The sequence below is a fragment of the Mercenaria mercenaria genome, chromosome 2 (genome assembly GCF_021730395.1).
Source record: "Mercenaria mercenaria strain notata chromosome 2, MADL_Memer_1, whole genome shotgun sequence".
NCBI lineage: Eukaryota > Metazoa > Mollusca > Bivalvia > Venerida > Veneridae > Mercenaria > Mercenaria mercenaria.
In genome coordinates, this window is record NC_069362.1 from 39,483,821 (window position 1) to 39,555,909 (window position 72,089).

At 33.9% G+C, this 72,089-nt stretch overlaps 3 protein-coding genes and 1 long non-coding RNA gene across 10 annotated transcripts in view; all 4 read left to right on the forward strand.

Moving 5' to 3' along the window:
- The window catches only part of LOC128554580 (QRFP-like peptide receptor), a 7,527-nt gene extending 1,075 nt beyond the window's left edge, over positions 1–6,452 (forward strand). The window contains exons 2-4 of the mRNA XM_053535850.1: positions 1,532–1,971; positions 4,236–4,343; positions 5,762–6,452. Coding sequence (XP_053391825.1) covers positions 1,532–1,971; positions 4,236–4,343; positions 5,762–6,271 — 1,058 coding nt within the window. The 3' untranslated portion in view covers positions 6,272–6,452. The remainder of the gene's footprint in view (positions 1–1,531; positions 1,972–4,235; positions 4,344–5,761) is intronic.
- Positions 6,453–21,191: 14,739 nt separating this feature from the next.
- Positions 21,192–26,149, forward strand: LOC128554627 (uncharacterized). The gene is made up of 7 exons (XM_053535916.1): positions 21,192–21,330; positions 21,874–22,031; positions 22,478–22,576; positions 23,652–23,733; positions 24,326–24,481; positions 24,832–24,932; positions 25,685–26,149. The coding sequence occupies exons 2-7, from the start codon at positions 21,879–21,881 to the stop codon at positions 25,742–25,744; spliced, it is 651 nt and encodes a 216-aa protein (XP_053391891.1). The 5' UTR covers positions 21,192–21,330; positions 21,874–21,878; the 3' UTR covers positions 25,745–26,149.
- On the forward strand, positions 21,276–52,981 carry LOC128554591 (uncharacterized). 7 transcript variants are annotated; one of them, XM_053535905.1, is made up of 8 exons: positions 21,276–21,302; positions 47,290–47,316; positions 47,933–48,090; positions 48,702–48,800; positions 49,971–50,052; positions 50,662–50,817; positions 51,215–51,315; positions 52,520–52,981. In XM_053535905.1, exons 3-8 carry the CDS (start codon positions 47,938–47,940, stop codon positions 52,577–52,579), a joined length of 651 nt encoding a protein of 216 aa, XP_053391880.1. In that variant the 5' UTR covers positions 21,276–21,302; positions 47,290–47,316; positions 47,933–47,937; the 3' UTR covers positions 52,580–52,981. The 7 variants fall into 7 exon arrangements, with proteins under 7 accessions (XP_053391880.1, XP_053391867.1, XP_053391873.1 ...); XM_053535860.1 differs by lacking the exons at positions 21,276–21,302; positions 47,290–47,316; positions 47,933–48,090; ... (3 more) ...; positions 51,215–51,315; positions 52,520–52,981 and adding exons at positions 35,535–35,737; positions 36,290–36,447; positions 37,806–37,904; ... (2 more) ...; positions 40,633–40,739; positions 41,544–41,978; XM_053535885.1 differs by lacking the exons at positions 21,276–21,302; positions 47,290–47,316; positions 47,933–48,090; positions 48,702–48,800; positions 49,971–50,052 and adding exons at positions 35,542–35,737; positions 36,290–36,447; positions 37,806–37,904; positions 39,122–39,203.
- Positions 52,982–67,471: 14,490 nt separating this feature from the next.
- LOC123563777 (uncharacterized) overlaps positions 67,472–72,089 on the forward strand; it is a 16,080-nt gene continuing 11,462 nt past the window's right edge. The window contains exon 1 of the long non-coding RNA XR_006688871.2: positions 67,472–67,595. This is a non-coding gene — a long non-coding RNA (uncharacterized LOC123563777). The remainder of the gene's footprint in view (positions 67,596–72,089) is intronic.

Below are 72,089 nucleotides of genomic sequence, written 5' to 3' on the forward strand. Positions count from 1 at the left end.
AAATTGATTGGGCTTATTCTTTTTTGTCCAATTTTACTCCATTGGTTTCTTGGATTATCATAAAACTGTTACCATTGCTAACGTATTTCGAAGTTATTTTTAAAAGGTCCATTTTTTTTTGAAATCTTGTAGATCATAATGCACATGAGCTTTTTTTTAGTGAATAAATACATTTTTGATCAGAAAGTAAAAATTATCAATTTAAGAGATAATTTTGAAAATTCTACATATTAGCCTACATGTACCAGGAAATGGCCCCGATGTTTTGAAATTTTATAAAGTTAACGAAAAGAACTTGCGTCTAAGGGAAACGGCAAATGCAAACTATTTAACCGTCACTCGTAAATAGGAAACTTATAATTATTGAAAAAAAGTATTTTATGATGGAGAGATCCTCTAAATGAAGGTCCGATTTTTATTTATAAAAAGTGGCAAAAATGTTTATACTGTAGTGGTAATTCGGAAATGGTTTAATATGTGACTGTTGTTAATAGCTTCTTGCTTTATATGACATCATTTATAAGTTATTCCAACACGACCTGATTTGCTTTCCTATGAAACAAAAAAGATTGAAAGCTGTTGTGTTTTATTATGCAACAATTCATCGTTTGTACACCACAATTTTACGTCATAGCTTTAAACGTCAAGGTGGCGCGCTGGAAAAAAAACTCAGACAAAACAGGCGAATGATCCGCACCATGATAAAACCAACATAGTGCATTTGCGACCAGCATGGATCCAGACCAGCGTAGTCTGGTCAGGATCCATACTGTTCGCTTTCAAAGCCTATTGCAATTAGAGAAACCGTTAGCGGCCAGCATGGATCCTGACCAGACTGCGCGGAATCACAGGCTGGTCTGGATCCATGCTGGCCGCAAACGCACTATGTAGGATTTATTATGGCACGGCTCACATAATAATCCTCAATAACGTGTTAGGATCGAACAAAATATCTCGAACAATAATTTGCTCTTTAATAAAATCTTTTCGTTTAGATGCTGGTTATATCGCATCTGAACTCCAAACAATTATTTTATTCAACGATAAATCACTGTTTGGAATATTATACTTCTTTGATAAAAAGTTGTTGTTTTCTTATTTGAGTTAAGTTGGTCTGCAGTTGTCATTACCTAAAATCTCCGAAATTTTGGGAGGCCGTTTCCTGAGATAAGTTTTATATGTATCCTTTTTGGATAACTATTTATTTTATTTCAGTCGGATATTTTTAGAAAAAAAATTAGGCAATTTGGTATTTTATACGATTGACATTTTGGCTTAGGATTTAAAATGCATTTGTGATGCATTTGCATCTGACTTTGACTGTTTGACCTCACTGGATATTGCTTTCCTAAATAAAAGCTTAAAAGATTATCAAAGTCAGCCAGACGCTTAATTTTCGTTTACTGCTACAGCTTCTGTGACTGTTACTGCTATTACTGCTGTTGCTTCGGATGATAATGATTTTTAAAATAATATTAATAAAATAATAATAATAATAATAATAATAAAATGATATTGATTTTATTTTCAGTCACAGCAATGTGTGCCAGCATGTTCACACTTCTTGTTATTGCTGGGGACCGGTTCTTTGCCATCATGTATCCAATGAAATCACGTGTTACGCGACGTAAAGTCAGCATCATGCTCTCCCTCGTTTGGTTCCTGGCTATGGCAATCGGATCCCCTTTGTTATTTGTATACCATTACGATGAGAGGAAATGGTTAGATGTAAAAGAAGCTTTTTGCGCCGGAATCTGGCCTACCAAGGTGAATTCGGACGGTTCTTGTGACAACGGTATAACATCAAAGAAAATTTATTGGATAATAGTGTGCGGGGTGTTGAATTGGACACCGATGTTGTTTATGACATTAGCTTACACATTTATTGTGATCAGGCTCCGAAAACACAAGATTGTTCCGAAACTAGGTGCTTCTTCAAAGTCATCAATACAAGAAAGGTCAAAAAGAAGGGTGAGTTTAACTAAAAATTTCTTAACACTTACCCTGCTAAATTTCTTTAATGACCTTGTCCATCTTTCAATTTAGAATATACCACTTAACAGTTAAAAGGGGTGTTTACCAAAAAGATACTGATTGAATGGCGAACAGTGCATATTTTGATCAGACTGCACGGATTTGCAGGCTGATCATGATCTACATTAGTCGAAAAGGCATACTGTACGTGTCCGGCATGATAAGGGTTAAAAATGCACACTTCTTTAAAACCTATTCTGTTACAAACAACGTGAAACAACTATTCATCATGAAATATTTTTGAATGATACCAGTTTCCCATTAGGTTTACGGAAACAAAATTGTATAACGAAATGAAAGTGTGACTGAATTTAATGGTCAACTTCCTACTTCGCGGTGGTTAGAAAGTGTCTCGTCTATGATTAATTTTGATATTTTATGTTCATATGATGCAATTGCATAAACCAATATTGCTATTTGTCCAAGATATATAAATTTGGAAATATCTTCAAAAGACCGTTTCATTTTCACTTATTTTCCGGGGTATTACGACAGTTAGAAACGCGGCAATATGACAGCGATTACATGACAATACGATGACGAAGCGCGGCCGTACTATCATCCATCGTACTTTTGCGATTCGCCATCGTACTGTCGTTTTATCGCCATCGCACTGTCGCGCATCGCCATCGAACTGTGGCGCGTCGACGTCATACCATTGCACATTCGCGCTACGCGTTCATAGAGAGGAAGGCACCGGCTCTAACGGAACACCTTAGTTTCCTAGCAAAATATTATCAAGGAAAGGGATACGAAATTATTTCCCAGATCTGGATTAAATGAAACACATAGAAATAGCAAAATGAATTTACAGGATATCAAATTGAATCTTAATTGTCAGTAACTGAACAAATCCAGAGCTTTAGAAAACCCCAATGAATATTTTCGATTTACCCGAGTATGGCCATGTTAGTAAAGGCTTTCAAAAATAGTCGACCGAATATTAAGCGACAGAAGATTTCCGACCTTTGAGGTACCATCAAGCAGTATAGATACATACATTATTCATTTCGTTTCAAATCAACGAAAAATATAAACATTTTTTAATGTTTTAACCCAGACAGAAGAAGTCATTTTTGTTTATTTTTCAAATCTTGTTATTTTTTTTTCTGTTGGTTCAGCCACATTTTAAAGATGCATACACTTGGGAATGTCGCGTTTTTTTTTTTCACGACATATAAAGGCTTCATGTACATGTACATACAATTTCGCCAAGTCAAGCAAAGAATGCCTATAAATGTTCTGTCAGTTTTTTTTTTTCATTTTGGATTTTCATTTAAAAAAAGATAATAATGGGAATCAGTTCCTATAACACTAACTGATGTAAACGATTTGTAAGATAATTTGTATTTTTGCCAGGATTGTGTTCTATGTCGAATCGGTCTTCATAAGCATTTTACTAAATCAGAGTACTCTTTTGTATTGGAATATGTACATACTACTATTATTTAACAATACAAAACTGGGCACAAGTTGAGCCAGTACGGAACTCAATGGAGTCAATACTAGGAAATACTAAGGTAGAGGGGCCTATAAGAAAAAATGTCAGTGCCTGTATATATTAGCTTTCTTATAGTAATCGTTAATAAACCATGACAATTTTTTTTAAATAGATAATTTAGTAATATTTTTCATCTATCATCGTAAGTACAAATTGTAACCGGAGTATATATTAAATTATTTATGATATTCCGTTTTTTTACTGAATAGTTGAAAATAGTCAACTAATTGACGCCAATTATGGAAATGGACAGTACTACAACTAGTAATAATTTTTGATGAGCAGCTGAAATATTAGTTACGCGTGTTTAGCCCATTTTCATCACTTTTATAGAAAGCTATTAAATATAAAAATGCTAGACCCATTTGCTGTATAATAGAGTTCTAAAATGATAAAACATCCAGTGTCATTATTTTTGTTGTTGTAAATGTCATTAAAGCTTAGAGGAATGAAAACTTTGTTCATGTACAAAGACGTCATTAAAACGGCATTAAACGTCTTTGAAAAGAGGTCGCGATAATAAAACAGCCACAGAATGACGTCTTAAAGACATCTTGTGTTTGCTGGGGTATGTCCTAACGAAAAACACGTAAAACATACATTTGTAACATGTAATAAGCCCTAAGATCTTTTACATAATAACTATGACCCTAATAGACTTCTGTATCTTAATAATTACCTTCTGTTACTGATTTTATAGGTGGTGATAATGCTGTTCTCTGTGCTGATCGCATTCATAGTGTGCGCGGTGCCATTTCAAACAATCCGAATATACTTCCTGTTTACCAGAGAGGACATCGGATATAAGGTATATAGATAATAGAGGATGTCAGTTTGTAAATATCCGAAACATTGGGGAATTATACCAATTTCACTTTAAAGTTTTGTAATTTGTAGCATTCTGTAGGGCGAGTGTTGTCATAAAGCTGACGTTGATTTCTGAAATAATGTGATTCTTAAAAGTCACCATATTTTCATTGTGACATCAAGGAAACTGGCATCTCTCTGATTCATCAGCTAGATTATTAATACCAAGTACTCTTAATAAAGTAATGGTTTGAGATAAAGTGAATCATTATTAACGTGAAATCTCACCGATGTTATGATTTTCCCTAAAACCCAAGGTTCTACCGAGTTATTTGGACTATCTAAAACTGAGGGTAAATTTTCCTTTTTCACAACTGAATGGTGTGGTTAATTCATGTTTACTGTAATTTTAATGTTTGATTATAATACAAGTCCGTGGGGCAAGCGATGTGAGTACGATTAGATATGTTTGACTGATGCAATGTTTATATGAGCGGCATTTTTTTTATCTAACACGTAGAACTATTCCATGTCCTTTCATTTTCAATGGTTTTACTTGCATATACGTTTTCTAGTTCCTTAACTGTTCATGCGATGGAAATTGAAGCTGGATTATTTTCTGGTTAAATATATATCTGCAATTTTTTTTCTGTGAAATTTCCAGATATATTAGAAATCTACATTCCAATATTTCTTGATAATTCACAAAAGTATTTAGTCAAGGTATATTGATGCCCATTCTTTTCTTAAAATCTCGTAGACATTTTCGAGTCTCGTCAAGAAAAACATCACTTTTAGCTAAATTTGGGCTATCTCGAAATAAAATCGATGCTTTCGAAATCGAGATCCCGAATTTCAACTATTCATAATAAAAAATCAAGCATAAGTTTATTTTTATATCTTTTATATGCATTTTCTGAAAATTGTGATTCAATTTCTATATATATGTAATTCCTTTTGCAAATAGTCCTACTTATCAAGATAGTCCAAAATGTTAAACCTTTGATAAATATACAATACTGTGTTGAAAGTGAACGTAACTACTATTCATTATGAAATCCAGGAAGGAAGCTCGATCCTCCGTGTCCGAGTAGTTACGGTCATTTTCTTCAGAGTACTTGCAAATTATTACAGCAGTAAGTTCAAAACTTTGCTTGACATATTGAATAGTATTACTTTCATGTAAGGAAACAATCCAGCAGGCCTTTAGAAGGTTATTTGTTCTACACAGCCGCCCGCCCGTGCCAGAATAAAAAGAATGTCCGAAAGGTTCCTGGGATTTTTTGTCTACTATCGAAAATGGAGAAATCGCCATATAGTCTATAGTTATGCAGTATAAAATTTCAAACAAAACAAAAACAAAGAAAAGTTAGTAAACGGCGCATAAATATATATCATTTTTTTTTTTTTTTTACTTAGCTTCCGGACTGGTACCCAACATTAGATTTCGGAGCGGTACTTCTGATGTACAGTAATGCAGCTATAAACCCAGTCATCTACGCTGGACTGAACGAAAACTTCCGGAAGGGCTTTAAAGATTTGATAAACGGGGTCATCAACAGAAACTCGCCGAACGCTTCAGCTGAGTTCGAATCCGAGTACAAACAGAGGTCTACCATGCGTGCGCGTGGAAGTCGGGCCGCGCTGGTTGGAGGAAGTGAGAGCGTAGCTACTGCGTTTGAAGCTAACGCTTGCGAAAGTGAAGTTGAAACAGATTTTCACGGAGTTGAGAATGAACACAAAAATAACATTACTGTCATAGCAAATGGGATAACAAATGTAAATTACTTTTTATTTGGGGAAGGAAACAAGTTTGATGAAAATAAACCGGAGATAGATACAGTTGACACAGAGGATAAAAAGGACACGGATTCTGGACTTGGTGATGGATTTATAATGGAGCCCACCGAGTGCATGTCAAAGTTCTGATGAATTTCAAAGTAATTACATACAATTTACACATGTATTTAGAAAACTCTTAAAAGGAGATTCAGAAAAGAAACAAGAACAAGTTTATTTCTTAATAAGATAAGAATAATAATGAGCCATGCCATGACAAAACCAACATAATGACTTTGCGACCAGCATGGATCAAGACAAGCCTGCGCATCCGCGCAGTCTGGTCAGGATCCATGCTGTTCGCTAATAGTTTCTGTAATTGCAGTAGGCTTTGAAAGCGAACAGCATGGATCCTGACCAGACTGCGCGGATGCGCAGGCTGGTCTGGATCCATGCTGGTCGCAAACCCACTATGTTGATTTTCCAGTGGCGTGGCTCAGATGTTTTGTTGTCAATTAATATATCATCAGTACACAGATGCATGTTATTTTAAATCAACACAGAATGAATACAAAATATTCATTGCTATTCCAAAAGTACACGGTTGTCTCATATAGTAACCTGACGTGTATTATTCTAATTCCATTAATCAAAAAATATTATATCGGATGATAATTTTCCAAGGGCACTACTAAGCAGGCCGTATTTTTATCAGACAATTTGTAACGCAATTTAAATGTTCAGTTCACTTAATAATAAATCAATATTTTGTTCTATTGTTTGACGGTTTTTTTTTGTTTGCTTTAAATATTATAAGGAATTTGATATGAAATCAAAGACCTATTATAGGCGTAAACTTACAAGTACTATATAAGAAATAAATGCTATTTTAGTGAGTTTATACGGGTAAAAAGGTAACCACAATGGGATTTCTTGCAATTTCATGAATCGCACTAGCGATTTTTGGATGATCTGCAAGAAGTCCCAATGTGATTTATACCCACATAAATTAAAAAAAAAAAAACATTCAGTTCATATATTTACTTTTTACGGTGGCTTTCTGTAAAAAAATGTGGTTTGCTTTTTAATGAGTGTCACAAAATTAAACCGTATGCCAGAAGATCAGTCTTTTCAGCATCTAAATGTTTTTATTTTAGATATCGTTAAATCCAGTGAAAAATCATACAGTCGTGTCCATTCAGTTTTGTTGTTTACTTTCAGAAAAAATAATTTAAGTCAAAGTTTAATGTAAATTTTGAAATTTTGGCGTCTAATTTTGAAAGAAGTTTTTGAACGAAGCCATTTTGTCCATGTTTTTTTTTATAAAAGAAGCCAGATTGCGCAGGCAAAAGAGTCGTCCTTGTTTTATTACATAAATGTTGTGTATACGAAAATAACACTTTTTTTCTTTACATACATAATTTATATTGATTGTAAATATTTTCCTTCAAGATTCACACATATGGATAAATAACTAAGTTTTTGGCTTTGAATTTTATTTATATTTTGTTTTGTTGTCATTGATAATAAAAATGTTTTTTTAACTTGAAACGCCTTTGTTGCATTCCACTCAGTATGACTTGTTCTCTTCAAAAATATTAAATTCATTCTACATGTAGCGTTAATCATGCTGATTTTAATGATAATATGGAAGTGTCATAAATATAAAAAAAGAAAACTACCGTTAAAGATTGCGGTTTCATGTAAAAATAAGACTAAAACAATTATAGTCGGCTTGGATGTCCGATGACGAAACTATATCTACCCTGCCTTAGCGGCCATCTGTATTTAGTGGCCACTTTCCTTAAGGAGGTAGGTTACCTTCATATTTGTATGTGCGCATGTCCAACCGGAAGCTAACGTGACGATTTACGACGGCGTTTACGACAAACTAAATGTGTCTGTATATTCATTCTTCTGAAAATTAATCATGAACCTATCTTCGATCTGATGCTTTATGGTTTAATAATGCAGAAATAATGAATAAATTGCCGCAGAAACGCTTCAAAACAATGTTGCCTTAAAATGACGTCATTGACGTCATGACGTTACGTGCCAGTTACCGCGCAAAATTAATAGCTTTTATCTTGAAAGTACGTAATTCTGTGCATTTTCTTTACTTTAACTATTTTCAAATAACCATTATTTGCTGAAATATTTTTTATGAGTCTTTTGCTCTGAATAATAATCAATATTTTGTTTCTTTTATGTAGATATATTGAAATGTTATGCGGAATGTAAGAAAATGGGTGATGATAAGCAATGTTATTTGGAATATAGTTGGGTGAAAGGTTACTTGTTACGGCCATTTTCAAATAAAAAATCTAGCAGTTTGATTTCTAATACCTATTTTTCAGGTTCCGTTGATAATTTGTTACTTATGTTCTAAAACTAAGATCTAAAATTGTTGCAATTTCAGTAGAAAATTGTGGTTTCTTGAATTTAATTGATGTTACCATGGAAACGAAGCCCGTGACCTATGTATCTAAATGTAAAATTTAAAAGCGTTGACACTGGTCTATTTAAGAAACACAGCTTCGGCTTTTTATTTTCATTTCAACAATATCCATGAGAATAAAAGCAGCATGCTGAAAGATTTTTCCATGAAAAATTCCAGTCGTGGGGTACTGCTGTAAGTATTCTAAGCTGTGAAATTTGTTTGAATAAATGCAGATAACACGAAAATATAACTTACGTTAGAAATAATATGTTTTAAAGCTACATCAACTAGAAAGATAATCTTAATCAATACTTTTTATAAAAAATTAGGACAAAAAGCAAGATATAAGCTATTTTAAACATCTCTGTTGCCATGGTTACTTTAAACTTTAAGAAAAATAGGGTACCATGTAAAGTGCTTAGTATTTTGCTAATAATATTACCCAAATATTCCATGTTGGTCATTAACAGAATGGCACTGAGGCCGTCGAAAACCCCTATTTTTATACATACTTGTTTAAAAATGAGAGAAAATGCGTTACCATGGAAACACGAGCCCCGCGACATATACATTTTAAGCTTATATTAGAAAGCTAAAGTGCATATTAGTAAAACTATCAATTATTCAGACTTCTACGGATATCGATGAAACTAAAATACACTGAAAAGTGTTAAATATTCGTATTTTCCTTCTTCTTTCAATATGAAATACCTTTGGAGGGTCATGTTCTTCAAACCTGGATAAAAATTTAACTTGAAGGGACAGAGACAAACGAAATTGAGATTGAAGCAGTTAAAACTTCATATTACACGAAATACAAAAGAATGCTGCGGTTCAACTAATTTGAATTTACCCTTGTAACAAGGTAATCTACCTCCTTAAGAAGTCACTTAACTTCCAGTTGATGTCATACTCTAATTTCCACTTAGTGTAAGAATTCATCTGCCTTTATCAGATACACTTGTCAATCTGTCAAAGCTGATTAACATACAAACTGACTGGTAAGAACAATTGGAAAATTTCAAAGTTACTTTTGAAATCATTAAAAAAAAACTTGTCGAACGAAATGAGAACACTGAACATTTCCTGTTCGAAGATCATGTTTTTGGTTCAAAATTTGTTGACAAGATATTTTAGGTTTTTGCTATAATTGTTGTTTTTGGCGATGCGAGTAAAACATAATATAACGCACTTACGTAACGTAAACATATATATTATTAGAGATAAATATAAGTTTCCAGAGTTTGATGTAAAGTATTTGGAAATGTTCCTAATTTCCGTTTAAGAAATATGTGAATATTTGCTTTTCTGTCATTTCATTTTTATTGTTGTATGAATTACAACGGTAATTTAACAGTGTTAGACATTCGCCTTGTTTAAATTTGGGTAATTACTGCTGTGTGCTCGTCGAATAGAATTCAGTATTGTAAACGACACTTAATCAGTTTGTTTGTTTGTTTTGGGTTAAGCGCCATTTTTCAACACTATTTCATTTATATAGCATAGGACATTTACACTAACAAGTGTCTTTTGATTCTGTATCAGTACTAACGTGTTTTGCGCAAGTAACTGCCAAACAAGAGGTGGAGGAGGTGGAGGACGAATGATTTCAGACACAATGTTTTCTGTCAAATCGTCAGGGACAACGTTTGCAGGATGCCAGGATGTCCTCTAACGAGATTTCGTATTGCCACATAGAGTGCAGACATTGTCTTCAGACAAACCCCAACTACAGGAGTTTGCTGATAATGGTAGGACGTCATGCACAGATCGGAGGAGGATCTGGAGTTGGAGCTTATCCTCCTTCAAGATATCTTGTCATGAAAGGTCTCTCTCCGTGGCCTCCCACTTGGTCGTTCGACTCTATCCTGCAAGCATTTTTCTGACTTCTTCAGCCTTTCATACTTCTGCCTTAACAAGTTCTCTTCCCTGTATGACTGTTAATGTGTTTCAACGTTGGAATCCACTTTAGCCTAATCCATGGCGGCCTACACAAGGGGTTGCGACAATGTCGCTATGGCTGAGACTGCTTATTGCATCCTCAGCTGCTTTGCTGGCTGACAATCTTCTGCCTGTGAGAGCTTCAATGCCTGTATTGCAAATTTTGTCGTCCTTGGAGGTCCGTAGTATTATTATGAGCCTTGCATTTCTAACCTTGTATTCTTCAACGATAGAAGAGATTTGTAGCATCAGCTGTCCTGTAAATGTGTACAGTCCAGCGCTGGAAAAGGAAGGGGTTAAGCCGAACCACTTTCGCCACTGGCGGTTGACAGTTCGCTCAATTGTCTCTACTATTGACAAGGGTGTCTCGTAGATCAACAGAGGCCAAAATAGTCTTGGCAGCAGGCTTTGCTGAAAGGTCCAGGCCTTGAACGTGCATGGGAGCAAAGTCTTTTCGACCTTTTTCAGCCCGCCTACAACCATTCGTCTTGCTTGTACTGTGTTGTTGCGGTTACTTAGTCTATCGTCAAATCTTTTGCCCAAGCACAAATTGGTTTGTCGACAATTGATGGTGTTTCATTTCCTGTACTTAAAGCTTGAACTGGTTACAAAATTGACCTTTCTTTGGAAATAGAACTCGTGACTGCATTGGATTAATTTTCATCCTGGCTCAGGTGACCGTTTCTTCCAGTGCAGACAACATCCATCGTGCTTGGATTTGTGTCTCTGTTGTGATAGTGAGGTCATCCATGAAGCCTCTGTTGGCTCAGAACCGGATGTTGGAAGTGGTTATCGGACCTCTATTTTCTTGGTCCCCTGCCTTGATGATAAGGTTCATGCCCATGTAAAGTATGACAGACACTGTACATAAAGCCATAGAGATAAGGAATGCCTCCTTTCTGCACCGAAGTGTCCACATACTTGGTTTTGACCATGTACGATGTCATTCCCTTGGCTAGGACAGTGAAGAAAATCTTACTTTCTACACCAAGACGTGTTATTGTTTTGAAATGAGACAGCTCTTCTGAATTCTCCTCCAACAAAACATCCCTCTGCCACATGCCATGAGCTCTCCAGTCAATCCGTAGTAGAAGCCAAAGTCTCTTCAGCAACTTGAGACACTTCCTGTATACTTAGAAGGGTATCCCGCTAGGCACTGGGACTGGTCTTCATAACTTTCTGTATTTCTTTCCGTGTAGATTCAGCAATATTCAGGTTTTCTGTCGGTGAGTCTACATCTTCTATTCTAGAACTCTCACTAAGAGGTTTGCCTTTTTGGTGGTCGCTGTGTGTTTCATAGAGGAGCTATTTTATCTCTTCTTTAGGTCTGACAGGCAGGTTGGAAGCGAAGTTGAAAAGGTTAGCTCGGAACTGTTCCTTCTTCCACTTCTTAAGTCTTCTTGTCTGCCTGAGTTGCTTGCTTTTTTCAGATTCAGCTGTCTAGCCCGGAGGTGGTCTCATTTTTGAGTCCAAATCATTCTATTGAACCTCTGCTTGAGTCCGCGTTTCTGTCCTCTGAGCTCCTTGATCTCCTTCTCCCTTCTGATTGGCTGTAGAGATGTAGTTGAGTGACACCTCTCCACAAGCCCATATCACTCTCTACCCATAGTGTAGATGAGGCTTGTAAGGGTGTTCAGCTTAGTATCTACATGTCCATGTCCTGCTGTTTGGATCATCATAGGTCTTTCATGAAGAATCATTCATGGCAGGGAATTGAATTTTCGCAAACCTTTGCGGTTTATATGGCTGACATAATTATAGGCCATATGGCGACTTTTCAGCTTTGATGATTGAGGAAGATCTCAAGTGCCCCTCTGTACATTATTTAAGCATGAGCGGGCACATGGGTAGAACCACCCACCTTCCGTAAGTCAGCTGGGTGGCTTCCTCACATGAAGTATTCAACACCCCGAGTGAGGCTCGAACCAACATCGGTTAGGAGCACGTGATTTGAAGCTAGCTACCTTAACTACTCGGCTACGGAGGCCCCAAGCCTCATAAAGATCATAATAGGTAGTTGTAAATTTAAAGACACTGATTCTGGTATGCCTGGTATGTGGCCTATGGAGATGATAAGGTCTGCGTATTGGCGATAAGGGCCAATACACAAGTCAGGACCATTGGTAGACTTGCTTCTGTTTATCATAATAAGCTACTGTATAGCTACTGTCCAGTAAATAAATTGCAGGTGATATTTCTCACCTTTATAGCAAATCAGTTCTCACCTTTATAACGAGTTTAGAAAGTTTGATTGAATTAGGGCTAAATAAACAAAGTGATCAGATACAAAAGTGTTTTATCATATTTTTAATAAAGTAAGTTTTTTTAACAATTACAATTCATTATTGCTGTTTTTTATTATCAAAAATATAAAAAATGCATTCAGGCACATAGCTTTTAGAAGTAATAAATTATTGTGTATTTTGAACATTGATATATCTTTATTGCTGGATTTTATTATACATAAAAGAAAGTTAACATTATTTAGACAACACAAGAGGAATTAAGCATTTTTAATATATAACTTCCTTCTGTCTATATACCTTCTTTATCTATTAAAAATGCAACTGTACGCTTCTTTAATTTCTAATAAAATCAAGCAATTATCTTTTTTTTTACGTTTTTATTTTGTTACTTTTGATAAAAAGATCATAATCATTGAATAAACAAACTTGTAATTTCTCTTATTAAGTTTTGAAAAATTTATTTATAGTGAGAAATGCTTTGCTATAAGAGTTATAATTTAATTGGCCAGGACATTACTCAACATTACTGAGCAATCACAATTAGTATCTTGTCAATTAAAATAATTTTGTGTACATGCTGAAAAAAGACTTAAAAAAACAACAGCATTTCAATTAATAAAATGCAAAACACAGGAAATAACCAATTTACCTGTAGGCAATAAAATTTATGATTCTCTGACAATAATTAGGCTACATGTCAAGTCTACAGGGGTTTTATGGACCCTTATCAGACTGGACCAGACAGGATCTTGTATATTGGGGATTAAAAAGTCTGGTATTTGGGGGGGGGGGGGGGGGTCACTTATATAGGAGATTTTCTTTGCCTTTAACTCCTTTTCAATTAGGTTTTCCCTGTCAATAGCAAAATAAAAATACAGAACGCATTTCAATGAAACTTTAGATATAAATCATGCAGTATACAAGAACCATAACTCATTGGATATTATCTCTCTTATTGTCCCTATTTTGTTTTTGACAATGACTTTGTAACTACTGAAAAGGATTTAAAGAAATATGTTCTAATGCTAGATGACGATATCATAAATTGCATGATGCAAAATATCTAATATGTCCTCAAGTTAGGGTGGTGCAGTTTAAATTCCCATTTGGAACGCTATTAAAAGTAGTGATATTATAGTTACACAGGATACGGGATATAAACCATCGCGGAAATTCATATCAGGCGAGAACCAAACTGAGTAACGACTTTATCTAGCCGACTACCCTTAACTTCCATATTTTCTGAATTTGAACATTACTAACAAACAAAAACCTTATCTTGGCTACCCACAACTCTTCAATATTTGCTAAAAATTGTAATAGTCGAACGGCAAGTGGTCATAAAACAACACAGCCTAAATACTATCAAACTGATGTGTTATGCTATAATCGACATACGACATTTATCCGCTGAAAAATATTTTGAATTGGCGGGGTTGGAAGCATCAATAAATTAACAAAGCTACTTACCGTGCAGATTAGAATCCTTCAAAATGAATCATAATTTATTTGTTTTGTTTATAGTTGATTAACACCAGCCATAAAATGCACAATAAACTGTATTTTGACTAAATCACGAAACATAAAAGCTCATTTATACAGGTTATGTCAGAAACACAAACAACCCTTCTCCATTCTTTCGAAAATCTTCAGATTTTACGATGTCTTCCGCTTTCATCCCGTTTCCTGTTAGATCCTTTATCTTGCTCGTAGAGTAAATTATCGTACAACGTACAAACTGCTGAGAAAGAAGTATATTAATTTTTTTTTGCTTTACGATAATTTAACTAAAACACGATTTCAACCAGGGTAAACGTAGCCGTGTCTCCCATACAGAATTATTGTTCTTCTACTTACGCTTCTTATGGCTAAGTTCACGATCCTAGACTTAGTAAGAAAATGAAAAAGGAAAGAAATAAAATTACTCTCGGAAATGATATATAACTGGAGGTAATAATCTGACTTGATTCGATTACGTAAGCAATATGGCAACCATTTTGTTTTAATCAAAATTCGTATCGGAAAATTACTAGCAGGATCTGGAATATATCCTGTCTGCAAGTGACGTCTATTGACCAATAGTAATGCGAGAAACTTGTAGAAGGCGGGATAATGTGCAACACCTAAGATCACTTGACAAACCTGGTTGGAAGCACTGATGGCCTTGTGTACTTAATGTCTTCAAACGCAATAGGCTATTAGAAATAATTTATTCGCTGAAAAAAAAATTGAATTGACGGGGTTGGAAGCATCAGTCGGTTCCACTGATGACCTTGTGTACTTAATGTCTTCAAACGCAATAGGCTATTAGACAACATTTATTCGCTGAAAAATATTTGAATCTGCGGGGTTCTCCATGTACTTATGTTTTTTAATTTTTAATTTCAGAATTTCACAAACTGACAGATTTATCTTGAACATGAGGGTTTTTTTTTCTCCTTAGGCCTGCATTGTTTACTTATATCCGTAATTTGAGACTATTAGTGTCTTTAGTACGTATTCCTGATGGAAAGAACTCTTGCACGTGTATACGTATGACTAGAGTGCAATCAAAGATGTGGTACAAAAAGAAATTACTTTTTCAACGTACATTTTAAAATCGTCGGTGTATCGACACCACTGATATTATTTGAGAGAAAGTTATATAGTCTTTGAGCAACGTACGAGAAGAAAACGGTTTGAGTTTTCAGCTCACCAGACCAAGAAGTGCTCAAGTTGAGCTATTGTGACATGTGGAATTAAAAACTAGGCCAGAAAGCCAGATCAAATAAAAATGTTGTTAACACTCTTGGGTGGGTGGAGATGGTATCAACGGATTGACGTTCGAGGTATAGCGCGAGATCCCGTTGTCTGGCTATGTTCCATATGTCGTGAGAAATACAATTGAATACAACTGTGATGTACTAGTAATCAATCAGTTCATAAAAGGTTTCTTTCTTTAACTGGCCAAGTACGGTCTTATTATATGTGCCCTGTTTTGAGGAGTTGGGCATATCCAGACACCTGCACACAGATTCCATCTGTTGCTTCTTATCTACAATGCTGTCTATTATTGTCCCGAGATTCCTTGCACAGTTTGTTGATTTTGTTACAGTATCAGCGATCTTTAATGACACGTTTACGGTGTGTCTGGATGTTTGCTTTGATGTTACTAAAATGACCTCTCTCTATCTGTATTCATGTGGCAGTTCATCCACGAAACGACATCGACAGGGCAGATTAAATTTGATAAAACGGCATATTTTTACTCTTTCTGCTGAATTATAAAGGTCGGTGAAAGCTGTGGTCATTTCACTTCTTTACAGAATTATATCTGTTAATCTGTAGATGGCTGTGTACAGCGCATTCTCATAAAAGCTCAAACAGGATAACATTCAAGACCTGGGGACGCTAAAGCCTGCAGTTGGGTTGGAGATTAACTTGCATATGTTAAAGTAACATGTGGTTAGAGAAAATATCTGTTGACAGTGTAGGACAAGACCTCAACGGAAAAAATTTAGCCCGCAGATTATAAAATTTAACACTATTTTCCGTTTATTTAACAGATAGGACTGACACTCTCTTCCTAAAATTTTAATGCGTCCTATCCAGAAGGGTTGAGTCCACTTTGAAATTTTAACAGGAGTGCTTTTGTCCACCTTGAAATGTTTGGTGGAAGGATTTTGTCGTATCTGTAAAAACAGCAAAAGGAATTTTGGCCGCTTGTTCCCATCTCTTGATAGTATTTTATCAGTCCGGAAACAGACATGTGTTTATTACGAAACATAAAAATATGATAAAAATCTTTATAAACTTTATTTTGGAATTCATAAATAACCAATATTTCACTATTAACTGTATATACCTAAATAATGAATCGATATTTTTTGCGATATTTACACTTGTATCCCGGGATATATTCAATTTGTCGAATCGCCATACAGGCAAATTCGTTCATTCAGTCTGTCAGTTAGTCAGGCATCTAGAATAATCTATTTAGTCATACATTCATTTACTCATTCTTTCTTCTGTCTAAATCGTTTGATGCATTTCTCTATTTGAGGCTCTGACGCACGCACGCACGCACGCATGTACGCATGTACACAGATGTGTTTTGCTATATATTTTCTTTTTCAATGCAAATTAAAGGGGTTAAACAGACATATATAATTATAAACAAAACATAATACAGACACGAAACTAATTGATATTCATAAAAGAAACAAATAAATAAAGTTAAGAGGAGTGTATATCAACAATTTCCGTTTTAGCTGAAAACTATAACAATTGACATTCTAATGACTTGAACAATTGTAATCATATGGTATGTATTACCGATAGATTATACCGATTCATTGTTTTGTATAAAATCCCGGATACTGGTCATATCGTGACTTATTGTTAATACTAAATAGAAATCACACAACAAACAATACCATCTCGAGTAAGGTCATTAGTCAGTTTGTTTAAAATTCATGACTCTGAAGAATGTGCTTACAAAGTGACTAGTGGGGGACTATAAGGAGTAAAATGTATAAAGAGTCTGGTGTATCCAAAACCTTTTCCACATTATATGTTATACAAGTACTTTAAACGGTTTTCGATATAAGATATCTGTGTTAAAACAAGTCATTATCTCTGTTCCATAAAGCTTTGCATTACCGATTATTGGAAATGGTAATGGATAACCAGAAAGTTTCACATGTCTAGCCATTCATGTTTTTTAGTAAATAAAATAAAACTAGACCAAACGGCTAATTTATCCACAAGATGATAACATATTATCCCCGCTGAAAAGGTTGTTTTGCGAATGAGGGGGTCAAGTCAATATTTAAAGGTTATTAGCTTTGTATCGGGAAATATACACGAGTTCTGCAGCGGAGATATTGCGCGACTTTAGGAGCGCAAAATTTTTCCTCTAAAGAACGAGTGCTTACTTCTCGATGCAAAGATAATAACCCTCTTATTACATATGTATCTACATGTACGATATTAAATTCAGGCATTAGTGTATGAAAAAATATTGACGTTTCCGGTACCATTGTAACATAACGGGGAATAGAAACAAGTATGTAATAGTTTGAAAGATAAAACAATTAATGAGTCATAACTCCATAACTCTACAGTTACTGAAGAAATCTTGACAAAATTTGCACATGCAACACCAACCGATGGTGATCTTTATTTAATATAAAGTTTCATGAAGATCCATCAATGGGTTACTTTGTTTTGTGGGAATTGAGTAATTTTAAAATAATTTAAAGTTAACTGCGCTGTAGTTATTGAAGAAATCCTTACAAAACTGTGCACGCACCAACGCTCTATAGTAATTTAACTGTGTTAAGTTTCATGAAGATCAGTCAATGAATTACTTTATGTGGAAATCTATTGACAGTAAAACAGAAAAAGGCAATATCTCTAATGTTACTGAAGTGATCCTGTAGAAAGTGGCACATGCACCATTGCCCTATAGTGATCTACATTAATTTTTGTGTAAATTATCATGAAGATTGATATATAAATTACTTAGATGCAGTCAAATCCTCATTTTTACCAAATCTAGATGAAAAAACCAATTTTACTAGGTCAAATGGGATACCATGTGTGAACAAAGGTCATGTCCTAATTAATAATTATGTGAGGTTTGTTAATTCTAGTTAAATTATTTTTAATTATAAACATTTTCAATTTCTGATGAATGGACGCACGGACGGACGAACAGCCGATCGGGGTATAATAAGGATATCTGCTTTTTTACCTGTTGCGCATTTTCACATTAAGTAAAAGCGGCAATTAACCGTTCCTCAATGGATTTACTTGAAATAATATTTGTATATGAATGTCTTACGATGAATATAAACCATACAAATAAAAAATATATATATATTTTTCACTTTCTGAACAATTTATTGGTATTAGGAACTTTTAACAGAATCTTTGCTACAGGGACACTGCTTTGACCTTCACTCAAATTATCGCAATATCGACCAAATTAATTTCTATAATTCTGCGAAATATGAACGACAATGATATAAAAATTGCAGTGACACAGGAACTACACTTCCGAAAAATCAATCATTTTGACAATCTTTCACTGAAAGAATGCATATTCACCATCTAAATTTAACGTTCATTTGAAATATTTGCAATTGAATCAGTTGTCTATAGATGCATATCCAAATCTATTCTCTCTGCATATCCTGTTTCTGATTTTAACATGCGCCTAACATTGTAGCCTCGTCGTCGTTTGTCTTTTTCAAAGACATTTCTTGTTTCATTGCTATGTCGTGTATGTACAAGAATACACTAAGAATATCGTAAAATGGCATGTCTTTAAAGAGACATTAACAGTTCTTTCCAAAATGGACTAATACGTTTTCAAATTATAAGAAGTGATAAAATAATAAATAATTATTGTTTATAAGTTGTTATTGTAAATGTATTGTATGCTGCAGAGCTAAATTTCTCGTATGGCTGCGTGTCTAAATCTGATTCAGTAGACAGTCTTATTGAATCCCGAATATTTATATAAATTTGAATAAAGTACACAGCATCTGTACCTTGTTATAATTTTCGCTTTGTTTGAGAAGACGATGATACCGGGTATTATTCGCCACTTACATTGACTCGGCGTCCGTTGCCAAGCAGTTTAGATCCTTTACTCTATTGACTATGGCCTTGCCCGGGTTGTAGAATTCATGAGATAAAAGAAAAAGTCATATATCAGCAAAAGATCGCTTGTTCCACATTAACACTTATCATTGTTTAAATTACACTTGGTATTTCTCCTCGTTTGAAAAAGAACTATCACCGTTACATCTCAACGTTAGGTGTGACAATCCCACTAGTCAGCAAATTCAAACCTCGTGTTTCTTTTTTTGACCTCTTCAGTTCACAAAAGGCAATCTTAAAGTATGTGACTTTTGCTAGAAGAATAAGACTGTCCCAGTAGAAGACAAAAAAAAAAAAAAAAAAAAAAGAAACTCAAAAGAGAAGAACATATATTATTTCACACACTTACTCATTTATGTAATTCTCAATATATTACAGAAATAGTCTTAAAATATTCAAGCAAATGTAAAAGCATCTACTTTTAGCAGCTCATTCAGCATACATCAGAGGCATAATGAATGTGTCTTCCAAATGTGTTCGAAATGCGTCTGACAAATACAAATAATTATTCATTGTTACAAAATGTCTTCGAAAATCCCAATAGGGAGAAGCTTTTCCATTTTAAGACAGTATCCTTTCAGTTACTCCGACACCGTCTCCACGGGTCGTTATTAGGACAGGATTTATGCTTGAAAACAACGATTAAGACCGAAGCTTTACAATACCATGTAGTTGTTACCATTGTTTTCTTTGCAATTTGAGCCGTGCCATGAGAAAACCAACACAGTGGCTTTGCGACCAGCATAGATCCAGACCAGCCTGCGCATCCGCGCAGTCTGGTCAGGATCCATGCTGTTCGTTAAAGGTTTCTTTAATTGCAATAGGCTTTGAAAGCGAACAGCATGGATCCTGACCAGGCTGCGCGGATGCGCAGGGTGGTCTGGATCCATGCTAGTCGCAAAGCCACTATGTTGGTTTTCTCATGGCACGGCTCATTTGTTGACAAGCTGAGGGTTATACCTCTAGAGTGACTGAAACTATTCGGTTGATTATCAAATTTAGCGGAGATATCATACTCATAAACATTCTGACGATGTTAACTGAACATTGGATAGAACCTTCTCATTTGAGAGAGCAGAGAACTTACGTTCACGTCGAACGCTGTCCCTATCAACCAGCTAGCTGATGATCCTATAACACGTCCCGCTTTACATAGTTTGAGAATAACCTGTCCGACAAACTGTATTTGATTCTGCAAATGATTGTACTTAGTCGAACTGCAACCAATATTCGGAAAAGATACATATACATGTAATGTAGAAACTAGAATGTATGCAGACCGAACATACATTTTATCTATTGTCAGTACTACATGTAAGTAGCCAATCGCCAAATCGGTCAAAATGACAAAAGAAAAGAACTATTAAACACATATATATGTTAATCTTAAACAGATATGAACATTTGAAGCTGAATGCCAAAAAAAAAAAGTTTTTTTTTTTCTCTTTAAAATATGGTACTTTGAAGCCACTGTTTATTTATTAGGCTATCATAATTAAAGAAAACAAATTAATACCTACATTCAATACTTTTAATTGTTATTGACATACATAGAAATAAATGACAGTTACTTACAAAACAATTGAGACAATTAAAACGATTTGAATCATTCGAACCTTCGAAGATACAAAGAAAAACAACATAATGATATAGCTTGATGTGGGAACCCGGATAGAGAACGCATTGTTAGTATTGTTTAGAGGTACATGTTTGTGACTAACAATAGTTAAACGTGTTTGGTGTTTCTCTGTGAATTTTTCTGAATTGTGTTCAATATTAATAAACTTATAGCAAAGAACAGAATTTTTGTTAAGTATTGCGTGGGTGATATTGTGTATATAACTTGCTAATCAAGACCTACCTCTATAGCTTTAGTCAGCCTGATGGTAGAGAAGTTAAAGCCATCAAACGAGACTTTTCCGAAACAAACTGTGAGTACATTTTCTTTCTGTTAAAAAAGTTAGTTGTGGCATTCTGTCGTGTATATATCATGCAATGAAAAAACAAGATTATTTTATTTTACAGATTAAACAACATTTACTGCACATTCATTTCTTAGTGTCAATGGAATGGATAAAAATTGTTTTGTCCTCATGCTGCAATAATTGGTGATTGAAATGACTAATCTTAAAGTCACAAAAACGTTTTCGTTAAAAAGAAATCGATATTTGTCTCGTAGAGATATATCTCTTTGTCATTTGTTTATTCATTTGATATATTCATAACAAGAACATTTAGTACTGCAAATAAAAAAAAAAACACCAGACGTGAATGACAATCTGCTTTAACTTTACAATGTATTTTACAAGTAAACAAAATATTATGGTACATTTTGTAATTAATCTCAAAAACAATTTTCATTCATTTGATTGCAACGCAATTCGATTGAAACAACAGAGAATAAACATGCAAAATAATTTACCGAATTGTACATACTGTCATAAACGAACTTTTCATTTATTTTGATGTTACAGCTACAATGATGTTCAGAATTGTATTTTTGGTGGGTGTGTTATCTAGTGTTTTGTGCGAGTGCCCTGCAAAACAATTTTGTTTCCCAAAGCAATGGCAAAGCTTGGTAACCTTTGTGAATGTAACCGGTGAAGGAAATGGTACCGTACAAATCACACCGGTAATTATAGTTTCTAATACGCCATTAGATAATTAACTCCTGTTTTAATATATTAATTTTAGATATCAATACTGTGGAGTTAGTGCAAGACTATATATAACTACAAGATTCATATACGTTACATGCCTCTCCTTACTAGTAAGATGTACTATCTATATCAATGAAACCAGACAACTGCTGCTATTCGAATGTTATAATTAATGCACGTTACTCTCGTGAATAAATTTGATCAAACAGAGACCATTAAGTGGGAAAATATTAAACACTGTGATGACGTTATTAATTAGGAATTAATATTATAATTTATACCTAAACGTGGATGTTTCGTTGACAGAAATTACTGTTTGGAGTTCAGATGCATGGAATTATTTCACCCGTGAGCAATGGATGTGAGTGATAAAATGTTCATAAATTGAGTGAATTCGATGTTGTTGCTACTTTTTCAGGGCAGTGCTCTCATCTTCGTTGACGGTGTTGATGAAAAATACAGAACAGACATACATAACTCATATGGAACTGCTACAGTACTAATACTGTACAAACAGGTATGTGTAACGTTACTTAAACAAATAAATCAAAGAAAACTTTGAAAGGACAGATTGGTGAGTATATTGAGGTTTGCTGTTCTATGTCAATGTGTGTGACTGCATGAACAGTTCATTAATACATAACTCGACACTTATACAAAATACAATCCAGTCAAACGATACAGAGGAGAGATTTTATCACAAGAATATATTTTGTTTTTCAGTTGCATACTTACAACGTTAGTACATTTGTGTACAGTGATATACCTAACTCGCTTACAAGTGTACGGTTATTTAAAACATAAGTTTGAAATTGAACCCTTATATAATTTGTATGTTAAAATAAGTACTGTGCCATCCTTTTGAAATCCAGAACCTTGTCAACAAGCATGCCGTTAAAACGAATCAGAATTCAATAAGCGTATTTAATTTGTAAATCTGTCAGTTTTAATATATCAGACAATGTATAGCAGTACCAGTTTTTATCGTAAACGCTTACGACAGAAAACATTGGAAAATATTCTTGACCCTTACATAAAACCATTTAATTACATGCGATGGATTTATTGATTAACTTGCATGTATTAAAAGTAAAAAACGTTGTATACATTAAAAAAGAATTGTCTTCGAAACGTGCTACCATTAAGTTTGAAATAAATATGCATCCAAAATTTTGGTTAAAGAACCGCAAACATTACTGAGCCGTTTAGAATTATGACAAACATATATTATTCTCAAATCAAAGTAGATATGGTTATCAACTTAATCGCTTTTACTTTTTCATGAATATAATGAATTGATTAAGTGCAAAATTATAACTGTAATACATGAATCAAACACCAATTTTAACATATTGGTCAGACGTTCTACCCGGATGTCATTGGTCAGTGTTCTGCTACAGTCATGACTACCTGTACGTGCTTTCATTTGATACAGGTACCGATTTTCAATTGACAAAACTTCTGTTTTTTTTCCAAGGAAAGTATAGATGTATACAAAACGAAATGTAATATTATGAAATGTTTTAGTACATGGAAACATAAATTAATCAACTTATAAATCTTAGTACATAGATTTGTTTTGTTTCTTTCAGCATGTTGGATACCACATCGAGAACAATAAATGTACGCCATTTAAACCTGGTCCAAAATATAACACGACCTTCTGTACTCCAGGTAGATAAATTTTGTCTTGAAGAAAGCTGTTATCATATCAGAATACATGTAACAAAAGTTACACAGAACATTATGTTACATATCGGTACATTACAAAACAACATTACGATTCTGAAAACTCACTACTATGAATGTTACGTACATTATAATATCTTTAATGTATAATTGCATGGTATTTTACTATGTTGTTAACGCAGTTAATTACAACGCAGTAACTGTTCGTAACTTTTTTTATTTATGTTTGATCTAAAGTATTGACTAATGAAATCACCTTCCAGATTAAAAAAAAAAAAAAAAAAAATTTCTATGTAGAAGAATGTCCTTCATAGGATATAGTAAATTCGAAATAACCTGAGTCTATTTTTGATAAAAAAACATTTTAAGCTATAATGTTATTTACCGTTATTTTATTTTGATTGTCTCCCGTACAAAATAATTAAAGGTAGAACAATGTAACATGTATTCTTCGAAGAGTATTATCTATGTCATTGCATCTATATCTAAAAAAAGAAAACAATTTGTCGAGATAGGTTAATTGCAACACTAATTAGACATTATAGATTATACAAAATGAGTTGCATTTCTATTGCAGAAAATGCCAACATCTCTAAGCCGTATCTTATTGGATACAAACCAAGTATCAAAGCTGTCGACTACAAATTTCCATTGTTTATTTCCAACTTGTTCTTCACTGTGGAGGATAACACTGCTCCTGTATCCCTGAGACTGTTTGAGACTCTCTCTGGAAGTACGTGACAATTTATTTTGGAAATATAGATTATATTACTTAGTTTTGTTTGTTTGTTTCGGATTTAGCGCCCTTTTTAACAGTAACCTAACAAATGTGTCTTGATTCTTTACCAGTACTAAGTTATCCGCGAGGATGCACTTTTCCACATAAATTAGAGGTGTAACGAATGCTTTCGGACACAAACAACTATATATATATATACTCCTATAGAAGCATTACTTGAATATAGTTTTGGGCTTAACTGATATTTCTTCAACATGATAAATAATATCATTGCACCAAACTTTGATGGACTGGTATACAATATGATATTATCCTACTGTTTTTTTTATTAATGAACATTTCAGAGTTTTCTGTGCTGAGTACAATTTTGTTTGAAGACTACTCGCCAACTAAACCAGATCCGAATGTTTTCAATGTTCCAAGTATATGTAAACACGACAAACAGGTAACAATGGTGTTTCGTTCATTTTTGTATGTAGCTTACCGAACATTAAAACGCAAGTTTTATGTAGTCAGTTTCAGTATAACAATGAAATTTTATTCGCTAAAATCTCCTAAGGTATGTATATTTGTCTATTTTGGAATTATTTGAATCGATACACATCTGAAATATCTTTAAATTTTGTTAACAGATTTATGTCAAACGGACATAATAGGCTATAGGTCACAAAATATATGAAATGTTTTACAAATCACAAGTCCTAAAACTATATCCAAGCGTTTTTCCGCATATCTCCCCAGAATTACCTGCCAGAGGACTGTTATCAGTTTTAGTGCTCGAGTTCGTATATTTCCTAAACATAATAAAAAATCTTTAAAGAATAAAAAATGCAAGTCTTTGAAGATTTTAATATGTATACAATTGTTTTATATACTGTAATAAATGGTATTAAAAGACAGAAAAAAGACATGCCAGAACTGAATGGCAAAACGTTAGTCTGGAAGTTATCTTGTCTAGAATTCGTGAAGTTACGTTCTTCGATATGTTAAGAAACAAAATACAAAACAAATAAACGGAAGTGGTGTTAACGAAATTTAAACCCCATTGATACTTTATGATGTCTACTATGATATTTTCAAACGTCGATTGAGGTCATTGTTTTGGAGACATAACAAATCAAAATGTGTGATATTTATGTAATAATCAGTATAACAAGATGCCTCTCTTAATCAAAGACATTACCTTTTTATTTTCAGAAAAATGCCGAAATGTGGCAAACTTGGGCTAGCAGGCTGCTTTGGGAAATGATGCAGTAGAATACCGGAGTAGTCACATGTTGATATCAGCTTAAAATGTTAGAATTTCTCCAGGCACCTACTTGTTGTAAATGAATCAAGACTAGTTTTACAAAATGCACGTTCGTTTCATTTGTTACACTTGTGTAATTGTTCAAAACACTGTTTACATTTCAAATTTCTCGTGAAAAGAAGTTTGGTGATTTTTATCCACTTTTATTATGGCGTAAAAAATCTAGGAACACTTTAAACAACTGTGTTTAGCCGTTTTAAAAGATGTTTTCAAGACAGTTAGTTTTCACTATTTTCTGTTATGATTCTTAATTGGTAAAATTGCATATTTATAACTAGTTGTTCATGCAGTTATCAACATACTAGTGTACTGACCAAGCACTAACTCAGTTTCAATAAAAATATTACAGCATATACAGACAGTCAGCTTGTTTCTTATAGTCCAAGACCCAATTTACAAAGCAGACCTGAGAAGAACTTTGAACCTTGAAATATATTTCATGAAATTAGACTCTTGAATGTAGCTAAACTCTTGCTTAAAATCTTGAAACTCTCCTTCGTCTACTTAAAACTAAGAAACTGTTTATCGAGGCTTCTGCTACAATTTCTCTATCTATAACAATGGCGGGGGATATAGCTTGGTCATATTATGAATATCAGAATACGAGTCTTGTCTTCAGACAAGCTTTTGAGCACATTGGTGTAATTATACCTTAGATTTACCAAAATGTTATGTTTTACTTAATTAATCGTTTTTTTCCGCTAGTGTGGACTTTCTCGGTGCGGACTTTGTTTACATTTTGTTGTCTTACTTGTTTTTTTTGGTTGGATTGAACGTAGCACCGACACATGATAGGCCATATGGCGACTTTCCAGCTTTAATGGTGGAGGAAGACCCCAGGTGCCCCTCCGTGCACTATTTCATCACGAGCGGGCACCTGGGTAGAACCACCGACCTTCCGTAAGCCAGCTGGATGGCTTCCTCACATGAAGAATTCAACGCCCCGAGTGGGGCTCGAACCCACATGGGCGAGGGGCAAGTGATTTGAAGTCAGCGACCTTAACCACTCGGTTACGGAGCCCCCCCCCCCCACCCCCACGTCTTACTTTTTGAAATAGGGTAAGTACGAGGTTAGCACGCACTTTACGCGTTCAAACCGTTAAATCCCAGTTTCCTTTATATAGGTTACTGACCGTTCCAAGGCGGTGCGCCTATTTTCAGCTGGTTTTCTGTCTATCTTGTATTGTCTATTGCGTATGTTGTCCTGTTTGTTGTAAGCGTTTCTTTCTCCACCTCACTCCCTCTATCGCCCCATCCGATTTTTTCTCCCCTAGCATTTGCGCTCCTTTTTGCATCCCCTCCCCCTTTACTTTGAGTTAGTTATTGTGGCTCGTCTTTGTTTTGGCTGCCGAAAAAACCTAAGGCGGTACAGGATTGTTTTTCCTGGTGATTGTGTGTCTAAAGCGGTGCCCTACTGTGTTGTTGTACCTTACCTGTCTATTTTTCTATGTAAGTTAGTTAGGCGTGGTTGTGTCATCTTTGGTACATGAATGTTTGCGCTTTTGTGGTATACCTTGTAGTGTAACTGTGATTAAGGAACGTAACATTCCCTTTGTATATTCATCCTTGTTCTACTTTCCCCTTCAACTCCCCGGTCACCTTTTTTACCCCTTACCACTTCCTCCCTAACTATCTTTATTTGGCATAAAACATGTACTTTTTAGATTTTTGAAGCAACCCGTCTGATATATTTTTCCATTACAGCCCGCAAATGCGTGGCTCTGAGGCTGTGTCTTTGGTGCTCTATGTTTCCGAGCAATCTACTCTTACCTATTATCTTTTGTATTTAAACTATCTTAAAATTGCCAAATCAAGAAAAAAGGATGCCTTCTATTATTTCCTTTACATGGGTTGTTGAATGCATGTGTAGAGTTTTGTATGCAGGTTTTGATTTGTGTACTGAGATCTGTCAATGCAGGATCATGGGGGAGAGACTGGGGTGGAAGGAGGTGGTGTCTATGCTAGAGATGCCGTTATCTAGCTATGTTCCATAAGGCGTGAGAAATACAAATGAATGCATTTAATGTCCAACGTTGATGAAATCAATCAGTTCATAAAAGATTTATTGCTTCAACTGGCCAAGTATGGTCTTATCATATGTGCCCTGTTTTGAGGAGTCGGGCATATGCTAACACCTGCACACATATTCCATCTGTCGCGCCTTATCTACAATGCTGTATGTTATTGGCACGAGATTCCTTACACAGTTTGTTGATTTGATTAGTATCAAAAATCTTTAATGACACGTTTGCGTTGTGTCTGGGTTGTGTCTGGGTGTATGCTTTGATATTATTAACATTAGTTCTCTCTGTCTGTAACGACATCGACAGGGCAGATTAAATGTGATAAAACGGCATCTTTCTTATTCTTAATGACAAGCAAAACAGTATAATTATATAAAGTATTCATTATAAAGGTCGGTGAATGCTAAGGTCATTTTGTGAATCTGTAGATGGACGCTAAAGATCTGCAGTTGGATTAGAGATTAACCTGGGTATATAGCATAAAAATATATATCAAATATGGAATATGTTGATTCTGCTCCACGACTCATTGCATATGTTGAAACACGTGGTTAGAGAAAACATCCGTTGACAGTGTAGGACAAGACCCCACCCTGAAAACATTTAACCAGCAGGTTATGAAATTTAACACTATTTTTCCATATACTTAATATTAACAGATAAAATTGATACCCTCTACTTAAAATGGCAATGCGTCCTACCCAGAAGTGTTGAGTGCACAACTGTAGTGCTTTTGCCCGCCTAGAAATGTTTACTGGAAGGATTCTGTCGTATCTGTAAAAACAAATCAAAAGTAATTTTGACCATTTTAGCTATTATCTTGTTCCAATCTCTTAATAGTATTTAATCAGTCTCGAAACAGACATGTGCTTATTACGAAACATAAAATATATGATAAAATCTGTATAAACCTTTACTTTGAAATTCATACATAACTAATATTTCAATACTAACGGTATAGGTAGGGGGCCAATAGGGTCTACCATGCACCCCCTCCCCAAAACACTTGACTTTTTTTTAATAGGTACCAAATTGTTTGGCAGGACCAACCCTTTCGAAACAAAAAATGTTCCCATGAAAAGTTCTTTTGAACTATATAAGAGTTCACTGTTTTCATGGCAATTGTTCATTTTAGGAAAATACGTCAGGTCTGGTGATAAAACAATAAAAATGGTGTCAAAATGGAGCTAAGACATTGGCCTTTAAAAACAGCCTTTGTATGTTAATTAACTAATTGGCATATTCATGAATATTAATGAGAAAGTTGCAAAGTGACAAACTGTTATTAGAAAATAATATTTTTTTAAGTTTTAAATCAAGTTGAATGTACTTAACAGTTTTGATCCGTTCTGAAAGTCTCTCAGTGTTTTCTTAAATAGTATTTGTAACACTGATTGTAACGTTTTTACTCCAAAATAGGTATGTTTAGCTGACTTGCATAATATTAACCATACCCACAACCAACATCTCAGGAAACAAGATACCACTAAAATTTAATAAAATGATATAATTAAATGTTATCAATGAAATAACAATTATGTGAGCTATATTGTTTGGAAATGAAGTTTAAATAACTTTTTGAAGAAGGAATCAATATGTAACATAATTTACACATGCTACATTACTATTTCAATAACCTTGTTTTATTACATCAATTATTTAGAAAACATAGATCAGACAGCTTTGATCTGGTCTTAATGCCTCTCAGTGTTTTCTAGAATAGTATTCTATTACTGTGAAGGCAATTAATTTTTCTACATTAGGTATTTTAGCAAATTTGCTTAAATTAATCTATGCTGAAACAGACATCTCTGAAAACAAGATATAACTAAAACTGAACAACATGATGAACTAAACTGTGATCAATAAACTTGTGTTATTTGAGCTGAAGCACATGAAAATGTAATGTAAATACTTATTTGAAGGAGGAATCTGTTTGTAAAATACTTAACACATGTTACGTTACCATTCCAGTAATCTTGTTTTATAGTATCGTTATTTTCTCAGAAAATGGTAGAGGAATATTTAGTTATCAAGTGGTTTAATACTTCTAAAAAATATTACAGCATCATACTTTCCAAGCAGTGAGACTGTTTTTATGCCCCTCCTTTTGAAGCATAACAACACAATCGAGCAATATAATAGCTGACTTGATTTGAATATGTCTGTTCGTTAGATGTAGTGAAATGTGAAACTGCCATCATACCCCTAGCACTAGCTTAAACAGTGTTCTGTTATATTGAAATTTTATGAATTACTTAAAATTTGAACGTAAAATCAGATGAAATGTCTGAAAAATATGAAATGCACAAATTATGAGACAGTAGTGTTACAAGAATCAAATTCTACACGTCTTGATTAAGATGTTACTAACGATGTTTTCACTTCAAAGTGGCATTATGCGCATGTTACTGAACATGTGTGTTTTTGGTGAATCTTTTATAAAATCAATTTTCGGTTGCTGTGCATTTAAATGTGTCAAATTATCGACAATCGCATATTAGAATTTGAAGTTGATTCTTTAGAAATAAAGAAAACGGACTAATAAAATAATAGTTCATTTCTTAAATTTTCTACGCAATAATCTCCCTTACCTATAGGCAGGGATTTCTGAAGTTAAAGGGAAGCAATTCCTGCGTGCAGTTTGGCTTTTCTTAAAAAGACTGCCCCAGTCAAAATCTAAGAAAAGTCATATTTGGAAAGTTATTATTTCGTACTGGTAACAGGAAGAGTTTGGTATATTGGGTTAAAAGCTATAATTTCCTCCACCCTTTTTGCACAAACATCTATTACAGTTGGATTTTTACTTGAAAAATGCGTATATTTCCACTTTAATGTTACCTAATATAGCATATTTGCTCTCTTGTTGGTTATCTGTTATGAATAATATTTTGCTTTATAGCATATCATTCATAAATTAGAAAGCAAATGACAAAAGAAGATCTAGGTTCTCAAAATCACTTTAAATTTATGAATGAAATTTGATTACACGTTGATTCTGAAGCAATTTGTATCATACTCTCGAGTTTCTTGCTACAGTCTGAACTTTTGACAAAGAGATGTAATGCCTTTGTCATAATCTTTGATATGTAGCTTAATTGGCAATCAAACTTTTTTGTTATGATTGATGCAATGTTGCTCTTAGTTGTTACGGTATATCAAGGAATATTCCAACACATAATATAATTTAGTCCTTGTCTGTACAATTTAGAATACCAAAAATATTTTGTACATTCTGTCATTCTTGTAAATGTTTCAAAATGACTACAATAGTCTTCTTTATTTCATATGTATAAAGTTTTATATATTTCTTATATCTTGATTTGGTATCATTAAAACAATCTTGTCCAGCTGGTTTTAGTTTTAAATCTAAAGTTTTTACTTTAAATACCAGCATATTTTCTTTTGTTTATTAGTTTTGGTTTAGCACCACTTTGCAAAAGAAATTCAGTCATGTAATGTTGAGCAGTTAACCTAACAAATGTCCATGCATTCTGTACTGGAACTATTCAGTTCTCTGCAGACAAGTGCTAAGTTCTCACTATTGTACAGGTGGGTGTAAGTCTACTTCTACTAAGCTGACTTTAGACACGATGTCTTTATTTAATCGTCACGAAGAGCAAATTTCTTAGGCCTTATCCAGATATCTGACTCAGGACCCTATGATTCATCCTTAAAGCTAGGGGTGGTTTTGCATATGTTCTTTTAATGCTACTTTTTCTAAAACTCAAAAGGTACTTTTTATAAAACTTGACTTTTACTAACAGGAAAACTGAAAATATCAGCTGTATGATCATAATATTATGAATGCACAGATGGATTTTATTGTGTGTTATATTGAAATTCCGTCTAAAATAAGAGTTACATGGATGATGCAATATATATTTTAGGCTATTTCTGAAATAGCAGAAGAAAACCTTTTTAAAACTAACAGCTAACAGTTTAAATAAATCAGTATGCGACTATTTGGGCTTCAATTTCTTTTTAAAAATCTTTTAAAAAAGCAATGGTAGTGGTAACGTATTTCAAAGTGTGTTACGGAAAAAATATCACACTCTCTGATAAGTAAAGAAGTATATTGTATTTTTATATATCATGTTTAAGGAAAATAGTTTCTGAATAATTGAAGCAATACAACAACGTTGTTGAAATGGTAACGTAACATGTGTAATGTATGTTACATGTTTTATTCTTCCTTTAATAAAGTGTTAATTCTATGTCTACAGACATTATAGATCATATAAAAAATGGTTTTTCATTGATAACAATTAATTATATCATTTTGTTCAGGTTTAGGGGTTTCAGAATTTAATTAGTTGTTTGTGACACTGGTGTATTTTATGAAAATTAGTTGAGCACATCCAGTTTTGAGTAAACAAATGTGCCATAACAGTAACAAAATAATATATTACAAAACACTGAGAGACTTTAAGACCAGAACAAAGCTGATTAGTACATTTAAATTGATTTGAAACTTAGAAAATTCTATTTTTAAACAAAATTTTGTTATTTTTTAACATTCTCATTAATATTCATGAATATGCAAATAAGTTAATTAACATAAAAATACTGCTGTTTGTTAAAGGCAAATGTCTTAGCTCCATTTTGACACCATTTTTATTGTTTTACCACTAAAACTGACTAAGATATGACTGATTATCATCTATTTGGTCTTCCTTTTCAAAATTGAATGGTTGCCATGGAAACAGTGAAATCATATAATAGTTCAAAAGAGCTTTTTCATGGGAACATTTTTTATTTTGAAAGAGTTGGTCCTGCCGAACAATTTGAAACCTATGAAAAAAAAAACATTTGTGGGGGGGTAGCGGGGGTTGCATGGTAGACCTCATTGGCCCCCGTACTAGTATATATCTAAATAATTAATTAACGATATTTACAATTGAAATTGTATCCGGGGATGTACTGGTATAGACTTCATGCCTTCATTCATTCGTCTAGAATAACCATTCAGTCATACATTTATTTACTTATTCTTTCATCTGTTTAAATCGTTTCGTGCATTTCTCCATCCAAGGCTTGCTTATTTACAGATTTTATTTACTTCACAACAGCGGGTGTTAAGTGCTGTGTGGTGGCCGTAAAATGTCGCCCCGACTTCATCTCAGTGTTGTTATATTTTCTGGTCCTTCGGGATCATTGATTTCAACTCATTTAGATAAGAAAATTGAAAACTGCTTAAGCCGGTGCTAGGGGGCGTGGGCAGTGTTGCATTTTCCATTACTGCCCATGAACAGACTCAATCAAACCGAGTCTGCAATTTTCACTGTTTTTCTTGTTTTCGATGCTTCCGAGGGATCTTATTTCCAGATTTTATTTGCACACACGCACGCACACAGATTTGTTTTGTAACATATTTGTTCTGTAATGTAATTTAAAGGGGTTATACAGACATATATAAAAATAAACAATATACTTACACCACACTTAATTGATATTCTCAACAAAGAAACAAATAATCAAGTTAAGTGGAGTGTGTATGAACAATTTCCGTTTAAACTGAATATCATAACAATTGACCTTCTAATGACAATTGTAATCATATGATATCTAGTACCGATTAATTGTATTGTTTACAATCCCGGATACTGGACATATTGTGACTTATTGTTAGCACTAAGTATAAACATGTTCACGCAACAAACAATGCGATCTCGAGTAAGGTCACTTGTCGATTTGTTTAAAATTGATGACTCTGTACAGTGTGCTTACAAAGGGACTAGTGAATTAATACAAGGAGTGAAATTGTTTAAAGAATCTGTTGTATCCGAAACCTTTTCCACAGTATATGTTATCAAAGTACTTTCAACTGTTTTCGATATAAGATATCTGTGTTAAAAAACTCATTGTTTCTGTTCCATAAAGCTTTGCATTACCGATTATTGGAAATGGTAAAGGATAACCAGAAAGTTCCAATGTCTAGCAATGAATATATAGTTATTTAGTACTATCAGTCACCAAGAGGGTCGTGAGGAACTTATATCGTTCACCTGTAAAACTTGGCCTTGGATTCATCAAGATTAACATTCTGACCAAGTTTCATGACGATAGGGTCATAAATGTGGCCTCTACAATGATAACAAGCTTTTCCTCTGGTTTGAGTGGTGACCTAGCTTTTGACCCACATGACTTAGTTTCAAACTTTGCATGGGAATAATCAAGATAGACATTCTGACTAAGTTTCATGAAGATTGGGTGTTACCAAGCTTTTCCTTTGATTAGAAAGGGTGATATAGTTTTTGGGCCCACATAACCCAATTTAAAATCTTGCATAGGAATCATCAAGATAAACATCAAATCAAAGCATAAATGAAACCTCTATATCACTAAAAGTGCCAAAATAGAAAAAGTTTACCCCTTTCAGGGTAGTAACTGTATAACCCATTATGGAATCAACCCGATTTTCAATAGGAACCGAGATCGTTTTGTGACTTAAGTTGTGTGTAAGTGTGATTAAAATGAATTATAAAAGGTCACTTCTGTTATATTCATAAGGTAAATATTAACAAATTTTTGCTTTTCCAGAGGTCAATTAGGGGTTCTAACTTCAGAACCTAGGATTTGATCTGACGGATGCATCATGGGGTCCAAGATATATTGTTGCTGAAGGGATTTTGCAAATTTGAAATGAAGTCTCTATATTTCTTCAAAAGCAAAAATAGCAAATTTTGGCTCTTTAATGGGCCATAACTCTAGAACACATGATTGGATCTGGTAAGTTTTCAAAAAGGACAAAGACGTTGTGCAAATACAAGCTGGGTGCAAGTTTGGTTAAATTTCATCTTAAAATGTAGTCTCTATCGTGTTCAAAAGCCAAATTAGCAATTTTCGGCCATTCAAGGAACCACAACTCAAGAACCCATGATGGGATATGACCAGTTTTCAAAAGGGACAAAGATCTTTTGCAAGTACAAGTTATGTGCAAGTTAGATTAAATTCCATTGCAAACTGTGGTCTCTATCGTGTTCGCAAGAAAATTGTGAACTTAGATAGTGATCTATAACAGTGTTAAGTTTCATAAAGATCAGCCCATGGATTACTTTATGTGGAAATCTATGTAACGAAAAGCAGAAAAGGGGCAATGTCTCTAATGTTACTGAAGTTATACTAATGAAAGCGGCTCATGCACCACCGTCCAATGGTGATCTATTTAAAAGTTTGTGTAAAGTATCGTGAAGATCCATCTATAAGATACCTAGATACAGTCAAACATCTTCATTCATACCAAATCTAGGTGAAAACACCAAATTTATTAGGTCAAGGGTGGAAACTATGTGTGAGCAAATGTCATGTCTTAATCAATCATTATGTGAGGTTTTAAATTATAATTACATTATTTCTTGAATTATAAACATTTTTCCGTTTCTTTCAGATGGACGCACGGGCGGACGCACGCACGAGTTATCTATATATTTATATAGCTTTAATTATTCATACCTGTTTAAGATAAACAATTAAAGCTAAATGCAAAACTATAAAAGAACTTCAAAGCCACTATTTATTAGGCTATCATAACTAAAGAAAACAAGGTACAGTGCAACCTCTGTAGAGCAACACTCTTTGGGAAATACAGATATTGATTGTTATGTTGAGGTTGTTGTTCTAGAGAGGTAAATTTGATTGTATATTTCAGCTTTGGGAAATTTTGATGAAGTTGTTATAGAGAGGTTTTTGCTTAAGAGAGGGCCGCTCTTGAGAGGTTGTTCTGTAATACATATAGTTCGATTACTATGTCATACGTGTTTACACGTTTTCAGCCTAAAATATCTTTATATCGTTTGTTAAGTTTCGCGTGGATGATATTGTGTGTATATAACTTGCTTATCAAGGCATTTAGCTTCAGTCAGCCTGGTGGTAGAGAGATAAATACCATCAAACAAGACTACTCCGACACAAACTGTAAGTACATTTTCTTTCAGTTAAAAATAAGCTTAGTTTTGAAATGCTGTCGTGTATATATCATGTAGCGAAAGAAAAACAACAACATAACTTTATTGAACAGTTTAAATAACATTTTCTGCACATTCGTTCTTTTTTGAGACATTGGATTAGATAAGATTTGCTTCGTCCCCATATTGCATTAGTTGGTTATTAAAATCACTAATCTTAAATTCGGAAAAATATATGAAACAGATCGATATTTGTCTAGTGGAAAAATATCTCTTTATCATTTGTTTTTTTTTTATTTGATATATTCATAAAATGAACATTAAGTACTGAAAAATATATAATCAGATGTGTATGGCAACTGCTTCAACTTCAGAATGTATTTTTCTTTTCAAAATGACAATATATTGTGGTACATATTGTAATTATTTCAAACATATGATTTATACATGTATTCATTCGGTTACAAAGCAATTTGATTGAAACAACAGGGAATATACAAAAACAGCGTTATTTACCGAATTGCACATACTGTCATAAACAAATTATTCATTGATGTTACAGCTACAATGATGTTCAGAATTCTATTTTTCCTGGGTGTCATAACCAGTGTTTCGTGCGAGTGCCCTGCAAAACAATTTTGTTTCCCAAGGCAATGGAAAAGCTTGGTAAACTTTGTGAATGTAATCGGTGAAGGAAATGGTACCGTACAAATCACACCGGTAATAATTATTATAGTTTTTAATCTGCTATTGAATAATCAATTGAGCCACGCCACGAGAAAACCAACATAGTGCGTTTGCGACCAGCATTGATCTAGACCAGCCTGCGCATCCGCGCAGTCTTATCAGGAGCCATGCTGTTCGCTTTCAAAGCCCATTGCAATTAGAGAAACCGTTAGCGAACAGCACGGATCCTGACCAGACTGCGCGGATGCGCAGGCTGGTCTGGATCCCTGCTGGTCGCAAAGCCTCTATGTTGGTTTTCTCGTGGTGCGACTCAATTCCTGTTTTAATCAGTTCTGAATATCAAAAAATTAAATGTGGAATTAGTGCAAGACTATTTATGACACTCTCCTTACTAGTAAATATTAATCTATATTAATGTAACCAGATAATTGCTTCTATCCGAATGTAAATACTAAAGGTGGTAAACCACATTCAAGCAACATTTTCTGACATTTTTCAGTTTTCATACATTCTGTATGATTTTTTTTTTAAAGGAACAAAATGACCTATTGCATAGAGTTAGATTCCTATTAGAAATGTATAACCTTTTAATTTTTGATGAAATTTTGTAATTATCTCCCTTCGATATAAAAGTGTTTAAAAAGTGGAATGTTTCTTTTTATTTCAATATCATTTCTAGTTTAACATTTGAATTTGATAAATATTGAAATATTTCAACTACCTGAAACAAACTGCAAAGTTTGAAACAACGCGTGTCTTCGGAACTAATTGATTTTCAAGTCAATCAGGGTTGCGCAACCAAGGGAAGCAATAATAACTTAAGTTTATAAACTTGCATGTTTATGAACTTTGGCAAATGATGTACTTGCCAATGCAAATCTTTGACAGCTTTATTACAATAGTGTTTATATACATATTATTCCTTAGGCAAATTTTAATTATTAAATTTATACTTAATAATAAATTATGCTAAAATAACGCTATCTTGGTTGGACAACAAGGATAGGGAAATCAAAATTAAAAAAAATGCTTTGAGTAAAAGTCAGATAAGTATTAAGAACTTGGTGAACACAAATCAGTGTAAATGAGCGGTTGCTTAAGTTTCGAACAAATCAATCATTTGGCCGAAATTGATTAGCCACCTTAAACGGACGTTACTCTCGTGAATAGATTTGATCAAACTGAGTCTAGCATTAAGTAGGAAAATATTAAACATGGTGATGACGTTATTAACTAGAATGTAATATAAATACTTAAATGTGGATTTATCGTTGACTGAAATTATTATTTGGAGTTAAGATGCGATGTAATGATTTCACCTGTGAGCAATTGAGGTGAGTAGTACAATGTTCATAAACTGAGTGTATTTAATGTTGTCGTTACACTTTCAGGGCAGTGCTCACATCTTCGTTGACGATGTTGATGCAAAATTAAGATTAGACATTCATAAATCACATGGAACTGGTACTTTAATAGTATTGTACAAAGAGGTATGTAACATTACTTAACCAATAAATCAAAGTCAAGAAAGGACAGATGAGTTGGTACATTCAGGTTGTATGTCCTATTTCAATGTGTGTGATTGCATGTACAGTTCATTAACAAATAACTGGCAATTTTAAACAAAATACAATTCAGTCAAACAATTCAGAAGAGATATTTTATCTCAAGGACGTATTTTGTATTATTCTTTTAGACTTTATACTTATAACGTTGATACATTTTTTTTGTACAGTGATATTACTAGCTCGCTTACAATTGTTCGGTTGTTTCAAACATAGCTTGTTTAAAACATAGCTTTGAAGGGTATATAAAATGTATGCTGAAATAAGTAGTGAGTTTCAATCCTAGAAATTTGGCAACACGCATGCCGCTAAAACGACACAAAGTTCAACAAACGTATCTGATTTGTTAATCTTCCAGTCGTAATATATATAAACAATGAGTACCATTTTTCATCGTAAGCTTTAACTACAGAAGACATTGTAAAATATTCTTGACCGTTACATAAAATTATTTTATTACATGCAATAAACATACTGATTAACTTGAACTAATATTTTAAAAGCAAGAAAACATTGTATACATTTAAAAATAAAAATTGTCGACGAAACATGCTACCATTAAGTTTACTAATAGAAATTTATTACTTAAGTACTTCAAAGATGTGTATAACCTTACACAGCCCTACTTGTAACACAGGAAACTATTTTCTGGTGTCCTTTAAATAAATATGTACTTTTGTTTAAATACCTGTAAATATTACTTACTTGTTTAGATGTTTGACAGACGTATAACATTCTCAGATCAAAGTAGATATGGTTACTTATTCATTCGCCAATCCTATTTAATGGATATTATGAATAGATTACGTGCACCATTGTATTTGTAATCATTTATGATACATGAATCAAACAGCAATTTTAAAATAGTGGTTAAGGCGTCCGTCGCTCTACCCAGGGGTCATTCTCATGTTACACAAGTACTTCATTTCATATGACACAACTACTGACCTACAGTGATATGATTCGAAAAGATTCATATAGATCTCAAAGCTAGCTTTATTCACAATCAGGCTAATGAAGTTAGTACATACCAAATGAAATTGTAATATGATGAAATTTTCTAGTACACGTATATATAAATTAATCGATTCGGTCCCAAAGCTAACAAATCTCAATACATAGAATTCTTTTGTTTCTATCAGCATGTTGGGTACTACATCGAGAACAATAAATGTACACCAGTTAAACCTGATCTGAAATACAACTTGACCCTCTGTACTCCAGGTAAATATATTCTACTCTTGAAAAAAAGCTGTAATCAGAAATACAGGTAACAAAAGTTAACATAACATTCTGTCATAAATCGGTCTCTAGAACTGCATCGGTCAGCAAAATTCCATATGCAATGGCACATTATGATTTGAGCCGTGCCATGAGAAAACCAACATAGTGGGTTGGCGACCAGCATGGGTCCAGACCAGACTGTTCGCTAACAGTTTCTCTATTTGCTATAGGCTCTGAAAGCGAACAGCATGGATCCTGACCAGACTGCGCGAATTTCTTCTACGTTATTCGCAAGGTATTTCCGTTTACGTTTGATATAAAGTATTAATAAATAAAATGACCTTCCAGGTTATTTTAAGAAATAACTTCTATCAAGGTGAATGCCCCTCATAGGATGTAGTAAAATTCAACTGTCCTCATTCCGATTCTGAATATATGTATATCGACATTATTCACTGTAAAATTATTGAACGGTATATTATTTGGGCATTTATATGCTCCCGGACAAAATAATTACAGGTAGAAAAATTGAAAATGAGCCGCGCCATGAGAAAACCAACGTAATGGCTTTCCAGACCAGCTTGCTCATCCACGCAGTCTGGTGAAGATCCATGCTGTTCGCTTACAGTTTCTCCAATTCCAATAGGCTTTAAAAGTGAACAGCAAGGATCCTGACCAGACTGCGCGGATGCGCAGTACTGTCTGGATCCATGCTGGTAGCAAACCCACTATGTTGGTTTTCCCATGACACGACTCAAATGTATTCTTCTATGATTATTTATCTGTATAATTGTATCAATAATATGCTAATAGATGACACAAGTTGCTACGATTGGTTAATTAGAACCTGTTATAAAACATCATCTTGATATTATAGATACTAAAAGATGAGTTGTATTTCTGTTGCAGAAAACGCAAACATCTCTAAGCCGTACCTTATCGGATACAAGCCAAGTATCAAAGCTGTCGACTACAACTTTCATTTCTTTGTTCCCAATGCCGTGCTCAGTGTTGAGGATAACACTGCTCCTGTATCCCTGAGAATGTTTGGGACTCTCACTGGCAGTACGTAACATTTTTTTAAATATAAATCATCTTAATTTGCCATCTTAGTTTGTCTTGTTAGTTGTGTGTTTAGCGCCTTTCTCAACAGTAACCTAACCAGTGTTTTTTTATTCTTTACTAGTTCTAAGTTGACCACAAGTAGCTGCAATCTTCTCCCCATGAATAAGACGTGTAGGACGAATGCTTACGGGCACAAAACCTTTTTTTTTTTTAAACATATTTACTACAGATGTAGTACTTGAATATAGTTTTAGAATTAATTGATATTTCTTTAGCACGATATATAATACAATTGCACAAAACGTTGATGGACTGGTGTGCTATACAATATCATCCTACCGTGTTTTGTTAATGAATATTTCAGAGTTTTCTATGCAGAGTACACTGTTGTTTGAAAACTTCTCGCCAACAAAACCAAATCCGAAGGTTTTCGATGTTCCACGTATATGTAAACACATCATTGACAAACAGGTATTAATGGCGTTTCTTCTATTTTTGCATGTAGCTTGCCGAACAATAAAACGCAAGTTTTATGTAGTAAGGTTAAGCATAACACAATATGTAGTCAGTTTCAGTGTAACAATGAAATTTTATCCGCTAAAATCTCCATATGTAAGTATATTTGTCTATTTTTGAATTATTTGAATTGATACACATCTGAAAATATCTTTAACTTTTGTTAACAGATTGTGTAAAACGGACTATATTTTTACCGACTATAAAAAGATATAGGTCACAAAATATATGAAACGTCTTTACGATCACAAGTCTTAAAACTACACCCAAATGTTTTTCCGCATATTTCTACAGAATTACCTGCCAGAGGACTCTGATCAGTTTTAATGCCCGAGTTCATATATTTTTAAATATAATTGCAATGTACAAACCTTCGAGGATTTTAAGATGCATACAACTGTTTTATGTACTGAAGTAAGGGAATATTTGAAAAGACAGAGAAAAACATGCCAGAGCTAAATGGCGAAATGTTAGTCCGGAAGTTGTCTTGTCCGGAATTCGTGATGTTATGTTTTTCTATATAATAAAAAACTAAATACAAAACAAATAAAAGCAAGTGGTGTTAACGAAGTTTAACCTCATTGATACCTTATGATGTCTACAGTAACTATAATATTTTCAAACGTCGATTGAGGCCATTATTGTGGAGACATGACCTAACAAATCAAATATGTGTGCTATTAATGTAATAATATCAGTATAACAAGATGGCTATCAAATGATCTTTCTTAATTGAATACATTTCCTCATTATTTTTAGGAAAATGCTGAAATATGGCAGACTTTGGCTAGCAGGCAACTTTCAGAACTGATGCAGTAAATTCCCGAAGTAGTCACATGTTTATATTAGCTCAAAATGTTAGAATTTCTTCGCGCACCTACTTGTTGTATGTATCAAGACTAGTTTCATTTGTTACTGTTCGACACGCTTACATGCATTTCAAAGTTCTCGTGAATAGAAGCTTTTGGTGAATTCTATCCAGTTTCACCATAGCGTAAAAATGTAGGAAATCATGAAACAACTGTGTTCAGCCATTTAAAAAAAATGTTTTCAAGACAGTTAGTTTTCATTATTTTTTGTTATGATTCTTAATATGTAAAATTGCATACATATTAATAATTGTACATGTAGTTATCAACATACTAGAATACTGACCAAGCACTGATTCAGTTTCAATAAATATATCACAGCATATACAGAGAGTCAGCTTGTTTCTTATAGTTCAATACCCAATCCACAAAGCAGACTTCAGATGAACTTTGAACCTTGAAAGATATACCATGAAAATCAGACTCTTGATTGCAGCAAAATTCTTGCTTAAATATCTGAAACTCTCCTTCGTCTACTTAAAACTATGAATCTGTTTATTAAATTTTCTTTCAAGAAAGTAACACCTTATATATACGAGTGTGGTGTGATAAACGATTGTAATGTAGCTAAAACAAAACCAACTGTGTTGAAATTGTCAATGTATATGGTCATCTTATTTGGATAAGTCATTGAAAAACAATTTGCATGTATCTGCAATAATTTCTACAGAAGCGCGTTAGTCTCATATTTTCGGGACTGTTTTAAAAATAAGGTTAATGCTTGTCAATGAAAACAAAACAAAAGGCCGAAGTTTTCAAGTACCATTTGAGCCGCGCCATGAGAAAACCAACATTATTATGGTGGGTTTGCGACCAGCATGGATCCAGACCAGCCTGCGCATCCGCGCAGTCTGGTTAGGATCCATGCTGTTCGCTAACAGGTTCTCTAATTGCAATATGCTTTAAAAACGAATAGCATGGATCCTACCAAACTGCGCGGATGCGCAGGCTGGTCTAGATCCATGCTGGTCGCAAAGTCACTTTGTTGACTTTTTGATGGCACGGCTCATTTAGTTTGTTTTATCTTGCTTTCCGTGCGACATATTCACAAACTGAGTGGCAAGCCGAAAACAAGTTACTGTAGTACTAACCCCAAAGAGACTCTTTCTGAGCAGCATGTGTTGTTTCTCTATTTTGCCTATATTATATGATTAAACATTGATTTAAGTTACTAGTCATTGAAAGAAAATTTGAAACTTTGATTAAGGCTTGATGATTTCAAAAGTACTCTCCTTTCCAGAAATGTGCTTCTCGGTAATTTTGCGTAGTATGAAGAAAGTATTGGGATATACCTGCACGACACAAGATATTTAATTTGGCATATAATTCCGTAAGAGCATATTTTCTGACAAGCATGAGACAAAATTGAGTGTTTTAAAAAATCCTTTGTACGCAAGACACATATTTCATAAAAATAGTCAAAATTCATTCTTCAAAACGTCTTTACTTTATCAAAGGTATAACCTTCCGACTTATTTTGTTTTATATAAAATGTCCAAATTACATAACAATTAAATTTGACCAAAACTTTCTATTACACATAATATTATTTTCTCTTATTTAACCTACCCATCATGACATAGTTACGACTGTACCAATATTGGATCATTATAATAACTATTGAGTAATTAGATTCCAGTATCAAGATATTCATTTATGTAGTTACGTTTCTCAAAGAAACAAAAAGAATATTTTAGCATTTTTGTATTGAACAAGTAGAAATAAATAAAATGAAACCTTTTCATCAGACAGCTAAATTAAACGGGTATCTCGAGATAAAATATTATTCAGAGAAAGTTGTGAGACGTCATACTTCCGTTCATGTAAGACTAGCAAGTTCAGCTTAAATCTAATATGGTTAACATTTTCCATGTACATAATGTGTAATATATGTTATATATATAATTATATATATCAGGATGTCACAGGGTGAGAAAAATGTGCAGTCAGTCCGGGGCTTGAACACGGGACCCCTAGCTTACAGATCTACCGACTGAGTAAAATTGAAAAAGTGGAAACTTCACAGGTTGCCCAACAGGACAAAAACGAAAATGTTGCAGGCTCGGTTTGATTGAGCCTGTTCATGGACGGTAGTGGAAATGCATGCTACCGTCCACGCCCTCTAGCCCCGGGTTGAGCAGAACTCAAAATTTACACATGTACACAAAGCAATTTAGAGACATCCGCAGATGAAGGTGAAACCGGCTGACTGACACATATGCTTCCCTTGACAAAGTCCGTACCGTGACATACATCCCCACACATTGGAAATTCGTCCTTGAATTCCGGAGGCACATAATGCTGCAAGTGACGTAAGACTAACCGAGCAAGCATGCCACGGTCTCCCGTTGTGCGCCAAATGTCACAGGGTGAGAAATATGGGCAGTCAGTCCGAGGCTTGAGCCCGGGACCACTCGCTTACGCGGCGAGAGCTCTACTAATTGAGCAAACTGACACATATCATCTCCCTACGTGACCAAGTCCGTACAATGAAAATGATAAAATTGAATGCTTTTTCGAAAGTAGGAGTAATTTGTTACGTGATAATGAATATTTTCAGTGATAGGCCTACTTCAAATTGAACAGCAAGCAAATATATTTTTTTTGTAAAAGTACACGTGCAACCTAACTGTTATCGAAACTAAACTGTCTTACATTTAAAGAGTAAAGAAAGTTTTTGGGAAATACCTCTTCTTTAGAAACACATAAATTTGCATAAAATAGTAATATAAACTCCCTACCTATAAAAATGTGAATGAAATAACGACAGGGTGTATTAAGAACACGTTGTTACATTTACAAAATAGAAAACGTGAAAGCTACAAAGGTCGCTCAACACGAAAAAGCGAAAATGTTGCAGAATCCGTTTCATTGAGCATGTTCATGGACGGTTGGATGAGCATGCTACCGTCCACGCCCTCTGGCCCCCGGTTAGAGCAGGACTCAACTCATTAACACATGCCATGTACAAAAATAATTTACGGCGATGCACATAGAACCATCAATGATACACTTGAATGTAACTCAATGAGAAGCGGCGTATGGTCCACAGTTAAAATAATGGGTTAGCCCTAAACGAGAAAACAATGAGCAGAACTAAACAAGCTGGAATTTTGAAAGAGAAACTGGGGCTACATGGAGCCTGCATATCACAGGAACTGCCAAACGACAAAGTTAAAAAGCAGGCACAATGTCCAAGGGGTGATTATACAATACCCAAAGCTATGAAAGCGGGAGTATTGGAACAAACCAAACCGGAATGGAATGTTCAAGCTGAGAAACAAAACAGTACCAATAACACGACATAAAAGTCGTGCTGAACGATCTGAGAAGATCGAAATATCACAGTTAACATGTATGACAAATTTATGCAAAAGTATTTGATAATCCAGCTGCAAATCAATATAAAACGATTTCAACTTTGGTTACAGAAAATAAATGAAAACAGGAAAGTTGAATCCCACAAGTTGCCAAGGTCCGTAGTTAAAGAAAAACAAAAAATCAGAAAGAAGATTAATACTTCAAATATACTGGTTCCGTGGCTTGTTTAGAGGGCAGCTTAAAGTGAATTTGAAAATTCCGTGCGATGATACCTGTGCTAGAAAAATGAAAAATATACAAGTTTAGAAAGGTCAGTGGAGAATAGAGCGAATGAATAGCATATTCATTGTGTCAATGTAGGCCTTTTTACATTGTCGATTTTAAGAATAGCCGAAATTGCACACCTAAGACCCTTGTGAGACATGTCCGTATTATCTGAAAATAATTGGCCTGAATCTTATATAGATGTGTACAGCAGGGGGCTAGGTTTAAACAATGGTGGTGAAAAAGGTCTATTTCGCAAATTTGTGTTGAATCGTGATAGATGGACCACAGGTTTGCCCGTCTTTCATTCACGATAGCCCAGACAGCCACTATACGGAGTTAAAATTTGATCTAAGCATTCCTGTTCTTTAACACAACAATTTGTCTTTCTTGACAAAACTATGTTTAGAGAACATCATAAATAAATAATTAAATATTAATTGAAATAATTGTGCTTATACCTTTTTTATTAAGAAAATGTTCTTGGGCCACAATATGAAATTGTCCCTTGCCACCACAATACGATATTGTCCCTCACACCATAAACCGAAACTGTCCTTTATGCAGAAACAGTCGAATATCCCTTGTTAGTGAAAATATCGCTATTGTTTAATAATGTGGTCTTAATATTTTGAATTAATGGGTTATATATATATATATATATATATATATATATATATATATATATTTCATCAATGCAATACCGTCTATAACGCTTTTATTACACATTTGCTTTAATGTCAGCTCCTCTCACAAACTTCCGGTTAGCCAATGACTTCCATCTAGAAGGCTCCGCACTAAAGGGGGTGGGGGTGGGGATGGGGGCGACTAACGACACCACTTAGCTCCCGGATATACTAGTCACCTGTCACGATTTGTGTCGTACAAAAAAATGACACCCAGCCCCGACTACCCTAATATAGGTGCAAAAATGGAGTGCTAAACTGGCATGAAAATCGCTCGTTACAGCAAATTAATCTTGAACTTTTGATATACTCTACTTTGATCAGACAAGTTGACAATTTTCTTCGTTTCGACTGAGTCAAGGCTCATAACTCTGGAGATACTTATTCAAACATTTCTAACAAATTAACAATCTGCATAGGTATGGTTGAAATCACAGAATCAATACTCTAATGATCAAGTGGACACTGTCAGTGTTTCTTAGATGAAATGGAAAATATATCAGATCTGACAGATTATCGAACTTAATCTGCAGACACGGTCAGTGTTTGCAATTTTAACGTTAACATTATAACATTGGTGAACACTGGACATAATTATTATGCCCATAAACATTCTGAAAAAGTTAACTGATCATAGGTTACGGCTATCATATCTGAGAGAGCAGAGAACCTTTGGTGTACGTCGAGCGCTCTCCCTATCACCTCACCCAGCGGATGATCCCTGCTCGAAAAACTGTATTTGACCCTGAAAACGGTTGTCCTAGGTCGAACTGCAACCAATATCCGGAGAAGCTACATATACACGTAAGATAGAAAGTATGCATTGAAAAATACATCATATTTATTGTCAGTCAACGAAACTTGCTCTTGATTAAATCGATAAAATCGACAAAATGGAAAAAAAAAGAACTATTCAGCAAATATATATGTTTATCTTAAACAGGTAACAGCAATTAAAGCTAAATGCAAAATGTTGAAGTCACTGTTTGTTAACCAGGCTATCATAACTGAAGAAAACAAAGTAATACATAATTTGATCGTTGTAACAGTTGTTAAACATAGAAATAAATCACAGATACTTACCAAACAATTGAAACAATTTAAACAATTTGAATCATGCGAACCTTCGAAGATACAAAGAAATAATATTAACACATGATATAGTATGTTGTGAAAACCCGGATAGAGGACCCATTGTTAGTATTGTTTATAGGTACTAACAATAGAAAAACATGTTGGATGTTTCTTATTGTTTTAAAAATTGATAGACATGTAACAAAGTTTCGCGTGTGTGATAGTGTGTATATAACTTGCTAATCTAGACCTTAAGCTTCAGTCAGCCAACAGAGAAGTTAAAGCCTTGATATCAAAGGAGACTATTCCGACAAAAATGTAAGTACATTGTTTTTAGTTTTCTTTTTAAGCTAAGTTTTGGAATTCTATATTGTACATATAAAAAGAACTAAATAAGTAAACAAAAAAAAAATATATATAGGCGAACAAAAACTGAACTTTATTTTACAGAATGAACATCTGCGTATTCTGTCTTTTTTGTGACAATGTAATAGTTTTGTTTTGTTTTGTTCACATACTATAGTAATCATTTAATAAAATGACTACTCTAAAATCCACAAAATAACAACAACAACAACAACAAACAACAACAAAAAAACATCAACAAAAACAAAACGTTATTTTTCTCGCAGAAGTACACATATTTATCATTTGTTTTTTTATTTGATACATTCCTCAAAAGTAAATGTAGGCAACAAGTGTGAATGGCAACTCTGCTTCAACTTCAGAATTACATTTTACACTGAGATGATAAGATTTTATTATGGTACATGGTACATTTTGTAACAGTTAACGAATAATTAGTTTCAAACACATAATTTTTATTCATTTGGTACCAAAGCAATTTGTTTGAAACAACACAGAATAAACATTAAATAAATAATTTACTGAGTTGCATATACTGTTATGAACACATTATGTATTGATGTTACAGCTACAATGATGTTCAGAATTCTATGCCTGCTGGGTGTGTTATCTAGTGTATCGTGTGATTGCGCAGCAAAACAATTTTGTTTCCCAAAGCAATGGCAAAGCTTGGTAAGCTTTGTGAATGTTACCGGTGAAGGAGATGGTACCGTACAAATCAAACCGGTAATTACAGTTTTTAAACCGCCATTGAATAGTCAACTCCAGTTTTCATCAATTTAAATTATCAATAAAGAGGAATAAGTGCCAGACTTATTATTAGTACGAGATTTATATGCACTATATATCTTTTCTTAGTTTAGAAAAAAAGTATGAAACCAGATAGCTACTGCTATTCGAATGTTAATATTCATGTACGTTACTGTCATGAATAGATTCAATCAAACAGATCTACCATTAAGTAGGCCAATATTAATCATAGGGATCACGTCAATAATGCGGAAGGAGTATATACCAAAAAGTAGTTTTATTGTTGTCTGATATCACTGTTTGGAGTTCAGATGCGATGAAAAAATCTTAGCCGTGATCAATGGAACTGAGTGATAAAATGTTCATATTCTGAGTGAATTTACCCGTGGCCTGCTGGCGGCAAATGATTCTGGCTTTGCGACCAGTGCAGACCAAGATCTGTGCGGGCTGATTATGATTCGCCATGCAGTCAGTATCGTTTTGGTAAGCACCCCTTTTAACAGTTAAATTAATGGTACTGTCGGAACTGAAAGTTCATTATAGATATTTACCAGAGTAAGGGTTAAGTTTTGTCGTTGCACTTTCAGGGCAGTGCAGACATCTTCGTTGACGATGTTGATGACAAATTTAGAACTGATGTATTTAACTCGTATGGAAAGTTTACTCTACTAGTACTGTACAAACAGGTAACGTTACTAAACTCATTAAATCATACCATTTTCAGTTTTTCTGTTCTATGTCAATGTGTGTGACTGCACGTACAGTTCATTAAAAATAACTAGCCACTTATACAAAATACAATTCAATCAACTAATTCACATGATTCAGAGGAGATATTTTATCTGTAGAGCGGATTTTGTGTGTTTAGATTGCATACTTACAACGTTGGTACATTTGTGTATAGTGATGTTACTAACTCACTTACATGTGTACGGTTGTTTAAAATATAGCTTTGAAATTGAACCTTATATAATATGTATGTTAAGTACTGTGCTGCCCTTTTGAAATCTAGAAACTTGTCAACCCGCATGCCGTTAAAACGACAGAGTTCAACAAACGTATTTGATTTGTAAATCTTGCAGTATGAATATATCAGACAAGAGTACCGTTTCTATCATATGCTTTTACGTCAGAAAGCACTGGAAAATATTCTTGAGCCTTACATGAGATTATTTTATTACATGCGATAAATATATATTGATTAACTTGCCTGTATTAAAAAGTAAGAAAACAGTGTATATATTTAAAAAAATCGTCGACGAAACATTAAATTTACAAATAGATTAATAGATAAGCACTTCAAAAAGTGTGTAAAAGCCGACACAACCCTACTTGTAACACAGCAAAGTATATTTTTGATGTGCTTGAAATAAATATGTATTCGTAATTTGGTTCAATACCCATAAATATTACTGACCCATTTAGATTTTTGACAGACATATAACATTCTCAGATCAATATAGATATGGTCACTAACTTCATCGCTTTAACTTTTTAATGGATATTGTGAACAATCATGCACTATTACAATTATTTATGATACACGAATTAAACACAAAATTTAACACAGTGGTTAATGCGTCAGACGCTCTATTGGTTGTCACGACTATGGCTTCTCATGTTACACAAGTACTAATTTTCATTTGACACAACTACTGGTTTTGTCCAAAAATCGGATTCAAAAAGATTCATATAGACCTTAAAGTTAACTTTCATCACAACCAGGCTAACGAAATTAGTATATACTAAATGAAATGTAATATGATCAAATTTTCCAGTACATGTATATATAAATTAATCGATTCGGTCATCCAAAGTAATAAATCTCAACATATAGATTGTTTTGTTTCTTTCAGCATGTTGGGTACTACATCGAGAACAATATATGCATACAATTTAAACCTGACCCCAAATACAACACGACCCTCTGTACACCAGGTAAATTTATTCTAGTCTTGAAAAAAGCTGTTATAATATCATAATACATGTAACAAAGATTCTACAGAATATTACGTTACATATCGGTCTCAAGAACTCGTGCATAATTCCACGTGCATTGTTAACATTCAACACACGATATTTTCAGGGTTGGTCCCAGTGTAATAACAACATAACGATTATTAAAATTCAGGACTGTGAATATTATGCACATTATTATTTCTTCTAAATATATTTATATGGTATTTTACTGCGTAGTTAAGGTAGTTTATAACAAGGCAGTTAATAATTTAGTCTTTCGTTCACGCTTGATATAAAGTATTGATAATGCAGTAAAATTCAAATGACTTAAGTCCGATTTTTAAAAATATCAACAGTATAAACTATTAAATAATTGACCGTTATATCATTTTGGTAATTATATGTCTTCCGTACAAAACAACTGAAGGTAGAAAAATTGAAAATGTAATCTTCTATTAGTGTTACCTGTGCAGTTGTATCTATATTTAAACAAACGACACAATTTGTCGTAATAGGTTAATTTGAATCGTGTATATTCGTCATCTTGCGATTTTGGACGATACAAAATGAATTGTATTTCTGTTGCAGAAAACGCCAACATCTCTAAGCCGTACCTTATTGGATACAAGCCAAGCATCAAAGCTGTCGACTACAGCTTTCATTTCTTTGTTTCCAAAGCCGTGCTCAGTGTTGAGGGTAGCACTGCTCCTGTATCCCTGAGACTCTTTGAGACTCTCCCTGGCAGTACGTGACAAACTATTTATATAGATAATCTTACTTTCTGTTGTTTGTTTGTTGCAGGTTTAACGCCCTTTTCAACTGTTTTTTTTTTCAGTTAGATTACGACGGGTAGTTACCCTGTCCAGTGTTTCTTGATTCTTTACCAGTACTAACAAGTTGTCCGCAAGTAACTGTCAACTTCTCCACACGAATCACGAGGTGGAGGACGATTGCTTTCAGATACAAAAACTTTTATCAAATCGTAATAGATAATTTACAATACAGTAATTGAATACAGTTTTGCGCTTTGATGATATTTATTCTTCATGATAAGTAATATAATAATACAATTGCACAAAACGTTGATGGACTGGTATGCTATATTATATTATCCTACCGTTTTTATTAATGAACATTTCAGAGTTTTCGGTGCTGAGTACAATTTTGTTTGAAGACTACTCGCCAACAAAACCAAATCCGAAGGTTTTCGATGTTCCAAGTATATGTAAACACGGCAAACAGGTAAGAATGGCGTTTCGTCTATTTTTGTAAGTAGCTTACCGAACGTTAAAACGCAAGTTTTATGTAGTTAGGTTGAGCATAACACTTAATGAAATTTTATTCGATAACATCTCCACAGGTATGTATATTTGTCTATTTTGGAATTATTTAAACCGATACACATCTGGAAATATCTTTACATTTTGTAAACAGGTTGAGTAAAATTGATAATACGACTATAATAAGATATAGGGCGCTAAATAAATGAACTGTCTTACCGATCTCAAGTCTTAAAACAAAGAGTAACCGTCTGTGCCCAGACGTTTATAGAGTTACCTGCCTGAGGCCTGTGATCAGTTTGGTTTCATTTGGTTTGATGTGTAAAAGATCTTCCAAAAGTGCTCGAGTTCATATATTTTCTAAATACAATAAAAATGTACAAACGTTTAAAGATTTTAGGGAATGAAATTTTATAATGGCGCCATATATACGGCACCTTAACAAGAATTTACAGGGAGTTAGATGTACATTAAGTTTTCAAAGTTATACTTACATTCAAGCGTGTGTCAAAAAACAAAAATATTGACAAGTATAAGATGTACACAACCTGTGTTATGTACTGATGTTTGAGAAGATTTGAAAAGACAGAAAACACACCTGCCGGAGTTGTAATGTCTAGAATTCGTGAAGTTATGTTTCTCGGTATTTTAGGAAACAAAAAACAACAACGAAATACAACTACAAATACACTCAAGTGGTGTTAACGAGGTTTAACTCTATTGATTCTTTATGATAAGATATTCATGAAATCTATGTTCATATTTACAGTCCCTTCGTAAAAATAAGCCGTTATTGCATTTGTTATCATACAAGAAGTCTTATTGTTCATCCATTTGGCATGATTTATTTACCATCATAACTCTACTATCCATCTTAGATAAAAAATGATATACTTATTCAACTACCTAAGTGTGTGAAGGGTTTTATAGATTATATATTTTTCTAAGAATATACCCCAATACTTTTTATATAAGATTTAGGTACTGAATGTATATGTAGAACATGTGTATTATAATATATTCAAACGTCGATTGAGGTCATTTGGTAGAGACATTAGCTAACAAAGCAGACATGTTTGTTCGTAATGTACTACAATGTAACTCAGTATACCAGAATGGCTGTGAAATAATGTGTTCTATATAAAACTTTTCCTATTTATTTTCAGGAAAATGCCGAAATGTGGCAAACTTGGGCTAGCAGGCCACTTTGGGAAATGATGCAGTAGAATACTTCAGCAGTGACATGTTGATATCAGCTTAATATGTTAGAACTTCTCCACGCACCAACTTATTATGAATGTATAAAGAATGATTTTACAAAGATCAGTTTGTTTTATTTGTGGCACTTGAATTATTTCGGAACACATTCTTTAACATTTTAAATTTTTCGTGAATAGAAGCTTTGGCGAGTTTTGTCCATTTTCACCAAGGAGTAAAAAAAATCATGGAAATTTTTATACAACTGTGTTTTACCATTTTAAACAATGTTTTCAAGATAGTTTTCACTATTTTCTGTTATGCTAAATTGGTAAAATTTGCTTTTTTATAACTGATTGTACATGATGTTCTCAACATGCTAATACACTGACCCAGCACTGACTCAGTTTCAATAAATATATCTCAGCATATACAGACAGTCAGCTAGTTTTTTATAGTCCAAGACCCAATTATAAAAAGACTTGAAAGGAAATTTGAACCTTTTGAATGTAGCAGAACGCTTGCTTAAACATCTAGAAACACTCCTTTGTCTTCTTAAACCATTATCCTGCTATAATTTTTTCAGCGAACTCGTCTATCTTTCAATTTTGACAAAGCTATTAACTGTTAAAGGGATACTTAACAAAAGATACTGAATAAATGGCGAACCGTTCAGATCTTTATCAGACTGTACGGAAGTAATTGATATGATTCTACTTATTTGGATTTCACGACTTTCCCTTTAAACGGTAATAATATCAGCATGAGAAAGGCATTCCTGAAAGTAATTTGATATAAGGCTATCCCTATCTTTGTCCATAGTAATCATATTTGTTGAGTACAAGTACTGTTTTAGTATAATGGGTGCTAACTGTGTTATTACCATAAAGTGGCAAAGATGTAACGGCCGCTTTGACTGGCTAAACGAAGTCGTGCCCACGTGTGGCCACAACTTAGTAACTTACGGTAACAAGATACTAACTTGTGGCCACGTTTTACTAACTCGTGGCCACAAGATACTAAGTCGTGACCACAAGTTACTAAATTGTGGCCACAATATCATAACTTGTGGCCGCAATTTACTAAGTTGTGGCCACGAGTTATTACATTGTGGCCATAACTTAGTAAATCGAGGCCACAAATGACTAAGTTGTGGCCAAAATATAAATAAAGTGTTGCGGATGTCACTTCTGTGCCACCGAAGTCCTTCCGTACTTTACTTTTTGTCTGACTTTGTTTTGTCTATTAAAAAAAAACGCACATGTGTCCACACACTTTTTGTCTGATTTAAAAAAAAAACACGCACACTTAATCCCAATTTTTGTATGAATATTTTTATTAAAAAAAAAAACAAAAAAAAAAAAAAAAAAAAAAAAACAACAACAACAACACATTTTATGCCCACTTTTCACTTTTTGTCAGATTTGTTGTTTTTAAAAATAATCCTTCAGCTTATCGGGTCGCCACGAAGTAAAATGATGGAAATTGTTTGAGGAAAATATCTTATGGTTCTGTCTAATCTGAAAGATGAACAAGTTCATTACATAAACTTAGTAGGTTAAAGGGGTAACTAACTTTATGGTGTTGATTTCCCCATTTCCATAGTAGCTTTATTTGCACCTGATTTATAATAATCTTGCGACAAATGCGTATTGTAAAATAAAGTTGAGCTATATCGACAATTGTAACTTTTCAGGTATGTACTTTTTCTTGTTTCTGTTCATTCTTCACTTGTACATGTTCTTCATTAAATTATGTATCTATTTTCCTGATAAGAATTGCAATTAACGACTATGAAACTAAACTAAGCATTTATTTAGTTTGTCTATGTATAAGGACTAATACGACATACAAAATTTGAAGATGAAATCGTTTTTTTTATTCACAAATTCTTACAATCCCTTACACTTTCGATCTGCATGTCGCTAATGTAATGACTTGTACATAAATGTCGGCAAACTCTAACACAGTGTTACTTCCCCTTATCGATACAGTAGATTGTTTGACATTATTATTATTATATTTTGTATGTGGTGGACGGATAGGTCAGTGGTTTGCACACTGGCCTTCCAATCCTGAGGTCGGGGTTCGATCCCCGGCAGCTACTCGGGAATTTTCAGAAACGCTTTTCAGTGTTTCCCACCCAACTAGAGGTGTACTGGTCAGGAACCCAGGCAATCCTTGCGTGTATCAGTGCTATACACTGGGCACGTTAAAGAACCAGGCTGTCTATTCGCAACGAGCTAGGCTAAGTTAGCCGGACAAGCCTGTATCTGATTTCTGATCTCTCTGTCGTGGGGGCTTTGTCTCACTCTGTCCCTCTGGTCTGATCGCTCTGTGTCTGTACTAGTAGAGGATGATTTATGCGCCCTGCATATGTGGCTGCTTTTGAACTATGTAAAGCGCCTTTGAACGTGAAATTGATCATGAAAAGGGCGCTATATAAATCTGGTATAATAATAATTATTCCTGCGCGGTGGTTGAAGAGTCGGCTGTGATGTCAGATTATGATAACGATACTAATAACACAACAAAATAAAATACAGAAAAGTGGAAACTTCACAGGTCGCTCAACACGAAAATGTTGCAGGCTCGGTTTGATTGAGCCTGTTCATGGACGGTAGTGAAAATGCATGCTACAACTTTCTTTTCCGCTATCTGAACGGATCTCTGTGATACATACATCAGGGGAAATTTTACATATTTGCATCTATGTGACGACGGATTTTTAAAGATACATACATTATTGCATCTACGTACATTTCCAAACACCCCATAATTAGGAATTTTCTAAATATGTTGTGTCATCACCAATGTTGTTTGCGGATATTATTTACAAACTTTAATATTCTTGACAGCTTTTTTCATTATTCTATAAAATTGTCAAATTAATACCGCCCGGATATCTTGATCAATACCGCATACAGTAGAAACTCCGAAAACCGGACCCTCCAAAAACCGGAATCCTCTGAAAATCGGACGATTTTCAAAGTCCCAAGTTTTTTCCTTATAAGTTCAATTAAAAAAGTACTCTGAATACCGGAAACCCTGAATTCTGAAAACCGGAAGGCTTTTATGTCTACAAAGGAATATTGTACATAACAAGAAATATCTTTAAAAATGATGGTCGGCGAATTGTAATAAGGAAAGAAGTTTATGAATTTTTCATCTAACATTCATCTTTCATCTAACATTTTTCAAATTGCAAAACTAAACACCGAACTTTAACAATTTAAATGGTTCTCTTTTAATTTTTCGCAAAGGTTTCGTAGGGTTGCAATTTTGTTTCGTTTATGCTTAGACGAATAATTACAGCAGTAGTTTGATGAAGATTCATGAAGCGGTTCATGAGAAGAGGTCATTAAACGTGTTTATATTTTTAGCTAAATTGGTCCCTATCCCCATTTGTAACAAAATAGCAGGAGACCTTACGATAGTGTTACACATCGAGTTTGATAAAAATCCATTACATTTTAGTGGTTAATGCGAAGAAAGGCATATCTACTTTTAGCTATAGTGGTCCCTAATAGGGCCCAAGTTCCTATATAAAATTTGGAAGAGGACCTTATAATGATGCTCCAGACCAAGTATGACAAAAATCCACCAAGCTGTTCATGAGACGCTGTATAAAGGCATTTCTAGTTTTAGCTCTAGCAGCCCCTAAAAGGGGTCAAATGTCCCAGCTGAACAAAGTTGGTTGCGGGCCTAATAAAGATACTACAAATCAAGTTTGATTAGAATACATGAGAAAAAATCAATTAAAGGATTTTTTTATTTATTATTTTTATTTATTTCTAAAATAGGCCAACTGATCCCGCTTTAACAAATGCATATTCGCTATTCATGAATCTTTGGACAATGACGTCACACCTATAAAAAAGTGAAGGTCAAGCAAAATATACAATAGTAATTATTTCAATATTTCTATTTCATAAACAAAGTTTGACCGTAGTCATATCACATAGATAAACTGTATGCAGCGTACCTTCATTTCGGTGTAATGAGATCCAGTCATTATATAGCATATATATAATGAAACAGATTTCAACTGAGTTCAATATTTGCATATCATACTAAAGAAAAATATTCATACATGTATATAATAAATCAGTTAAATAATTTATAACAAATATATCAAAGCAAACAAGTACTCATTTTAATATGCAGTCTGAATAAGTCAAAAATCAAGAAACCTTTTCATATACAGACGACAATTGTAACAAGGAAAATCTTTTAAAAAGCACTTCTCTACATAAAAGACTCTTATCACACCCTTATTCATGTGATACGCAGACCGTATTCAGCTCTTTCTTTAATTTGATATATGTTGGTATTTGAACAGGTTTTTATCAGATTTATTAAACTTACTTATCATTTTGAGATATATCAATATTCTTGCTAAATATACTGAGCCAAAGTTAGCTTTAAAACTGTGAACAGCGTCGTTTAGGATAAACGCTTTGTCTACATTTCACTCAGCGTAGCACAGTCAACAGAGTGAAAGAAATTGTCACTCTCGTCCAATCAGGCAGAGTGTTGCATAAATCTTCCATTTGGATAAATTATCTATAATGCGTTATCAAGTAGTTTGATTTGCAAACTGAAGTCACGTGGCATAGGTAACGAAAACGAATTTAGACGGCGTCGCCGAAAAACTCCTCTGAAAACCGGACAGTAAGTGTTAAAGTTTATGTGTATTACGCCTTTGCATGGATTTTAAAAACACAATCTCAAGCTGGTGACAACTTTTTGGTTACCAACTAACAATCACGAATGTTACCAAAGTAGGTGTGAAAAATATATATCTATGTGTTTCTTTTTAGTAAATTAGCTATACAAGATAAGCTTATAAAGTTCATTTTAACATTTTAAACTAATCGGGAGAAGTTGATTGTAAATTGGTGTACAGGTGATTTTTCATAAAATTATATTTTTGATATGAAAAATATTCTCATTCTTATAAATTATTATTGTTATTGGTATTGATAATACAATATTAATAGCCACAGGACGCATTTTCCATGATTAATAGGATCTAGACTATTTATGTCGCCAAAATAAATGAAACGTTTTATTTACAAAGTATCTTTTAAGTAGTGCCTTTTCTGTTAGAAATATTTCAGTTTTGATATATATAACAGAGAGATACAATAAAATGCAGATTTACGAAAAGAAAACCCCTAAAAAACATTGAACATGATACAGTAAGATGAAATATATAAAACTATATATATATAAATCATCTATAAAAAAAATTTCTGCAAAATCCTTTGAAAACCGGAATCCTCTGAAAACCGGACTTCTGACTTGGTCCGGACAGGGTCCGGTTTTCGGAGTTTCTACTGTATTAGGTATTCTGCACCTTTTTAAACAGGAAGGTGGTAAAGTTCACTGTCATTCACTTGCTTATAAAATGTATATTCTGTCCTGTTTGTAGGGATCTTTGCGATGTTTCTCCTGCTGCTCTGTCTTCTGTTTTGTCACTGAGTACCTACACGTGGAATGCATGATCTTATTCGTTTAAACATATTAGGGCGAACAGCTCTATATTTTGTATTCTCACCTTCTTTGTGTTATCATTGCGCGTGTTAGGGGTTCACCTGACCGGTATTTTACTTTGAACATGGTCGGAACTGAGACTGAGGTGTGAGTGGCGGTTGAAAATTTTAAACACCAAATCGATGTTTTACCACTTGTCGTTCTTAGCCTGATGTTTTATATCCTTTATATCTTTGTGTTTTTTTCTTACTTGTCTATTTATCATTGTGTATCTGTTAATAATGTACACATCCATACATATACTGTTGTATAGTTTGGGTCTGAGGTGACTAGATCCTTGACATGTTGACTTTTGAAATAGTTACATTGGCGTTTTCGCGTTCATTGTATAAACATGCACCATCTATACCGAGAAAAAATATTATCACAAAATCAAATCAAGCCGAGTCATCAGTCGAGTACAGTACAGACCGTTAAACAACACAGCCGAGGCAGATAAATGCCTTATATTGAAAGAGATATTGATGTGAACTTTAATTTCAGAAGGTGCAAAGTTACTACGGAACTACCAGCTAGGTATAAAAGAAAAAGTGCATGTTAATGACTACATGTTTATTGAAAACATGGAGATGCAATATGCTGAAAAAGTGACAGTTAGAACAGTGACAGATCAGTGCGTACCTGTAGAAGACAAGAAATTTGAAAAATTCCGTAAGGGAAACATCACTAAAGTAATATTTTCTGGTCCTAAAGGAACATAGAAAACATCCTTCGTTTATTAAAATGTAATTGTACAGTCTGTACATTTCATAACTTCTCATGAAAAACTCTTTCTAAACGAGTCCAGTATTATGCTGCTTGAGATCTTTAGAAAGATTTTGTTTACTATAATTAAATGATCGATAATTTTAAGATAACGCCCTGAAATTCTTAATTAGATATAAAAAAAATGGCTGACTCTTATATGTAAAGCCTGTCTAAATGTTCTTCATACATTTACATAGTTTTTAGTTTTTAAAGCAAAACAGATTAGTTTCAAAATATTTAGAAAAAGTTATTATGTTCTATAACACTGTAATCATTTATGAAACGGTACTTTTTATCAGTTACTAATATAGATGCTTTTTAGAGCTTTTCTTATCCTGTTCTTAAATAAAATGTTACAGTACAATGTAATCTGAACGTATGGATTTCTTAAAGTACTGTGATAAGATGTCGTGCGCACGAGATAAGATGTTGATCACTCGAGATAAGATGTCGTGCGCACGAGATAAGATCTTGATCGCTCGAGATAAGATGTCGTGTGCACGAGATAAGATGATGTTAATCGCTCAAGATAAGGTGCCATGCGCACGAGATAATATGTTGATCGCTCGAGATAAGATGACATGCACTCGAGATTAGATGTCGTTCGCACGAGATAAGATGTTGATAGCTCAAGATAAAACGTCGTGCGTTCGAGAAAAGATGTCGTGCGCACGAGATAATTATTCTTAAAAAATGCATGTCCTAAACATACCACAGTAGATTAAGAACATACTTACTAATTTGAAACAAATGATTCCATATCGATTTGTTTGGGATGTCAATACTTCTAGACATTTAAGACTTGCTAGTAGTTCTAGAGTAACTAATGAAATCAATAAGAAGATTTTATCGGAGCGAAGAATGAATGCAACCAAATGAAAGATACTGACAAAAGTACTACGTTTCAAATTAATTTTTGTTTAGCTGTCTAATGTTAAGCAGTACTGTTGAGGTCTCCCAATCTTCAGTTGTTTTGGCAGTCTATTTGTCTATCTTGTCAAAATAATAAATATGTTTTGTCTGTACAGATGTATTATAACATCTAACAGATCGGAAAATTATGCCATTTGTGAATACAGATAAGCAGTGAGTTAAATTGAAAATATGCACACGTGTCATACAGATTTTGTCGCTGCAAAAGTAGAAGCTGAGTGTAAATGTTATAGTAGTAAAACTCATGTATTTTCATTTCAGCCGATTTGTCGATGTATACGTGGACGTATGAGAACATTACTTTGGGAATCAAAGATCCAAAGGTGTTTGATGTGCCTAGTTTCTGTAAATATTCTGCTAGAGAGGTATACTGGCTGATAAAATCTTATTCCCACTGAATTTATCCTTCAAATTGAATGATAATTTTAAAGTAAACTTTATTTTCTATAATTTTATATTTTCATTTGTTTATCAAACATGTTATACAAAATGTATGATGCGTTAGGCCGAAAAAAATCTTTGTTTCCGGTAACATGCTAAAAAAATTAGGGTAGGTAGGTTGGATTTTTTTTTATTAAGTGAGACTTTTCGGAAATTATTTTTATGTCAAAAATGAATACAAAAAAGGGGTTATGCCTTTAGAGCATCAGTATGTTGATTTCTAACATCACTGACCATGTTTAAAGCATAAAAAATGTGAAGTTTTGCAACTTTTCGTTAAAAAATTGAAAAAAAAAAATCTCAGATGCCATAAAAACATTTAGGGTAGGGCCAAAAATTTAGGGTAGGTCGGGATACTAGAAAGAAACATTTTTTACGCCTTATGGTAAATTTCTCATGCCAGATAGGCATTAAGTGTTTGAAAAAAGCCATGTTGCAATATTAGATAACTTTTACATATTTAGATTAAAATGTCAACTAAACAAACTTTAAGCAATGAATCTTTACTATGTTTATTGGATCGTAGAACATAACATAGACCAAAACTTAAACACATGTTCTCATGAACCACTTGACGGATTTTCACAAAATTGGTTATACGAACCCTAGTCAGTTTTACTTGCCCCTTTTAGGATCCACCAGAGAAGAAATGTTAAAAGGGTTTCTTCTCATGAATTACATGATGAATCTTTATCGAAATTAATATGCAGCATCCTCGTATGGATATCTCACAGATGTTTTCAAAATAATCAGCTTGTCCGCCCCTTATCAAACTACTAGATGGATCTTAAATTGGTCTAAAACATCTTTGTATAGACCTTTCTTAAGAGTGTCCCAGGCGTTCTTCTTGGTTCTTTTTTTGAGATGCAAGAGCTATATATACGAAAACCTTTAAACAAAACTAAAATCTTCATATAAAGTACTAGATGGATCTGCATCAAAATTCTCACTATAGACATCATTAAGATTTGTTCAAATGGTTGTGCTCGGCCCCTTTTTAGGGACCACTAGAGCTTAAACTAGAAAACACTAAATTAACTTCTTCTAATGAACTAATAGATGGATATTTACCAGTCTATAAACGATCTTCTTTCAATTTTGTTCAAGTGGTTCCGCTTAGCCCGTTCTATGTGCAGCCAGATCTTAAACCAGAAAAAAAGTTTTAAACAATTTCTGCTGATGAATTTCTGGATGAATTTTAACGAGCTTAGTCTGTAGCATCACTGTATAGCCCTCTCTCAATTTAGTTAATATGGATCCGCTTGACTTTTTTCAGGGGCCATCAGAGGTTATAAATTGCAGAACATTCAAACAAATTCTCATTCAAACTCGGTCATTTGCATTCTTGCACACGGACCTTTTTCAAGCTTTTTCCAACTTGATTCACTTTAGCCCTTTTAGGATTGCCATCAGAGCTAAAATAGAAAACCTTTAAACAGCTTCGTATGATAATAATTTTAAGCAAACCTGTTTCTCACGGACAACTTGAAAGATCTTAATTTAACTCGGTCTGTAGTATCCTTGGATAGACATTTCTAAGTTGTTTTACTAAATAAAGATAAATGTTTCCGCTGGCAACCAGAACTGAAATAGAAAAATCTTTAAACAAATTTTCTCATGAACTCGATGGATCAAAATTTATCTGTGGCACCCTTTGTTGAACTTTTTCTTAAATTTGCTTCAATGGTTGCGCATTTCGGGGCCGTCAAAAGAAATAAAACAGAAAAAGCTCTTCATTGCTTTAAATGAACTGCTTAACAGATGTTCACCATAAAATTTGTCAGAAGCAAGGTGAAAGATCAAAATAGTCCTCAAATGAGTGTATTCGGTCCATTTGGCCTCCTGCTTTCTGTAAATTACTTTTATTAGTAACAACCTCCTCCACGACATGAGTTGGTGGACGTATTAGCATGGTATCTGTTGATTCTTTAGTGCACGCATATGCATATGCTTTATAAGATAGTGTAAACTTTCCACAGGAATTTGAGTTTGTAGACGAATGATTTAAGACATACTGAAAGGGTTTTACCGTGTTCGTTGATTCGTTGCACACGCATATGCTTTACGCAAATGAATATGTGTTTAAACTCCTATTTCATCTTCCTGTCAATAAATCTTGTCGTTTATATGCATATTGTATGCATGTTTTCACTACAATAAAAGTTACTACACAGAACACAATATCCTCACAAGAAGCTGAAGCCATTTTGCTCTATTTCCAGACGAAAGAGCCGCCGCAAGCACAGGGGTTATATTTCTTGATGAATGCCATCCGTGGAAGGAAAAAGAACATTTAGCTGTTACAGAAAAAGTCAGTGTCAAAACGTTTGCCAGAAAATGACATTTGGCATCTATTTTAAATGCTGTTTATAAATTGCATAAAAATAAAAGAAGACTGAATAATACTACGATATGTAATCAGCGTATGATAAAACGAATGAGACTGTTTGATAAATTTAACATTTTTTAACGTAAACGTTTTATCAAGTAAGCAAACATCAGCTTCTTAAATTCTAAGACTGAGGAAAACAAGATTGTTTATGTTTATTTACTGAAATAAATATTTTTTGGGGTGACCTGTAAAGCTGATGGTATAGGTCTATCCATTAACACTGCAGTGATGACAGTTTCCGGTTATTCATCTCATACATGTATCATTCGGTGTAGTATTTATCGCAATTTGTCAGAATACCGTAATTAGAAATTCTGCTGCAGTTCTTTGTTGAATTTTAACGGTAATTCTGCCTGTCTTTGCTTCATTTCTAAATTTATAGACTGAGGTATTCCTACCTAGTTGTACCATATCAGAAGCCAGTGCCACACTTTGTACAGTCTCTTACATGTAACCGTTGCCGCACTGGCAGCCATGTTTGAAGAAGACGGTTAATGGATAATCAATTCAAAAATCATTTTGAACATGTTGAAAAGACAGTTGCGAATTTATTGGATAAAATCTTTTGTGATGTATCTGTAAGGTGTGTACACAATAATTTTACAAGTAGATGCAAAGGATAATGTTTTTACCTTATGCTTAGTAAAACAGACACACATATACAAATATATGTATACCAAGTTCGACAATGGAAATTTTCTGTTATCGCTGAGCACAATTTATATGAACCAAAATTTTGACTTTAAGATACAACGGATGTATCAAAACATACATAGCTCACCAACGTCTAGCTCCGTTATGAGTATCTACTGAAAATATTTAATGATTAAGCATGTCTTATATAGGAAATGTGTCAGGAAGTATTTCGCTTTGCTTTTTCTTTAGAGATAAGTTTGACACTGCTATGCACCAAGTCAACTTAATTATATGCTACTGCTGCTTTGGGCGGATGTTAAATTGCTTTGCATTTTCACTGTCTATACTTCTTTTTTCAGATATGTTAAAATTTTTGTTTCCTTTTTAACATTAAATTAAGTATATTAGAATTTATACTTCCTTGAAAAATAATATAATTTTGATAATACAGTCATGGCCTTATCATACTGATTTTTTATTTTATTTCATTTTTTTCTTGATTTAGATAATTTTTATTATCCTTTTCAAACAGAGAGCTCTTAAGTGTGGAATTTTCTGGCGCCATAAAATAAAACGCAGTTTTCGGCTTTCTAGCTTTTAGGTTCTCATCAACAATAAAATCATGTTTCATTATTATTTGAGGTGCTTAATCAAATTTTGGTCAAGTAACGGATTCGTTGGAAGCTTTAACATGTAATCAGTTACATTTGAATGTTTTCAAAAAGCGCTTAGCACAAGATAGTTATCTACTGGAGGTATTACCAAAGTCCTGGTTCCTGACCATAAAAGAGTTAATTTAGCATATCAAGAAAAAAACTATGACGAAGGAATACTATTATCATATTTGTGCATTATAAATTTATATACATCTGAGTTTTATTAAAAACAAGCTTGAAAGATATATAACTTATTATTACCTCCCTTTTCCTATTTAGGTAGATAGGAAATAAATCAATACAGGGGTTACATCAGCTGTAAAACTTGTCGTTTAGTTAAAACATTTTCATTTTAAAGTGGATTGGTGATAATTGCAACATTTTGTGAAAAACCTATAAAACGTACATTTCTAATAGCAATCTTAGTCCATGTATATGTGCTTTTGGTCCGAAAATAAATCTCTAACAGAATACACAAAACGTGAAAAAAATGTCGCAAAATGTTGCTTATTAAATGTAATTGACCACCTTAAAATGATCTTGCATGTATGCTAAAATATAACAAATTTATTTGCTTTTATAAGAAATAAACCAAGTTATCAAAAGGTGTTTCTTGTTTGTTTGAATATATGATGAAACTTTTTGCTTACTGATCACTTCTTTTGTGCTAGCATGTTATGGAGACTTTATCATGCGTTAACATGCGGAATGACATCTGACAAACAAAGTCCCCCGATTTCAAGGCATTAATCACTGTTTACTTCATTTGTTTGTTTTGTTGGTGTAACGCCGTTTCCAACAGAATTTCAGTTATGAAACGATCTGAAGGCAGTTGATCTTATTAGTGTTCCTTGATTCTGTAACAAGTACAAACATGTTTTCTGCTGCAAGTATCTGTTAACTCCCACGTATGAATCAGAAGTTAAACTATTTCATGTGTAAGTTATAAAATGGTCACAGAAACATACACCTTCCCCGGGGATCGAAGTCACTACCCCGCGATCGGTAGAAATTCGTTCTTCCCATTCAGCTAAGCGGGCGAGCACAAATGATTTACATTTTTGTTCAGATGCTTCAGTATTTTACAACTCGGGCTAACGCCCTCGTGGTTCAATTCCTACGCATCTTAACTCTGAACCACAATAAATTAAGTACAGGATAAACCAAGGCCAAAATTATTTCTTGATTAATATGTGTAGAAGATCCTATAACCTACTGCAAACGCATATTTTAAGACTTGTCATAAACATATTGTCTACCTGACGAATGGGTTTACATATTCGCAAGGTTTACAACCACAAAGTTTATTTAGTGGCTAAAGATGAAATGGCATTATAAATATTCTTCATTGAAAGTGGCTCTTGATGAATTAACACATTCAACTTTTAATATACGAACATTTCTTCACAAACGTTTTGTACGTTTGAATAACCATCAAGTATTTCTTCTTTTCAGATATGTCTGTCACCTTGAACTGTTTGACCGGAAACGTAGATCTTTCCATTTTGCCCTGAAACTAAATGAAAGAAGCCGAAACACTTTAATATGATTTTCTGAAGTTATAATTTAACAAGTTATGTCCCCCCACACAATCAAATATAAATATTGTGAACAAATGTTTCACAAATCACAGATCAATACAAAAGAGAATATATAATTATTGCGATATAGAGATACATCCACAAACATTACAAAAGATCTCCAACTGTCACAATTCTATTAAACAATTTTATCTAGCATGTCATATACAAATATTAAATAGGGTCAATTATTACAGAGAATAGCGTTCTGAATAGGCTTGGATATCATATTGCAGAAATGAATGCGTTGGCGTAGCCTAACGCAGAAATATAAGTTGAATATCAAAAGTTTTCGTCGTTACGTTTTCAAATCTATAATAAGACTATTTCGACGTAATGACGCAAAGAAGGAAACTGAGTTTAGATTCTGTTTGACTGAATCTGTTCACACGTGATTACGGTCGTTTTGCTCTGAGATAAAACATGATAAAATACCATCAAAATGTATATATATTGTAAGACAATATCTTAGATTTCGGAGATTTCAACGCATAATCCTTCTAAATCAGGCTATAGTCAGACTGAAAATGGTTAATTATCTGATAAGATTTACATCTGTATTAGTCAAAGTGACAATAACAAGCAACAAGAAAAAAATAGTTGCAATGTATAGCATATTACTAAATAACATCAATGGAAATTCAGAAGGACCTGGAGGACCTGGCAAGGCAGTAGTTCTTTTCTATGGTAATAAAAATCATCAATGATACAAGTGTATAATCTGCTGCACAACTATAATTTATAGAATACGGTCCATTGCTTCAAAATTTTGGGTATTTATAGAAATATGGAGTAGAAACACCAATAGATACCAAAGTACTGTTTCAACTTATCACGTTGATAGAAAACAGGGAAAAAATGTTTCTTGATTTGGTGTCTAACATCTCATGCTTGTCGAAACTGTTATCATGTCAAATAATAAATAAAAAAATGTAAAACTAATTTACCTTCAAACATCCGCGGTATTTCCATACGACTGTATCAACGAAAAATTAATCTTAACTTTAATAGTCAATGTTTGATTCCTACCACAGTAATGTTTAGTCCAGATTTATTCATAACACTCGATACATTGAAATACATATCTACTCAATTGAATAAAAGAAATGCATTCAACCATCAAGAAATGTAGCGATCGTACTTGTCATCTGGATAACTGGATAACTGGATAATTATATCTACGGTTATAATTAATGAACTTAGTCTGTTTCAACCATTTTCGGACCGCCGGTGATTTATGTATACTGTATATAAAATTGACAAAAAATGGCATTGTTGAAAGGTTAAAAGCGCTAAAATTGTTTATCACTTTTTGGACCAAAATGTAAAAGGAAGTTAAAAATCAAGATTTTATAGATTTTCTACTAGACGTACGTTGTTTAATGACGTAACGTCCATTCTGATTTGTGGCAATTCAAACAAATATAATTATTTAGTCGTATGTTTTGCAATTGTTTAGTAATTGCAACAAATTTTACCTGATATAGTAACTAAATTTTACCTATTAAATATTTCCATCCATTTTATCGAAAACAATTGTAACAGTTGCAAAATTGACGAAACTCACATTTCGCAACTGTTACTGATGCAAAATGTACACAGCATATTAGTGTGTTCATGTATATACCAAAATGTAGGATGTTGAAAAATGGATTTCATTGTCTATATCATGCGGAAGCTCATGAAACTTAATAAGTTATGTTAACCAATGCTTTTAACAGCGATGCATCTGCTAGTTTTTGTGTTGTTTCTTCTCTCTTGGATTAACGTCAAACCGACACAATTTAGGTCATATGGCGACTTACCTGCATTTGATGGCGGATTGAGACCCTATGCGCAACTCAAGACAATATATATTTCAATGGGCGGGAACCTCTGTAGAATACAGACCTACTCTAAGCCAGCTGGATTGCTAACATGAAAGAATTCTACACCTGTAACGGTATGGGAAGGGTTTTCACTTTACACAGATTGTTACCTCCCTTGATAATTTTGACGCCATTTGTAACGTATGAAAAACGTAAACTTTGATCTCTGCTGAGAAATTGAAAGTATTTAGCGCAAATTTTACGAGTTCTTTGGGGAAAAAGGCGGCACGGAGGTAATTATTTATCTTCCTAGATGGTAATCATTGATTTATGGTATAGTCTAAGCTGTTGTTAAACGTTTTGTAAGTTTATAATGTAAATGTAACATAAGTCGCGAAATCATATATTACAGTGATTGCAGTTTTCATATGTAAAGGATTTATTGAAAACATGTATAAGGTCTAAGTTTGATCTATGCATATTAATTGTATCACTGGAACTGTTTTTCAGATTTTACGGAGATAAGGAGAGAATTATACGGAAAATAAACGGATCAAATTATAAAGGTCTCCTGTTGAAATCCCTGCTTTTATTTACGGATCCCCATTGAACAGTGGCAATAAAATAACGGATGCCATTTATAACACCTTAAGAGTGGTTTCGAACCTACAGAGTTGGGGGTCAAGTGATTCGAAGTTAGCGAACTCAAACACAAGGCCGCAGAGGGCCCCTTAACGGCAACCCAATACAATACCCACTAGATGCCCTAGAATTATCATAATTCTAATTAAAAGAAATAATTTTACGTTTACATATGCTAAACATAAAGTAACAAATAAATCAAAGCCAAACTTCCTCTTTTGATTTGATATAGACTAACCGCTAAACTGATAAGTATGATATAATATCATTCCTAAGATATTATTCTTTTATGGGTTGGGGGTGGGGAGGGGATGTCCAGATTGGCTATTGGTACTTTGCGAAACGAAACGAAACGAAACAGAACGAGGCGAGGGGCACTATATGGGGGGGGGGGGGTAATTAATAAGTCAAATTTAGATTTTAAAAATCAATATATAATATTTAATTACATGAACCTTGTATAAATATCAGTTTTGGAATGATATATAATATCAAATGAAACTCCTGTTACGCAAAACATTAAGTATTAAACAGGTTTTGTCTTGTTTCATTCCGTTACGCAAAGTACCATTACCCACACAGGTATTGGTACTTTGCGAAACGGAACGAAACGAGAAAATTTTAATCTACTTGCATGAAATATTTCAGGAATTCATATCTAATAATCGTTTATTTGTGTATGTATGTATAAATGTCGATCCTGGATCTGCAAGTTATCCTTTTATGTATGAAGATTACAGGAGAATTTGTACGTTCGAGAAGGGAATATTTTTTGCATATTGTCTTGCAAGTAACTGCTTGTAATGAAATTTGGTTCCCATAAGCGACAACTTAACAAAGCAATAATCGGAAATTACTGCATCACACTGTAACTATGTACATACCTGCACACACATATATATATATGAACTTTCGTGAAGTACATAGGCATGCAATATAGCCGGACGTACCGAATAATCATTTATGTTTGTATGTTTATATAATTGCCGAGTCTGGATCTGCAAGTCGCCTTTTTAGCCCACCATCATCAGATGGTGGGCTATTCAAATCACTCTGCGTCCGTGGTCCAGCGTCCTTCCGTCCGTCCGTCCGTCCGTCATTCCGTCCGTCCTTCCGTTAACAATTTCTCGTTATCGCATCTCCTCAGAAACTACCAGGGGGATTTTGACCAAACTTTGTCAGAATGATGTATTGGTACCCTAGTTGTGTCCCCCTGAAAATCAGACTGGTTCAACAATTTTTGAATGAGTTATGGCCCTTTGTTTATTTCTATAATTTACATAGATTTATATAGGGAAAAACTTTGAAAATATTCTTGTCCAAAACCACAGAGCCTAGGGCTTTGATATTTGGTATGTAGCATCATCTAGTGGTCCTCTACCAAGATGATTCAAATTTTTTCCCTTGGGTCTAATATGGCCCCGCCCCGGGGGTCACATGGTTTATATAGACTTGTATAGGGAAAAACTTCTTGTTCAAAACCACAGGGCCTAGGGCTTTGATATTTTGTTTGCGACATCATTTAGTGGTCTTCTGCTAAGATTGTTCAAATTATCCCCCTAGGGTCAAATATGACCCCGCCCCGGGGGTCACATGGTTTACATAGACTTATATAGGGAAAAACTTTGAAAATTTTCTGGTCCAAACCACAAAGACTAGGGCTTTGGCATTTTTAATGTAGTGGTTCTCTACCAAGTTTGTTCAAATTATCCCCTTAGGGTCAAATATGGCCCCGCCCTGGGGGGTCACATGGTTCATATAGACTTGTATAGGGAAAAGCTTTTAAAATCTTCTTGTCAATAACCTACAACATTCAGATTTGGACCACATGTATGGTTTTGAGTGGCAAGATGAACCTTGACATGAGTTGACCTTGATTTTGACCTAGTGACCTACTTTCACATTTCTGTAGCTACAGCCTTCAAATTTGGACCACGTGCATAGTTTTGTGCACTGAAAAAAACTTTGACCTTGACATTGACCTAGTGACCTACTTTCACATTTTTGAAGGTACAGGCTTCAAATTTGGACCACATGCATAGTTTCATGTTCTGAAATGAAATTTGACCTTGATTTTGACCTAGTGACCTACTTTCACATTTCTCAAGCTACAGCCTTCAAATTTGGACCACATGCATAGTTTTGTGTACCGAAACAAACATTGACCTTTACATTGACCTAGTGACCTACTTTCACATTTTTGAAGGTACAGGCTTCAAATTTGGACCACATGCATAGTTCTGTGTTCCGAAATAAAATTTGACCTTGATTTTGACCTAGTGACCTACTTTCACATTTCTCAAGCTACAGCCTTCAAATTTGGACAACTTGCATAGTTTTGTGTACCGAAATGAACTTTGACCTTAAGATTGACCTAGTGACCTACTTTCACATTTCTGTAGCTACAGGCTTCAAATTTAGACCACATGCATAGGATTGTGTAACGAAACAAACTTTGACCTTGACATGGACCTACTTTCACATTTTTGAAGGTACAGGCTTTAAATTTGGACCACATGCATAGATTTGTGTTCTGAAGTGTAATTTGACCTTGATTTTGACCTAGTGACCAACTTTCACATTTCTCAAGCTACAGCCTTCAAATGGACCACTTGCATAGTTTTGTGTACCGAAATAAACTTTGACCTTAAGATTGACCTAGTGACCTACTTCCAAATTTCTCAAACTACAGCCTTCAAACTTGTTGCACATGCAAAGTTTTGTGTACAAAGAACTTTGTCCTTGAAATTGATCTAGTGACCTACTTTCACATTACTCCGGCTACAGCTTTCGAATTTGGACCATTGCACAGTGTTGTGTACGGAAATGAAATTTGACCTTGAGCTAGTCAGTAAGTCTTGAAATTTGGAACACTCAAAAATGGCACATTGGTGGGCGCCAAGATCACTGTGTGATCTCTTGTTATGTATTGAGATTGTACTAGTATTTGTATGTTTGTGAAGGAAATACTTTTTGCATATAGCTTGCATGTAACTGCGTGAAATAAAATTTGATTCTCCTTTTATCTTTTAGTTGCAGTTGTCAACATCTCTATAAAATAAATTATATAAGTTATAACAAACTTTATCTTTTTATCTGTTACAGTAGTTGTTAGCATCTTTAATTACATAAATTATACATGTCTGTAACAAACTTAGCCTTTCCTCTCTCGTTTCGTTCCGTTTCGCAAAGTACCAATACCCACACAGGTATTGGTACTTTGCGAAACGAAACGAAACAAGAAAAATTTAATTCATTTACATAAAGTATTTCAGAAATATCGGTAGACTCTTCCAAGGATAATCATTTATGTGTGTATGTATGTTGAACTGTCCAGCCTTGATTTGCAAATTAGCCTTTTACTTGTGAAAAATTACAGGATTTGTTTGTTTGTGAAGGGAATACCTTTTGCATATTCGATCCATGCATGTAACTGCTTGTAATGAAATTTGGTTCTCCTATTTATTTTTTCAATTCTTACTTGTCCGCATCTTGAATTACATAATGCATATATAACCAAATTAACTTTTCCGATCTCGTTTCGTTCCGTTTCGCAAAATACCAATACCCACACAGGTATTGGTACTTTGCGAAACGAAACGGAACGAGAAATTTTTGATATATTTACATGAAATATTTCAGGAATTCATATCTATTTATCGTTTTTATGCTTGCATGTACAATAATGGTTGAGCCTGGATTTGTAGGTCGTTGTTTTTCAAATAATTGGCGACGACTTAACAAAGCTATAATCTGAAATTACTGGTTTCATGAAACACACTGTAACTATGTACATACCTACACATATACCTTCATAAAATACATGGACATGCAATATAGCCGGACATACCGAATAATTATTCATATTTGTATGTATGTATAATTGCCGAGTCTGGATCTGCAAGTCGCCTTTTTATGTTTTGAGATTATACGAGAATTTGTATGATTGTGAAGGAAATGTTTTTTGCATATTGTCTTGCATGTAACTGCGTGTAATAAAATTAGATTTTCTTTTTATCTTTTTATTTGTTACAGTAGTTGTCAGCATCTTTAATTACATAGATTATATATGTCTATAACAAACTTAGCCTCTCCTCTCTCGTTTCGTTCCGTTTCGCAAAGTACCAATTCCCACACAGGTATTG

Bases quoted from the DNA above. Each gene is read 5' to 3' on its own strand.
- LOC128554627 (XM_053535916.1), top strand. From the start codon at position 21,879: ATGATGTTCAGAATTGTATTTTTGGTGGGTGTGTTATCTAGTGTTTTG. The intron at 22,032-22,477 runs GTAATTATAGTT...CTACTTTTTCAG, and splicing joins GTACCGTACAAATCACACCG to GGCAGTGCTCTCATCTTCGT. The intron at 24,933-25,684 runs GTAACAATGGTG...TTTTATTTTCAG, and splicing joins TATGTAAACACGACAAACAG to AAAAATGCCGAAATGTGGCA.
- LOC128554591 (XM_053535860.1), top strand. From the start codon at position 35,569: ATGTCATACGTGTTTACACGTTTTCAGCCTAAAATATCTTTATATCGT. The intron at 35,738-36,289 runs GTAAGTACATTT...TTGATGTTACAG, and splicing joins AGACTACTCCGACACAAACT to CTACAATGATGTTCAGAATT. The intron at 39,204-40,112 runs GTAAATATATTC...TTTCTGTTGCAG, and splicing joins CTTGACCCTCTGTACTCCAG to AAAACGCAAACATCTCTAAG.